The sequence below is a fragment of the Euprymna scolopes genome, chromosome 8 (assembly GCF_053919585.1).
Source record: "Euprymna scolopes isolate OS-2025 chromosome 8, ASM5391958v1, whole genome shotgun sequence".
Lineage (NCBI taxonomy): Eukaryota > Metazoa > Mollusca > Cephalopoda > Sepiida > Sepiolidae > Euprymna > Euprymna scolopes.
This window is the reverse complement of record NC_136489.1, coordinates 89,112,852-89,184,940: the sequence shown is the minus strand read 5'-3', so window position 1 is coordinate 89,184,940 and position 72,089 is coordinate 89,112,852. Positions and strand designations below refer to the sequence as shown.

The following is a 72,089-nucleotide window of genomic DNA, read 5'->3' as shown; positions in this document are numbered from 1 at the left end:
TTAGACATATTTGGAACAAGTCGTTTAGCTGTTGAGTTCGAAAATTTATTACGATCAGTTTAGGCATTTAGAAGCGGATATTGTATGCATGCTTATGCAAACATACAGACATGCCTAACTTTTTATGGATAGAGATATAATTCAGACAAATTACTCTACTGCGATATTGTGTAAGCATATTTTAAAACATTGAATAGAATTTCAAATGAATAGCGTTGTAAATAGTAATTGCAATTTTATTAAACAACACGAGCACGTTAATAGAATAAGATGGTTTATAAACATTATCACCTTTGTATATAATATCTCTAAGATTGTCATACCAACACAAAATATATTTATAGCAACATTAGTTGCCAGATTGAAAAATATTGTCAGCCGAAGGGTTTAGTCACATACTATTTAAAATACACTAAAATTCGAATTTCTTACAATTTTCCTTCAAGTGGATCACGTGTTGGATTTTATGAAATCATAAAAGACATATTTTTTGTCTGTGAAGCTTAAACGGAAATAGGTAAAAGGGGCAATATCACAGCTTAAATAAACTTACTTCCGTTTTGAAAAGCAACTGGTGTATGCTAAAAATAATTAAAAATAAATTAATTATCCAAGTGGTCTATTGTGACTGGTTTATCAGCTTCGGCATCAAATTTTAAATATCCGCAAAGAAAATAATTCAATAAAGTTAACTTTCACAAAGAGGTGGCCATTTATAGGTCTGTTTCGTAAAATTATTTGTTTCATGAATGTTTTTTGAAAAACTGGTCGCATCACTCGTTATCCCATAGGGTCCAGGTTTACAAAAAGCATTAATTTCCAAATCAATCTTAACTCCAAATATTATAAAGTTGCTAAATCTGCAATTAAAGAAAATAAAGTAATCAATTTAAAGTTAACCGTCCTAAAATACTCATTATATATATATATATATATATATATATATATATTTTGTGTGTGTGTTTAATTGGCAAATACACTAGAACCCCGGTATACGGTGAATCTAAGATACGTTTTTTTATATTACGATGTGGAATACGTTGTTTTTCTTGCCTCTGGTTACGGTATTTGCTTCGCCTTATAGTGTGATTTATAATGTTATTTGATCATATGCATGTGTATTATAAACTGTATTTCGTTACTGATTTTTAATGCCATATCCCGGGGTTCTACTGTACCACTATTTAATCCAATGCAATAAATACATAGTAGAGCAAGTTTATTGATTACTAGGTAATCATATTATCAAGGCTTATAACGATATCTCAATTGTATCTTCTTATTATTATTTACTTTAATAAAAATTGTCACACACATTCCAACAATTCGAAAGCAAAATCCACTAACTCCCATGAAAGAACCATTCGATTATCCTCATCTTGGAGATGTACTTAAAACGCATAAACCTCCCACTCAATCAACCCACCAGCATTTACTAACTCTTCTGTCACAGCTTTAATAAAATGTAGATGGGATATACTCACTGCCCAGTAAATAACGATAACACAATAACTGCACTTATTACACAAATGATACCTCATAATTATTCGTAATTTAAAGGCAAAAATTGTGGCTATACTTAAACACGTACATGAAACAAGTTTAAACGCCCAATCAAGTCCATTTTCATTTAACGAACAAAAACAATTATTGCAAAGCGCTGGATTCATCTAAATTTCTTCAATTGCTGCCCCCCTCCAAAAAAACGTCCAACGAACAAAACCTCAATGTAATCCTGTATGAAATAAATAAACGGTGCGTATACCTTTCTTCAGCATTCTCAATATCGTGTGACAAACGCTTTTCCGTTTTTTTTTTATTATTACTATTATTATATGGTAAAAACCAACACTCATCACTGCTCTCGCTTCCTTAATTGACTTTCTCTATCACCAATCTTCGCTGTATACAACTTGAATGATTCATTCTTTCGTTGAGAAAGGTGGAACATTGAAATCAAATATCAATACTTTTATTTAATAAGATTTTTCCATGCGTACGATATCGTTATTCATAATAAATTATTATTCTTATTTTTGTAAAAAGACGAAATAACTTTACGTCGATTACTTCAAAGCAGTAAAATAAATAAAATTAATGTTTTTAAGAAAAAAAGGTATTTACGCATACACAGTTTACAATGTTTATTTAAATTTATTACGTTTTTATTTTGTTTAATATAATGACAATAAATCCGTTCTATTCTTCTGCAGTCGCCGTGCTTTTTCTTCTGTTAAATATAATTATGTACGAAGGCCGCTTTTCTTTTACCCAGAATCCAGGTGCAATTTTATGTGCTTGCACAAAATTATCTGTAATGCTATGTATTCGATGAACTTATAGCCATCAATGTAAATCTAGTCGAGCTGCCTGGCTTGCAGCAAAATACCAACCTTTTAGTATAGAGGTCGCAACATGCAAGAATAGTTTTACTCTAATAGCTTCCTCCTATCTTGTCTATGGAATCTCTATATGCTTCCTGACTACCTCATCTAACCAATATGTAGGAATATAAATGCAATGTGAACAAAACTCTTGCGCCTTAAATTGCCATCTCTGCTGCCCAACTTTACCTTGGCTGGTGATTATCATGATAATGTGTACGCTTCAGTTCAGATAGTATTACTGTTATGGCTAACTGCCACGCAGAATATGCAGCTAAAAGAAGAGAGAATGAATGAAATAGTGCTTTCGGTTATCAAAAATAATATCTCTCTAATGCTTAAAGAATTCCAAAACATGTTTAATAAATTGATGCATACAGGTTTATATATATATTTTTTATTACTTTATGAATGAAACTGCTAGGGTGTGGAGCTGTAATACACGATGTCGTCGCCACTGACGGTATCCATTAGGCTAACAAAACGGCCCAAAATAATGTTATGATTTGTTTATAACCAAAATATCCTTCTACTTCTACTCAATTACCACTTATGTGTTTTTCACAGTTGAATTATCTATTAATTTTTTGTTGAAAACTACAAAGGAAAAGGGCATTTCGCAATTAATTTGATTTCCGTTAAACTCCCCACAATCACACAAACACATAGCACACAGACACACAGACACACACACACACACACACACATATATATATATATATATATATATATATATATACATACATATATGCACATATATATGTATATATACACAAACACAAGTATATAACCACGTACACATATACAGACATAAACATACAAACACACATATATATATGCAAGCACAAATATACACACACACATATATGCATATATATATATACTCACATAGATATACACACAAATATATATATATATATATGTCCCACACCGCCATGTAATTTGACGCATTTCTGTAGGCTTGCTTACATAATTCATTTCCGCTTGTATTAATTAACCCGACTGATTAAATTCAGTTGAAAGCTAATTCATTCAAAAGCATCAACTCTGTAAGGTTTCTGTTTTTCGTGGAGTAAAATATGATTTTCTATTATCCGATATTTTCGTCTCTTTTGACTCATGTTTTATTAACGAGTTTTGATGGTATTTGTATGGAAATTACCATCCAACCTATTTGCCATCTTTTCTGTTTTATTTTTATTCTCCTCTTGATTTTCCGCAAGGACAATCAAGACAACACAATAACGGACACTTCGAAAACGCACCATTTTATTTGCGCGTTTAATAATGAACATGAAATTGAAAACTTGAGCATGACAGATAAATGTATACTTCAACTTTCAGCGTCAAACAGTACTGTATAGCATTATTATAGAGGATTGTTCTTTTTTATCTCCCCCTATTTAGAATGATGTGACACATGGATTTAAACGTGCGATTAGAAAATACAGAGCCCGTGAGGAAGAGCAATAATATCTGAAAAAAAAAACTGGAAATCTCCGTCGGTATTATCCAGTAGTGGCATCTCAGGAGATTAGCGATAAGCTAATCCCTTTTCAAAGGTGGAAGACAAATCCTGGGAGAGTTTTCAAACTTGAAATTCACTGAATCAAAGACATGAGTTAGCGATTAATGGAAAAAGTCATTTCAACAATCGCGTAGATTGTATTGTTTTTGGTGGCGAGGGTAAACGTAAGAATATGATTAGTATGGGTAATTTTCCCGTGCAGTTAAAACTTAGGTAGTGTGGAATTTTCTACTTAGGATAAAAAGGAAGGGCATGTTTCCTTTCTATGATTTCATTGGCACAGTAAGTGTATGTGGCAAATTCACTTTACCCTCCCATAGAAGGTATGTAAGCTTTTGAATCATTCGTTTCGTCTACGTTGTGTATGGGGTGTGTCAAGTTGTTCTGGACATGCATATTCTCAAAGATAAAAACAAAACACACCAAAGATTTTATAAAACCTAATTGTATTTGCTGTTGTTTGTTTGCTTAATTCTTGAACATCATCCATGGTTATGATTTTTGTTGGCATTCGTTTCCCCAACATCATTCTATTAAGAATTCTTTCTAGAATGATATTGGGTACTTACGGGAGAGACCACGTGAAGGTTTCCAAAGTGAAAGTGTTTCTATGGAAGAAACTGGGGTCGAACTTGGCAGAGCCAGATTATTAGTCCGCATCGTTAAACACTGAGCTACTATCACCTCCTTGTTTATGTTGTTGACCATCAGTCTTCATTTATTTCAAATGAATCAGATGATTATTGTCAGTCATCCTTTCACCGATATCTTATATTGCGTAAGACCACGTCAAAGTTGTTATTAGGATGTGATGACGCTTATTCAACAAGTATCAACCTTCAGTGACGGTATTCATAGTTTAATATATATTTGATGAACATATATCGCAACTGAACACATCACAGTTGTATTGAGTGAATTTCAGGCTGCTCGTCCCTAGGGAGGAATTGATGAAGAATATCTCCAACACAAATCCACAAAAATAAAAATAAGACGATACAAACATAATGCATAGGTATGCAATTTTGTGTGTGGTTGTCACAGTTAATATTTTTAATTCTGTTGGTTACATAACGCTTGCACCAATTAGCGACTTCTAGCTGGCGTGTTTAGTCAGGTTGGCGCGGATTCAAACGAAAAGTGATCTGTCATTGACTTCGAGTGTAGTAGAGTAAGAAGACAAAACAGTCGATTCTACACCTCTGTGATCTTTTCATCCTGTATCAGTAATATTTTAAGTCGTTTTTTTTTGTTTTTTATTACATTTTCACCTCAAACAAGGCACATTGCCACTTTGATGTAGGGGGCTACTATCAGGGACATAGCATCAGGGGTACTATGTGGGGAGTTGTGCAGCAAGATGTCGGTTCACGTTACAATTGAACTTCTGCATGTCAGTACATTTGGGGAAGCAGGAACCTGAAAGGAATTTCCACAGTCTAGCGGTTCTGGGGAAGAAATTATTGGAGTAGAAAGCTCTCTTACATCTAGTGATCTCAATGTGAAGGGGTGGAATTTTGCTGCTTGTCGGGTTTGTCGGGAGTATTTACGTCGAGAGGGTACAAGTGTTTGCAGTTCGTCCGAGCATTCATCGTTAAAGTACTTGTAGAACCGACAAAGGGATGCAACATTTCGTCGATAGGGCAGAGGCAGAAGCTTAGATGACAGTTCAGGACCTATTAGGTTGGCGACTCTCTTTTGTACCTTGTCTAGGAGTGAGAGACTAGTAGCAGATGCACCAGCTAAAATATGACAACAATACTCCATACATGGGCGAATGGTGGCCTTATAGAGTTAAAGGATGTTTTCGGGCGTTAGTAGCTTTCTAGCACGGTAGAATGAACCTACCTTCTTCGCAGCGGTCCTGACAATGCTTTCAATGTAATTTTTCCAACTCATGTTTCCTTTTATCTATCAATTTTTGCTAATAAAAAGGATACAGCCTCCGTTTGTCCGGAGTTATGTAAAAACAGTTATTACAAATAACTTTGTAATAAATACGTTTTTGCTTTAGCATCGTATTTAAAAATACGGAAAGTTGAACGAACAAGGACCAAAAGCAGAGAAGTATTAATACATAATAATTGCCATATCAAATACTAAACAAATTTTTGCACGATATATATTTGTTAGGCAGACAGACAAGCCCATGCATCTATTGTTTTATTTATATAGAAGTGAAAACTCAAATATAGCAAATTAGGCTTACAAAAACACCATCTGATATCAGGAGATATAACAAGAAAATCGAGAGATAAATTTCAGTTTTGAAAAATATAAAAAAGGCCATAATAAATCGAAGCAAATCCGTCGGCCTGCAGTTGGGAGCCTGGACCGGGGTAAACTCGCTTCCAGGCACGTTCGGCTGGACTGATGGCCGGTCAAAATTCTCGGAGTATGGTTCGGACTGGGTCTCCAGCTGGACAAGAATTGGTCGGAGGTATAGACGAAGGTCGAGTCGTCAGTGAGGACTTGGATTTTGAGGAAATTGTCCTTAAACGATCGTACGAAAGCATGTGCAACGTACGTGTTTCCGCTGATCCTTTACCGCTTGTCTGTTCTTCCCCTGCCTGCAGACCACTGTAAGCCTTTAGAGCAACTCCTGTTCAAACGCCTTTGGATGGGAGGAAAGCCGTATGTCCGTAGACAGATCCTTAATGCTTGTTTGCCCCCCTTTTATTTCAGTTATTTTACAAGTACTATTTTGAAAATTAAGTATGGATAGCTATAGCATTGAAACCCTCCGCAAGTTGTGACATTGTTTTACTAAAATCAAGGGTCAATTATTTTTACTCCAAGAGCTTACCAAAGAGCAATGTCAAATGGCTATCGACTTTTTCTTGTGGGGAATAACTTAACTAAAGAGTCTGTGTTAACAAACCCCAACCCCTGCCAAAATGTAGGAAAAACATCAGAAAAGAAATAGGGCTGTTAAATCACAATCTATGGATTCTGCAATGTGTCATGAATAAGGTTTTGGAAAGACCACAAATATGCGAAGCTGAAAATGGGCAACATTTAAAAGACATTATTTCTTCATAACTAAAGATTATTTGAATTGTTTATTTACTTTTAAGTAAATGACTATAGCTTAGTCAGATTGTACTGAAATTACAAAAATCTATCATTAAAAAAAAAAGAATCTATTTAACTTCAAAACTCTCTAGTGACTCTTATACAACCTGTATAAGCACTCATAAACAATTTCATTTCAGTTTGAATTGCAGAAATGAGGAATATTGTATTGTTTTGATTATTTGAACAATTATTCTCATCTTGGCTGTTATCGGCACACAAAAACATGGAGTTTACACCCAACGGAGGTGGCAGGTTTCAACGACCGAAACGATGTGCCAATAATACCTAAGATAAGAATAATTGTCCAAATAATAACAACAATACAAATTTCATTTCAATTGTGAAGTTTTTTATGTTTATATTGGCTACCGTTAATCATGTACAAAGTACATAATTCGATTGTCTACCGTTTTTTGAAATATAAACATCGTCCATCATAATTCCAATTTCTACTCGAAAACCATCGAGTACAGTTTGTTGTATAATCTCCATTAATCAAAATTCTGTTTAGACGATGATATCGACACCTTCTTATTTTACTGTTCCAATATTTGGTTTGAAATACTTTGTGGGCTTCGGTATAAATATATATATTCAATGACGCTCAACAGAGCTGGAAGTAACATACCATTCGGTTAAGTCCAACCACATTACCATGTTGTAATATGACGACATGTATATGTGTAGGTTACTATATATATATATATATATATATATATATATATATATATATATATATATATATATAAAAGTGAACGTGTTTGTGGGTGTGTGTCTGTGTACATTTCACTACGCAATAACTCTCTCAATTTTTAGTCTACAGACTCGCAATTTGATATACAGGGTACTGAGATTTGGGAGAATCGATGTGATCGGTTTTGGCCAGAAATTTGGTGATTAAGGGGTCAAAGTTAAACAAGTTGACCTTTAAGAACTCTACCAAACTCCTCCAATAATTTGGGGTCTACGCACTAGAAGTTTTAGATATAGGTTCCTTGGAAGTGGATCTAACTTGATAACTTGATTTGAGCCAAAACCAATAAATTTTAATAGGGTTCAAAGTTTTAAAAAAATTAACCTCTGCGGTCTCTTTCAAATTACTCAGACAATTTCTGGTCATATTTGAATTTTTACATAAAGGGTATTCAGAGATAGGGCAAGGTGTTTCATCAGTTTGGGTAAAAAATTTTAGTTACCAATGTATAAATGTATGTATGTATGTCTGTTTGCATGTCTGCCTTAAACTTTCAATAGAGGCGACGGATTTTACCAAAATCAGTATCGTTTTAAAGTTTTACCTTTCATACGACAAATATCGAAAAATTGGCTAAAAAATAAAAAACTTCAACTAGGCACTTTTCCACTTTTTTCGCCGATATTTTTGAAAGTTATCCTCCCCTTTAGATTGTCTAGCCTTAATTTTAAGGAATGTCGCTTCCGGTTTGGCGGTGGTCGTAACACCATAAACGTTAGGTTTTACCCTGTTCTTTTCTTCCTTTGCGGTACGGGTTCGGGCCTGCCTTTATACTGCCACTTTTTTTTTTTTTTTGCTCAACATACCCATCCAAACACCCGGGCAACGCCGGGTTGAAATACTGGTATATATATATATATATATATATATATATATATATATATATATATATATATATATATATATATATATATATATATATACCAGTATTTCAGCCCGGCGTTGCCAATATATATATATAAACGGGTGGTCTAACGTGGCCCGGTCGTAAAATATATTTTAATTCATGCAGATTTCATATTTATTATTATAGAGTCACTATTCTAGTGATTATTATAGTGTACCCATTATATAGGAGTGATTTCAAACGTGTTTTTCAATGTGATTAGGGTGTCATCAGCTAAAATCAAAATCAAAACATTTAGCGCTTCAACATTCATCGTTACTGCCTGACAAGATGCAAAAGCATACACAAACTTTTTTTAGGTATGCATGTATGCGCATATGAAGTAACACGTTTAGTTGACTTATGTCAGCTAATTCCAATTTATTTCCAATTTTAATCCATAGCAATTATTTTCCTTGCTAAAAATAATTTGTTAGATAGGTCCGAATCCCCTTTATATTAAGTTTTCCGTCTGTAAACAAAAAATTGACGATAGAATTTAGTAGAGACTGTTCCACAAACAGAAAGACATTGGCAATTTTTTATATATATAAAATCAAACCGCCCAGCGTTGTTAGCTCATAAAATACGCTTTAATGTAATATTTTAATTCATACAGATTACTTATTCCTTTTTATTAAGTCAATATGCTATGGAGTATTACAGTATACTTTGTATAAAGCATTTAAAAAAAAATTAAAATTTCATAATACAATTTGGGTGTCACCGGCTAGAATCAAAGCAAAAACCTATAGCGCAGAAACCTTAGTCCTTACCGTTTGAGCTATTGTTTAGAAAGATAAAAAACGGTACAAATAACTGGCTTTAATGTATAAATGTATAGTAGCGCATGTTTACAGTAGTACATTAACTCGAATTCTGTTTTCCAAGTTTTAATTTCATTTTCAATTTTTACCATGTAGTTGCTATTTTTGCCTGCTAAAGATTAAATCTATTTAGTTCAGTTGATCCAAATCATTTATATAATGAGTTTCAATTCTGCAGACCAAAAATGGATACAGATGTTTATGAGAAACAAACGATATATATATATATATATATATATATATATATAATTTTAGTCATTCAATGAATGACTAAAATTTGATTTATTTGCGCTATCTTATATATCAAGCAATTCTTATTTAGGTGGAATTATACTTATAAAATATTACTGCAGTAATATTTTGTAAATCTTTTAATCACAGGTTTCCATACCAGCTGATTGTTGGATAATTTTATTTTGAAGAATATATATATATATATATATATATATATATATATATATATATATATATATATATATATATATATATATATATAGTCGGCATGAACATATCTCGGCTCATACAAAACTGTATTGATCGAATTAAGCACTGTTAGAATACACCACACTTTTGCCAACGCAAAACAAATGCCAGTAACATAAAATTATTTTGTTCTGCTTCTTTTGCTTCAACTCTTGCTACGGGAATTGTCGTGGGAATGGAAACCGCTGGACCGATTATCTTTTTTTAATTTCACACGAAGTTCTTCATATGAGTGGTCGTGTTCTTACGTAGGTATTGTATCAGAATGCCTCTGATAAGCATCGAAAATAGTTTAAAAAATTCAATTTAAGCGGGAAGTCGATTTTGATTTATGCTTTATACAACCATACATCACTAGTGCATTTGAGAAGTTTTATCACCGCATAAGCTGAAGGGCCCAGCCTATAAAATCAACTGTAGATTCTTTTATGACACAGCAGCAGAATCGACATTAATGTTTCTTTTTTTATTACAATCGAACCAAGCTAATTGTACGCTTAACTGTAATTAAAGTGAGTATTATTTTTTGAAACACACTCTTGATTCTTTGATACGACAAGGTGTGTTCGAAATAAATGTTTCCGCTCTGAACACAAGTAAACCAATATATCTAGCTTTTCTGTTTTACACTTTGATCAAGCCATTATTTACATAAATTTTAACAAATTTCAGTCGACAATAATATATAGTGGACTGTCTCTTCGAGGAGGCATGTGAAGCTTCTGCTCGGTACGTTGCGGGGGTGGGGGTCTTTACTAGAGTAGGCTATCAAACAATTTGATTAAAAAATGGGCGATTTCACAAATTTTAGTGACAGGAAAAGTATGGGGTTGTTTAACATTTTTTAGCCTTATTTAATCTGCTTAGCATATGATTATTATGATATGTATAGTGTTCGGAATTTCTACCTCCAAGTGAATTGTTAGACTCGAAAATAATACCATATGGTGATTAAACGCGGAAGACTCCCCCTCTCCCCCCTCTCCCCCCTCTCTCTCTCTCTCTCTATATATATATATATATATATATATCTTGTTACATGCATCACCCTGCAAGTAGATAGAAATATACTACAGAAACAGAGATAAGCACACATACATACACACATAATATATATATATATTGTGTGTATATGTGTGCATGTGTGTGTTTGTGTTTTTGTGTGTGTGTGTTTGTGTTTGTGTGTGTGTTTATCTCTGTTTTTGTAGTAATATTTTTATCAACTTGCCGAGTGATGCATATTAAAAGTTATATCTATTTTCTAGGTTTTTATCTCAATCATTTCCAGTCATGTACTAAATGCGACCGCTTGATCGTATTCGAACCAAAGCAGTTTCCTGAGATGCTCGCAATATTTAAAAAAAAAACGTTTATTCCATTTGTGTTTGTCCTGTTTCGTCCTAACGTTTACACTCTATCAACAGAGTAATCGGTACTACAAGCCAGGCAAACTTCTCTTGTTTGGCACGTCAGTCAGAAAGAACGACACATCCATTCTCCAGTTATTTCCAAAGTTCTTCAAAGTCAAATTACATCTACCCCAATACAGAATAACCTATAAAAATATACCGCTAATCGAAACACTATCTCAAATGATAGAAATGATTGAGTTGATGTTCAATTTCTGATTTCGTTGCTTGTAATAACTCGTGAGGACTCAGCATTTGTGTAAACACCTCATCACACGTTTTTTTAAAAACGATGTAAGTAAAAGTGTGCAGATTGCTGTATATTCGATTTTATCAAAATTGATGTGACATCAAAACTCAATGCATGAATTAAATTGGGACATCCTGTCATATCAGAATATATTTCTTCAAGAATATATTAAATTGACCATTACAATTTCGGCATTTTCTAAATGCTATACATCCAGCAAAAGGGGTTGCATTAGATTATAGTTAAAACTAGTAGGGATGCCCGAAGTTACCCGTTATTAAATGAGGGTCAATGAATGTTCTACACTTCTAATACGTTTGTTGTCATCGAAATCGATTTTTTAATCAAATCAATATTCTAGTCGGGAACCAGCCGCGATGTACAGTAGAAAAGGTTCTTATGTCTCCCTGCAATGCCTTAGTCTAAAATGTATTGTAGTCTAAATTCGCACTGTACAGGACCTAATGTTGATTTTATAATAACGTGGGTTGTATAATGAATTGAATAAAATTTAAAATGTAAAAGCCAAGGTTTAACGGTGCTTTAAAATCAAACATTAATTTTAAAGATGAACCTATTTTGGATTTTATACGCCAGACCTGCTGCTTGTGGGGTGATAAACCTTCGCCAATGCACTTGTGATGTTACTTTGTGTAAAGCCATTTAGTAATGGCAAAATCCGACTGTTCCTTTTTTAACTCGTTTTTTTATTGTCTTTTCTATACTTACCGGAAATCACTGGCAGACACATAAAATACATTAGTGTGATATATTTTTAAGGTGCCTGTGCACGTACTGATCCGCGCTATTTTTTTAAATCGTATTTTCTAAGTTTAATTAAAGTTTTATGATACGTTTTTTTTATTCAATTGTAAGGTTAAAGTATAGAATATGGCCAAAACACCCTCCCCTCCCCATGTTAAGAATGGCTTTTTAAATAATTACGTCATTATTTCAGCACGGATCAATAAGTGCATTAGTACCATTTTAAATAGTCCTAGCCGTTTCCAACTCCATAGGGAACGAAATAACAGACACACCCATACGCATACACGCAAACACGCGCACAGATAAAATGCTTTATATATATATATATATATATATATATATATATATATATATATATATAATTACTTAAGCGAGATGTTCGTAGCAAGACAATCGTCCATCATTATTGACGCTATTTACTTCTTGAAATAGACTATCTTCATTTTGGATTGTTGAAGCGTTCACTTGTAATCTTCCGTTTTATAAGTATGCATTACTAATTTAATAGTGTCGCGGCTATCATTGCCGTTAATATCATACATTGTAAATTAATTAAAACTTTCAATCAGGGGGTCCTTTAAAATAATGTATTCAATTTATGATAGCGTATCCTACGACTTATACGATTTTTACTTCGATTGAGTACAGAAAATATTACTAAACGACATTTAAATAATAATAATTTGGATAGAACATATATACACCTGACAAAATCCAATAACGGATAGAAGAAGTATGTTATACCTGTTGGGCAATTTTTTAACGATCATGTCACAAACAAAATATCCGCTTCCAATCTGTATTTCTGTATATTTGTCTGTGACGCCATAAAATATATAATATATATGATGCTATGTATAGCGTTATAGCAGATTACCTCACCTATAACATGATAGCAAATGACGTCATGTGTACGATATATATGTGTAGGTGTAAAAATTAGATTTCTCGTGCAAGGATGACTAATCTACTAGTATGTCATAACCAGCTCAAAGTAGCAAGGCTTAGAAAACTGTCTTGAAAATGCTCGTGTCAACGCGCAATCTATTCTAACCCGAAATAGCCAAGCATAAGTATATACACTGTTAGAAATATAACAAGTATTTCCCGCCGGGGAATAAATTTCAAATACTTACTTATTCCAAAATATTACACAATTCTAAAGAATAATGAACACGAGCAAAGATGATACCTGAAAAGTTATTGCAACAGTCAATTTGTAATAGAATATGTTTTTTCAGTAGCAGAAATTTCCTGTTTAAAACTGCCATAGCTACACGTTATGAAAATGTTGATGAATATGCTTAGGGTACGCCTAATGAAAAAGAATAAGATATTTAAATGTACTTCAGTTGTTATAAATTACATTTCAGAAATATGGAGAATATTCATGCACTCATCCAACTGTTTCCATCATAAAATATGCATAACTTTGGAAAAGTTTAAAGAAACAAAAAAGTGGGAAGAGGAATATCCTACTGGAACGAGTTGGCACCGTAACAAAATATAAGGTAGTCTTCTTGCTAAAGTATGATAAAAATGCACTTAATCGTATTCATTAAACAGTTTTTTTAACACTCTACTGCGTTATTCGCACCAATTTTAACATTATGAATGTTATCCATGCGGATATTAAAACTATTCATTTTAGAAGAACCCAAGCACTTTATAATTACCAGTTTCAAAAGTTTGTAAAAGAAATGTCCTCAGTATATTTTGATTTGATTTACTTTTGTACAGTACGTGGGCTAAGTAAATGAGAAAATTCTTTCACGATATTATAGCCTCAAAGAAGAGACTTGTGTCTAGGTGTATCTATCCCTTCATGTTTGTCGATCAATTACATGGCAGACATCCAAAGAAATATCGTGTGTGTTCGAATATGAGAGAATATTTAGACAATCCTGCAGGTGAGCTTTATATATATGGGACAGAGATATGGGGGGTGCGTGTTTGTGTGTGTATGTACGTATATATATATATATATATATATATATATATATATATATATATATATATATATATATGCATACATACATATATATACGCACATATGTATATATATATATGTATATATGTGTATATAAATATATATATATGCATACATACATATATATACGCACATATGTATATATATATATATATATATATATATATATATATATATATATATATATATATATATATTAAGAGAAAGAATAAAATAGATCAAGAAATAATATAGATTGAGTGGGAAGAAAGGATAAATAAATCCAACGAGAAGAGTAATTATGTATCTAATTACAGATTTGTAATTAACTTTATTGGATTAACTTGAGTTTAAACTCCGCATCAAAGATCCAGGAACAAAAACTGTCAAAGTGCTCCAAAATTAAATGGTAAAGTATATGTCCAAACTGTAACATAAAAAAAGTACATGGGAAAATATTAGGGAGATATATACCAGATATGAATTGGTTCAATATAGCCACGTTGTGTCCTACCGGAAAACAAAGTTCTGCAATATTTTATTATATAAAATAGAAATATAGACGCCGAATATGATATATTCAAAATCTAAACACAAAATGAAGTGTTCTTCTTTTTAGTTTAATGTCTTTTCCTTAATTCCAGTTTATTACGGGGATCACATAAGACCGAACTGTAGAATTGAAATAGCAAACAACCTCATGATAATAATATGCATAAAGTATATATAAAAAGTATATAAAGTGTATATGTATAAGATATATAAAGTATATATATAAATATATATAAAGTATAAAGTATAATATATATATATATATATATATATTACATAGGCATCACCACATTATCAAGGCCAAGAGGCCACTCAAGGATAAGGGTTAAAGAGTGTACAGTAGAAATTGGACAATATAGTAATCATTAGTAATGATAATTTGGTAAATTTGATAACTTATATGGAACGGCTCATCAAGAACTTATTTACGTTAGACTTAAACACAACCATATTGTAGTCAGCCGGAAAGCAGGAAAACGGAAGACAATTCCACAGGCGTTCAGTTCTAAGAAAGAAGCTTTGTTCATGGAATCTACGTTTAGGTTTAGGCACAGATAAAGAGTGGGGGGAATTATTGATAGTGTTTACAGCTAGACGAGTGTTTCTTGTGAAAGTTTGGCGAGGGAGGACCATAGATTGAAGCTCAGTCGAACACTTTCCATGAAAATAACGATACATCAGAGACAAACTCGCAACATCTCTTCTGTGAGATAGAGGTTGCAAGGAAGAGAAAAGGACATCTCCTACGAGGCTACGAAGTCTATTTTGAACTCTATCAAGGCAGGTCAAGTCCTTTCTAGCAGCTCCTGCCCAGATGTGGCAACAGTATTCCATCCTTGGACGTACCTTGCTCTTATATAGATAGAGAATTGCATCAGCAGTGAGATATCTACCGGATCGATATAAAGATCCGACCATTTTTCCAGCGGTCTTGGCAACAGGTTTGATGTACGTGTTCCATTTAAGATCAAGAGTAATGGTCAAGCCCAGAAGCTTGTCAAAACTTGAGGGCTCCTGAAGACGAGAGCCATTCATTTCAATTGATGCCAGATGTGGATCAGAATGTTTATGATGTAAAGAGACAAAATTTGGTTTTAGATGCATTAAAAGTAACCAGCCACTCCTTACCCCATTGTACTACGTGCTCAAGATCAGAGGAGAGAGAATTGGAGAGAACTTGGTCGTTTACTGTCTTAGATGTGCTACCATAAATGGTAGTGTCGTCAGCATAAATGTCTACAAATGATGTAAGGATGTGATTTGGAAGATCATTAATGTAGATCAGGAAAAGAGTTGAGCCCAGGATGGACTCCTGAGGGACACCGGCATTAATACTGTGAACTTCTGATTTTTGCCCCTCAACTACTACTCTTATGAACCTATCAGAAAGAAATGATTTAATAATTGAGAAGACTTTTCCAGCTATACTATAGCTAGAGATCTTATGAAGTAAACCTTTATGGTATACCCTATCAAAGGCCTTTGATATGTCAAGAGCAATTGCCCTAGAAAGGTTGCCTCCGTCGAGAGATTTGCTAATCCTATGAGATATAACTGTAAGCACATCTACTGTAGATCTAGCAGAACGGAAACCATATTGAGTATATATATATATATATATATATATATATATATATATATATATATATATATATATATATATATATATGAGATGGATGTCAGAATGTTTGATTTGCGCTGAAGTTGACTACTTCTTAAAATTCCCCTAAAGGAGGCTCGGCTTTAAATCCTTGGTTTTAAAGGCTTTAAAACTAGAATATTTTAAAATAAACATTTAAAATAAACATATTAAACAGGCAAACGGAAGAGAGTCTAACAGGCGTGCAGTTCTAAGAAAGAAGCATTGTTCATAGAATCAACGTTTTGATTTAGGCACAGTTAAAAAGTGAGGAAAGTTATTGCCAATAGTTTCAGCTAGGCGGGTGTTTTTCGAGAAAGGTATAACAAAGACTGGCTTGCAACGGCTCTTCTGTGGGAAAGAGGTTGAAGTAAAGAAAAAAGTCATCCCTCACTTAGTGATGAATACGTATCAATTAAATCTGTATAAATTAAATACAATATTTAATTAAATTTTATGATCGGGAAACGCCGGACGGCTCGCTAGTTATTACAAAATAATTCATATAAATCCGAAAATTACGCCAGTTATTTAATTTTCCATAAATTCTTATTATCATTTTTTGTTGGCGTAAACATATTCGTCGTTGATTTTTTTTTATTAGAGTGAAAGTTTTTTGTTGAATTATTTCAGGTTATGGTTAAGTCTACAGTATTTGTTGGTTTTGCTTTCACGCTATTTTTCTCTACTTTAAATGGTTTCATCTCGAACTGTGGAAAAAGCATGATTTTACTTGCATACTTGGCATATTGAAGGACACACACACTCACACACACACGCGCGTGCGCACACACACACACACACACACACACACACATATATATATATATATATATATAGAGAGAGAGAGAGAGAGAGAGAAAGAGAGAAACATAAGAGGGAAAGAAAAGGAAAAAGAAAAAGGAAAAAAAAAGAAAATGAAGAAACGATAAGACACAGTGAAAGATAGAAAATAATAATAATAATAATAATAATAATAATAATAATAATAATAATAATAATAATAATAATAATAATAATAAAGAATTAGAGGATGGAAAGGAAGAGAAAGATAAAGGATTTAGCAAGGAAATCTATTACCGTCCAAACAGATATTTTGACGGGGCCCAAATATAAATCAAGGCTTCTAGACAGAAGCATATGCAGAATAAAGAAACGGAAATCAGTCAATGTCATAAAGAACTTTCCCGTCCAATGTTACTTACTTCAAGTTTATACATCTAGTGTATAAAGTAAATTCACACATTTTTTTATAAGCATTAAGAATATACTTTTAATGATAGTATTAAACTGAAAATTTGAATTTAGAATAATCTGTGGAAGTAAATGCCAAACAGGGCGTATAAGATAAAGATGTTATAATAATAACAACAATAATAATAATAATAATAATAATAAATAATGATTTTAATAATTTAATTAATAATTTTAATAATATTAGTAGTATTAATAATAATAATTTTTATAGTAAAAAGCTAATAATAATGTAAATGACAACAATCATCATTGCATTTATAATAAATAAATAAAGTTAAGTAATTGTAAAGAAAAAATAAACATACAAATGAAATATAAAAATATATATAATAAAAAATAGTAATAATGATAAAATAATAATAATAATAATAATAATAATAATAATAATAATAATAATAATAATAAGACGAAGAAGAAGAAGAAGAAGAAGAAGACGAAGAAGAACGCCAATAATTGTTAGGTAACACTAAGAAAATATGGTAAGCGTTAAAGAAGGAAGAAATAGAATTTTCAATATTTTTCCATGAATTTTTGTAAATTTTCGTTGAACATTTCTATTTTGCAGATCGTTATTATTATAGCATATAATCAGAAATGGAAAAATTAATCCTAAAAATGGTATGACCGCATCTTGGCAAGGATATAAAAAAAATTGCAGGATTAAGGCAGTTCAAAATGACCTACAAGCAGATTTTTTTGATATTTTAAGAAAAGATGTGAAAATATCTCTTTCTGCAGTGAAGCGAATTGGTCAAACGTTCGAAGTCGAACGCTTGGTAAAAGGATAATCTCGATCTGGTCTCCCTAGAACATTCACTTAGAAGGACGACCACAGGCTTAAATTAACTGTTTTGAAGGATCGAAAGAAATCTTATGTTGACTATAGCTGAAAATTCAAAACAGGGGCTGGAAATTCTTTTTCTAGATATACAATATCAAGACGAATGAAAGAAATGGGTTTTTAATTTAGTCAAAAAAAGTTGGATCTTTTTTATTATTGTGACTGCCACAAACTTTCTCGACTTCCTATCTAAGATTTTATTTCTGTTTCTTCTGTATTCTGTATTGGTTGATCCTTTCCTTACATCCACGTTTGGACTCTTCTGCACATCTCATGTGGAAACACGGAAGAACTGATATTGGTTGCATTCTGTTTGCGGTTTGTTTAATCTTACTGTAAAACCACCATATCCAGAGTTTGACGCATATGAACTTATTTTTTTATTATTATTATGTATGGTAAATCAAGCTCTTCATATAAGGCACTCTAGATTGGAACAAACAATTGTATCAATCCAGAAGAATTCTTTTATCTACTGACCAGGTACACGAGAGACTATATGTAACATTAGAACACATACTGCACTTCGTTTTTACCAAAAAATCTAATCTTCAATGTTATTTAATTACGTATACAAAGAATGAAATTGTTATTCCAAATTTAAACGTTCTCAGAATCAATGGAATTAGATTTTTTTAAATTTTAATTCAAATAATTCAAATGTATATTTTTATCTTTGCGGAATGCACGATCATTTGTTCTTGTTCGAAAAATAAAATGATGTTTCTTGTCTTTAGCTATAAAATCCTGAAAGCACCTTTCTTTCACTTAGTAGATAAAATGCATAGCAGCACACATCGTCTGTGAGTAGTAAAAACGTAATTTTTTTCACAAACAGTTCATTAGATGTTAAGTTAGAGTTTAGAGTACTGTGTGCAGAGGATGCGTAATGACGAGGAGTCTCCGGGGCAACACAGAGATAAATCTTCTTCGTTGGGTGTTTAACATCGAAGTATACGGACGTCTTTCAGGAGATTTCCATCGAAGCGAACTTCCTATCAACCGAAAAGAAAAAGAAATATCATCCTCAGATTAATAATGAAGTGCTGTGGTTCTTGATAATTAATTTTATTATTATAGCTACAACGATAGAAGCAAGAAAATATTTACGACAATTAATACTGTAACTTCTTTGGGAGCATATCACTATCCATTGAGTCAACAAGACAACAGCGTATCTTGCCAATTTGACGTAAATTAGAAATCAGTTAGTAGGATTTATTCAACGTACGTTGCAAACGGTTTATCATTACCTCAATGTTATATCAGTAAATCAGGTTATTGTTGTAGACCCGTCCTAGGAGTCCCAAATGAAAGAAACCACAAGTAGTGTAACGTGTAATATGTATTAATCATAAATAATACAGGATCCACTAAAGTGGTATGAGAGGAACGCGTTCGTAGCATGCGGTTAAAAATGGTATGAATGTCTCCATTTAGTCTCTGAAACAATTACTATTCATAGAACTGGTTGATTCCACTTAGTTCTAATATAGGGGTGATTTGTACCCCACAACATTCCCCTCTCGAGCTTTTCATTCCCCTGGAATGATCGTATAGCTCTTTTTCCTGGGGTTGATCTCTATCGGGTCGGTCATTTTCTTTTTTCTGAAGGACAGGCATTGTCCAGCTGCTTATGGTGTTACCAAGTCGAACGTGTCATATATTTGGTTCATTACTTCTTCTTGTTCAGCAGGAGATTTTCTTTCGTCATCTGTGATACGTTTCCGAATTTTGTTCAAATGCTTCTTGTGAATAAATCTTGGACCTTCGATAATGTGGACCATCCACCCGATCCTTTTCTGGACCTTTTCTAGTTCCCACATTGTACTATTATTTTTCTGTGCTAGGAAAAATACCTTTTCACCAGGTAAGTATGTTTTTTTAGGAACTATGGTACTTGGCGGTTTTACCTGTTTTGGCAGAAGTTTCTCGAAAACCGCCTAATTTTCCTCGCAAACATTATGGATGGAGCGCCTTCATTTGCCGTAATTCGGTAAACTTGTAAAAATTGCTGGAGCGCCTTTTCTGTGGGCGTTCCTTTAGCCTTCTTCAAGGCTTTCCAGCGTGTCTAAAAACCTCTATGCCTGACCGTTCGATCGGAAATGATAGGTTGGTGTAGTTTTGTGGTTAAATTGGAAATCATCGCAGAAGCTTTTAAAATCTGCGGAAGTGAATTGTGTGTCATTGTCTGACACTAGACATGAGACAATCGACCACACCAAACCTAGCGTATAATTCGTGAGAAGCACTGATTGTAAAATCCGCCGTTGGATGTTTACATCGAAATCCAATGGGCCTGCATAATCTACGTGTATTCTTTGCCATAGATGGTCCGCTTTAGGGCACGGGCTTAATGGCATTGGAGGCGTTTTTTCAGCCATTGCGCATCCCATTCACGACTTTACCGTGCCTTCTATATCAGTGTCAATACTCTTCCAGTAAACATATGACCTCACGGGACTCTTCATTCGCGTAGCCTCAGAGTACCCCATGTGGAAATCCTTTAGAATTTTCTTTTGTAGTATAGCTGGGATTACTACTCTTTCCGGTACAACAGTACCTCATTGCACATAGTATAAGCTTCCGCCGCCGATTCATCTGATTGAAATTTTTGTTTCGTTTCTTTGATGAAACTATCTTCTTGAGCCTCCCTTATTATTTTTTCCAAAGTCACTGGGAGTTTCTTGATCGTATTACATAGTATTTGTATATAGTCCTTTTCATTTTGTAGTGACGCTATATATGTGTCTTCCTGCGGTTCCCTTGATTTCGGAATTAATCACGACACTCCCTCTGCGTGCCTTAACTTCGACGATGTAAGAAATTCCATACCGAAGTAATAATTCAAAATAATGGCTCCCATCTTTGCAGTCTCTTTGCTGTGCAAGTTGGTAGACCTTTTTTAGAACCAAAGATGGTTATAAGTGGCTTATGATCAGTTTGTAATTTAAATTTACTACCCTGTAAAAATCGGTGGAATTTTGTAACCCCGAATATGATCCCCATTGCTTCCTTTTCGATTTGGGAGTAATTCTTCTCGACAGGCAGTAAAGTGCTCGAGGCATGAGCGATCCGCTAAGTGGATCCATCCGGCATCTTGTGTAGAATGCATGCGCCGATCCCATAAGAATTTGCATCGGTTGCGACAATAATCTCTTGTTCCGGATTGAATTGACTCAGGGATAAATCTGACGTTAATACACCTTTTAATTTTTTAAACGCTGCCTGCCACACAGGCGCCCAGTCCCATTGTTTGTCCTTTTTTAATAGTGCATTCAATGGCGCACGCAATTCATGCATGTTCTTAATGAACGTTTAGTAATAGTTCGCGAGCCAAAAAAAACTCTGCAATATAGTTACATTATGAGGCTCTGGCATGTCTTTTATAGCTGTGGACCTATCCGGATCGGGTTTCTCTTAATGTACAAGCGAGACATGCGTTTAGAACGACAAAGTTTTTTTCCAACATTACTTGTATTTATAGAGATGGAAAAAATGTGTTTTTTTGTACTCACTGAAAACTTGGTCTTTTAGAGTGAATTCGTAGCCCAAATGTTCGTCATACAGTTGTTGTAAGCAATTGTTGTAGCTTGATTCGGGAAGTTCTTGAATCGTCCTTGTCAGCCAGTTGAAAGAAACCACAAGTAGTTTAACGTGTATAAATATAATATATATTTATCATAAAGAATACAGGAGCCACTAAAGTGGTATGAGAGGAACGTGATCATGGCATGCGTGAAAACATGGTATGAATTTCTCGTTTTAGTCTCTGAAACCAGTAGTATTCATAGGACTAGTTGATTCAACTTTATTCTCAAATAAGGATGATCTATACCCCACAACAGTTATCACATTACGGTTCAAATTTATCTAAAAACTTGTTAGACGTGTTTGGCTTTTACACCCGCTCAAATGATATTTTCAATTGTAGAGAACTTGACAATAATATTTTTCCTTTTGAAACAAACAATAGGTAGTTGAAGAATTTGCCTTTTAATAATTTTTTAAAGGTTCCTACACACTTGCCCAAATCCCCAGTGTAGGAGGCAAAGAGAAGATCAGTTTATAATGCATGGTAAATTCAGCTCCCTAAAAACGATGACTCTTGATAAAAGACAAAAATTATTATCGCCGAAGTCTAGAAAGATTTATCTCTACCTAATGGAAGACAGAAAATATGAAATAAAATGCGGAAAAGATACCAGCAAAAAATCGAAGAATTCTATTCTTTTTATTTGATCAAGCAATTTATCTTACGGACAAGTCTTGCTGAAATCCATTTGTCTGCTAATTTAATGAATGGTTAGAGTGGGAGATTAAACATCTTCATAAATCTTTTATTATGTAGTTTTGTCCTCCATTGCCTGAAATGTTAGTAATTCTTCATCTTGCATATTTATTTGCCTCCGCAGGATGACAATGTTAAATACAAAGTCTGTCTTTATGTTAAGATGCCCAACCCTCTTAAAGTGACAATCTTGATTAAAACAAAAATAAAAATGCTCTCAGTATAGAAGGATTAATATTTGATTGATCGAAAACCGAATAGACTAAATATATGAGTAAAACACATATTCACTTTTTTCTGAGCCAACACATCAAGTTCCATTGGTTTTGAATGACCTATTAATACGACGAATAGAAACTGACAGCAAATTCAATAGGATATATCGAAGATTTTTTCCATAGTGAAATTATAGAAATAACAGCTCTGCATCCCACCTAGTTATTATTAGGGCAATGAAACAGAATAAGTAGACACAAGTAATCAACTAGGACGGCATCACTCTACATAAAACCATATAAGATATCAATGGAGATATGTGTATTAAAATTAACACCAGGAAAAGAATATGCTGTTGTCATAGCCCTAGTTATTATTTTGCGAAATCAACGAATCTTATCTAACGTATTCAATTTTCCAGTCACAACATTTCAGTATTTGAATAATCTTTTTATTGTTTGCCACATTTATCTAACTCTATAGCTCGTACGTACGTTTTCTTGGGATCGTATATTCTTTTTGCTTAAACGCGTAATGGAGGACTCAATTCGTGTTCTCTGACCTTTCCTTAAAATTCATTACATCTGAAACATTTTGACATGTATTCAAGTACTATAAAATTAGAGATGTACAAACACATTTCAAATAAATTAGTTTGTTATTTTCATTTAAATTTTATCGGTTTTTTTCTCACGTTTCCTGGTCTTCTTTTAATTCCTCAAATATTTTCTATTTTAAATGATATCATGAGCTTATACATGAACTTCAATATTCGTTACAGAACTCTAAACACGTTATAATAAAATTTCCTTTAATCTTAGCACGTGTCTTTACATTGGCTGAATAATAATAACTGAATAATAACAAATCTTCATTAGCGGTGGAATCTAAAACGTAACCCCAAATAAACTAGTTTCATTCTTTGGCATAGGATATTGAGTAAAATTACCTATTTTGTGACTCGTAAATATTTCAATGGATGATCTTTAAGCCTGAAATGCATTGGAAATTACACTGAGTTTTAGTGCGTGCAAGCGACTCTATAAGTTACTCCGTCGGTCGGTCGGTCGGTCGGTCTGTCGGTCCGTCCGTAACACTTTTGTGCTTGGCCTTTTTCGTTAAGATCAAAGGTATGTTGTTAATAGATGCTATTCTTAGCTTTTTAAGCTTTTCTTTGCCTTTTCAACCAAGATCAAAGTGCAGTATCTGTCCTCGCAGTATACTAGGCTATCTCTTTTTCAAAGACCACCGACCACCCACTTGACCAACTTTGGTCAAGTTCAAGGGTTTTTTCTTGTTTGGCCTCAAAAGACCGACCCCATTCTTTGGGTGAGTGGTCCTTAAGGCATTGTTGTGTTTTTGTTATTGTTGCTTTGTATTATTAACTGGTTTTCCCTCTTTTGCAGATAGTCCAGGGTCTGGATCCGACTTAAGCTGCCGGCTAGGCTAAGGGATAATGACGTGCCTTTTTAGGCGAAGGGCCCCCTAGTTTCCAAATCGGCGGGTCGTAGTAGGGCACTGGGCCAACACCTAGGGGGGCAGGCGCCTGCCTCTTCACCATGGGGGACGCCCCTGGTGTAGAAGTGTCCGTGGGGGGTTCGGGGGGGGATTGCCGTCCCGAAGGCACCTCCAGGTTGAGAAGGGTTCCGGGGGTCGCCGCCTCCAGTTTGGAAGGGTCGAGCGCCGGTTCTTAGTCGGTTCCGGGGGTCGCCACCCCCAGTTCGAGAAGGATCGAGTGTACGTTAGCAGCCGGTAGGGTTACGGCTGCAGGGGTTGCCACCCCAAAAGGCAACCCTAGTTCGAGAGCGAGCTTCGGGGTCGCAAACCCAACAGCAAGTACGAGGTCGAGGTCCCGGTCGCGGTCAGTCTCCGGCAACTCTGAGGCGCGCTCTGAGGACGTCACCCCCAGTAGCTCAGGCATGGGGAATGTCGCAGTGGTGAACGAGGCTCCATGGAGAACGCCGGCGACAGTGATACCGGCAAGTCGGGAAGAATTGATACAAATATTGAAGGAAGTGGTGGAGAATACCCCGGATGTAGACGAGATCGAGGAAGCCTACAGGAGCCTCAATAAGAATAAGAGACGACCAGTGAAGAGGTGGTGGGTCCTCGACGAGGAGATATCTAGGCCGCTACCAACAACGACCCAGTCGGAAAGAAACAGTCCAAGCAAGCCGGAGATAGAACTAAGAAGAGCGAAATCAGCTGAAGTGATTATCGTAGATGAGTGCTCCCCTGTGGAAGGGGTATCTACCAGCAAAACGCCAGGCAGTGCGGTCGATTGGCCAGCCCTCCCAGCAAGCGATTGCTCGCCGATACCACCAGGGCAGAGGACACCACCACAAAAGCAGACGGCAGCCGGCATACCCAGTGAGCCCATCAAGGAACCGACAACCTGGGGATCCCGGGAAAGCCTGAGAAAGACTCAGAAGACCCCAAAGTACTATCAGGAACTTTTCCAAAATAAGTTCAAGGAATACATCCAAGGAAATGAACTGAAGGTAATGCCAGGGAGACTGGAGGAAATCCAGGAAAGATCGGTCTCCCTGATAACCTTCGACGTAAAGGGAAAGGGCTTAGCCGGGATCCCCAGGGATAAGATGATGGAAATCCTCAGGGAACTAAAAATACCCGCTCAGTACGCGGTAAGAAGATATTTCGCCACATGGGATCTCTTTTTGCCTACAAAAGAGGAGGCAGAGAAGATGGCAAAAGGGGATCTTGTGTGGAAGAATTTTAAAATGAAGACTGAATATCAGTCTAAAAGGAGGACAAATGTTACCATAATGGGCGTGCCGAGCTTCATCGAAGAAGATCAGCTGGGAGCGACGCTGGCCCAATATGGAGAAGTGGAGAAGGTTCAGGCTGTCATCGGACCTAGAAACATCAAAGTTGGCGAGTATAAAATCGAAATGCGCGCTGACAAAAAGGGGTTTTACAGCATCCCCTCCCAGCTGATCTGTGAGGGCTGGACGATGACAGTCATAGTGGAAAGACGACGACCTCACTGCTAGCTCTGCCAAAAGCTGGGGCATATGTCTCGTTTCTGCCCTGAGAAAAAGGAGTCAGAGAAACAGCCACGACTAGCAGAAACCAAGAGGCCGGAGGGAGATGATAAGACGGAAGAAGAGAACAATAATGCCGCCACCTGGAGCAAAATTGTCTCAAAAAAGACAAAAAAGCAGGAAAAACATCCCCTCAAACAACAGCAAGATGGGCGGCGATGGCGGCAAAAAGGAAATTAAGAGTAAGCTCCTCAAAATCTGAGGGAGAAGAAGCAGACAAGACAAAGCAAATGGGAAAACGGGAAAGAAAGGAGCTAACTCCGGCATAGGCAGCCCCGCCAGAGACAACCCCGGTAGAGATGGCCACAATGGAGACAGCCGCGGCGGCGATAATTCCGGAAACAGCCCCAGAAGAAGTAAATCAAGACCAGAATATTGAGCCTCCAACCCAGACCCCCAGTGAGGAAGCTCAACTCAATCCTCCCCTATTCAACACGCCTAAAGAGAAGGAGCAGCGCGAAGTTCCTGTCGCAGAGGCAGAAAAAGCTGCAACAACAGATGACCAGCAACAGGCGGCCCCTCGTAGAGAGGGTAAATCAAGGAAGTACCCGTTCTGGCCGGGAGAACGCCTCTGCGACGCAAGCATTGACCACGTGATCCGCGACCTCAACGGAAGACAAAAAAGGTTTCTCTAAAGCCTTGAAGACTTCTCCAAAGTCGATGGGAAAGAGGTCACCGATCCCAGAAACTTCGCGGATGCTCCACATCTAATAACTTTCGTAAGAACAAATAGGAGAGGGCGTTGTAAGGCCTTGTGGAGAATGTTGGAGGCCAGTAAGACTGCGTATAAGGGGCTGTGTATCATGAACGAGGAGCACCCATTATTTGGGCAAATTGCCCAAAAATGTGAAAGGAGGGTCCCAATTTACATTCACCCATCCCTTTATAGAGCCATTAAAATGACGTTCCCCTGGACGTTGTGGGCCTGGCTCGAGACGGACGGCTTACGTCCAACCTGCTCACGGGCAGCCTCGGTAAGACCTTTGACGGCCTTACTCCCGAAGATTTCAGACCCATCCTAGACGAATACTACTAGTTAAGGAATTATGCCCACGAGCTTAAGCCTAGCTAGTTTGAATGCGAGGGGCATGAGATCCTGAAGGAAGGCTGCTCGCGTGCTGAGGGATCTCGTGGCCCTTAAGGTAGACTAAGCTGCATTGCAGGAGACCCACTTTGTTGGGGACGGGGACTGCAGTGTGAACGACTTTGACGTTTATTCAGCGTATGGCAGTTCCTGTAGCGGTAGGGGTTTCTTTTCTAGTGAGTCGCACCCTTTCTGCGACGGTTACCGTTGTTCACGCTGATGCTCATGGGAGGTGGTCGTGGTCGATGTTGCCGTTAAAAGCGGCAAGTTCCGGATCGTGGCAGTTTATGCGCCTAACGTCTGCAGCGAGAGGGTTTCCTTTTTTCGGCGGATGGAGGTGTTTCTCTCTTCGGGTTCGGAGCGGGTAGTGTTAATAGGGAACTGGAATGACGTCCTGGACCCCAATATAAATAAGGTCAGGGGGAGGGGCTAGTGGGTCGGCGTGATGTGATAGCAGCCTGTCTGACCTGATGGCCTCGTGCGATCTGGTCGACAGGTTCCGTCTGGATCACCCCGGGAGGGAGATGTGGACGTGGCAATCTAGTATGGCCATCCGTCCGAGTACATACTTGGACAGAATGTTAATTAGAAGGGGCGATATAGATTTCCTATCTTGTCCCACGTTCCACTGGTTAGGTCATTCGGACCACAAGATCGTGCTGGCCCGTTTGAAATTAGGTAATAGGCCTAGGTTGGCATGCTACTGGAAGTTGAACGTCTCCTTGTTGGAGTCGAAATATTCCGGGAGCAGATGATATCACTAATTCAGAGAGAGTTAGTGGGGGCGGTTACCGGGAGTAGATGGTGGGTTCACCTTAAGGCTACCATTAGGCACTTTTGCGTCCAATACAGTCAACGCCTCGCGCTAACTAGGGCTCGGACCAAAAGGCACCTAGATGATAGACTGACCCGGGCGGTGGCAGGGGGGACTCCCTAGAATAAGTTCTAGTTAAGAAAGACCTGAATCGCTTGGCTAGCAAGCGATATGCAGGTCAGGTGGTTAGAGCTAGGTTAAAAAGAGTCTCCAACAAAGCCGTGAATGTTGACGCTGCTGAGCGTGAGGCCGCCTTAAGACACGGCTCGGATGGGTACATTCGGGAGGTGAAAAACCTGGAAGTGCACATTCTCGCATCGGCGCGAGAGATTTGCAATGGGTTTCGGCAACATTTAATGGATTGCTTCACCCAACTACTCAGACTCCGCGGCCAGGGGTTTGGCAGCTATTAAGCTGGCTCGCCCCGCCTTACTGCGGCCCGAGCGGCTAGTTGCAAGGGGATGGTTACGGAGCGTGAGGTCGTCACTGCGTTGAAGCAGGTTGGCTACAACAAATCTTGGGGGCTCGATGGTCTTCCCTACGAGTTGTTCTTGAGGCTGTCGCCCATGTTTGTGCCCCTTCTAACGGGCGTGTTTAACCACTGGTTAGCTCATGGCTCCATCCAGAGGCAGGTAACGGAAGGCGTGATCCCGCTTCTGAAGAAGGGGGACCAACATGTAGGGGGAATCTAGACGACTATAGGCCCATTACTCTGCTTAACGCAGACTTCAAAATTTTGTCCCGCGTTCTTGCGAACCGACTGCAGGTTGTTATCAGTGACTTGGTCGATCCGGATCAGAACTACGCTGTGAAGGGTCGATCGATTCAAGACAACTTGCACTTGGTGCGCACGATCATAGAGGGTTTAGAAGCCGACACAGAATCCGCCCTGATCAATTTAGATCAGTCCAAGGCGTTCGATAGGGTTGACCATGGGTTCTTGACATCTGTTGTAGAAACCCTCCGGCTTTGGTCCGGACTTCCGCAAGTGGATCTCCGTTCTGTATCGTGATCTCGCGGTTAATGGTAGGTTGTCGGAGTCCTGTGGTGTCTCTCAGTCGGTGCGCCAGGGGTGCCCGCTGTCGCTTCTGTTATATGTCCTGGCGTTGGAACCCTTCCTTCGAAAGTTAAGGGACAGGGCGGCTAGACCAGTCCTGCGTGGACTAGCTCTACCTGGTGGAAAATTTGCCAGGGGGTCCGCGTACGCTGATGATGTCACCGTTTTTGCCGGGCGAAGGCTTGATATTAAGGCGGTGATAGAGGCGATCGCTTAGTATGAAGTTGTCACGGGGGCCATAATCAATCGCGGCAAGTCCGTTGGCCTGCAGTTGGGAGCCTGGACCGGGGTAAACTCGCTTCCAGGTGCGTTCGGCTGGACTGATGGCACGGTCAAAATTCTCGGAGTATGGTTCGGACCGAGTCTCCAGCTGGACAAGAATTGGTTGGATGTACAAACGAAGGTCGAGTCGTCAGTGAGGACTTGGATTTTGAGGAAATTGCCCTTAAAGGGTCGTGCGGAGGCATGTGCAACGTACGTGTTTCCGCTGATCCTTTACCGCTTGTCGGTTCTTCACCTGCCTGCAGACCACTGTAAGTCTTTAGAGCAACTCCTGTTCAAACTCCTTTGGGTGGGAGGAAAGCCGTATGTCCGTAGACAAGTCTTTACGCAGAAACTTAGTGAGGGAGGCTTAGGAATGCCGGACTTGCAGAGTCATAAGCATGCTGAGAGATTGGCGTTCCCGAGTCGGACACTGTTAGAGGAAACATACTGGGTACCAGCCGAGGAACTTGCGTTTCCGCGGCTCATATCCGCTCCTGCTAATGAAGGTCGCCGAAGACCGGTAGGGGAATCGTGTTTCTTCACCGAATGCCGAGCCGCCCTTAGGGCATTGTCGGGGTCCAGTGACCTTGCACGGTCTAGGAGGAGGCTATATCAGGATTTAGTGGGGGGAACCGCTAAAGATCCTCTGGTGGAGCGGCTGAATCTGTCGAGTTCTGAATTTCTCTCGCTGTGGAGTTGGGCGCAAGCCAGTAGCTTTCTCAACAATGCTGAGTATTCAATCACATGGAGGCTAGTCCGGGACCCGCTGCCACTCTTTGGCAGACAAGCCAGGTACTGCAGGGATAGTGAATACTATTATCCCCCTGTCCACGTTGCAACGTTGAAGAGGAGGAGGAGACAAGAGAACACGCGTTCTTTCTTTGCAGCGGAGTTCGGAGTCTCTGGGAGTATGTCGGAGAGGTAACGGCTCGCATCGACCCCGAGCGATCGGTGCTACTTGATTTAGCATACGTCGTCGACAATGAGGACCCGCCGTTTACTAGAGAGAAACGGTTGCTGTTTCTAGCGATCCTAGCTGTAGCTAGGTTAGTGACGTGTGTTTCCCGTCTGAACATTGTCTATGAGGGGCAATCTCTTTCGGATCACGATCTGGTTTTTTATTTTAAGCATCCACTTAAAATGAAAATCGGATGTGATTGGGAAAGATTGCACCGCATGGACTTTGATAGGAGATTGGTACACAACACTAGCTTGTGCATCCAGCGAGGCGCTGAGTTTGAGCTCGTGCTCCCGCCCTAGTGGTTATTGGTCGGATGGTGCTGGAGTTTTCTTTTTCGGAACCCAGCCTTTTCTACAAGACACAGTCTTCTCGGGTAGAGCGTAGTTAGGCAATAGTAACCACCTAGAGTGGAAAATGAATACTTTATTAGGGGCTAGTCTAGGATAAATATGTATGTGTTGATCCTGTTCCTTACTTTATTTTTTCATCAGGCACTAGCAGAGCTTCCAAAGATGCCCAGTCCACCTGTATGTTTTGTCCCCTGTCTACTTTGCCCCTTACGTATTATATCTTGGAAGACACCATCCATCCCTGACGACCCAACCTTAAGTTATTTTCGCGGAAGTGCTGTCCCCTAGGTCCCCCACACCCCATTAGGGAACGATCTGCTTGGTTTCACCCCTTCCTTTGGGGAGTGGGCCGGAAGACAGTGGGCGCTCCATTTAACGATTAGTGAGTAGGTAGGGAGGGACCCCTTACTAACCCGCCCCCATAGGCATTTTTTTAGTTGTTTTATTTTTCTTTCTTTTTGGGTGTTTTCTACCTGGCCCCCTTCATCTAACCCCTATATATATATATATATATATATATATATATATATATATATATATGTGTGTGTGTGTGTGTGTGTGTGTGTGTGTGTGTGTGTGTAGGCGGTTGTTGTAGTATGATAGCGATTCTAGAATAGTTATATATATATATATATATATATATATATATACTCTTTGTTTTGTACATATCCAATTTTGCTTAGTTAAACTGTAAATAGTTTACCTTCCTTGTTTTGTAAATATTATTATGCTTTTTGTTCATTGTAAATATTTTAATTCCTTTTTCTTTTAGAATGAATGTCGCCCGCCATCCCGTAAGCTGGGGATTTGATGTTTTAAGTAGGTCCTGGTAAAAATGTAGGTGGTTGTTGTAGTATGATAGCGATTCTAGAATAGTTATACCTAATAAAGTACTTGTTTTTACAAGTCGCGCTTAGTTCAGCAAAGACCCCGTTTTTCCCCCAATCCCCCTTACTGGTCTTAGTGCCTAAGCGCTTTCGGACCCCAAATGAGGCCTTGGCAGTAGATAATGTCAAGGCCGGGACCGAAAGGTTAAATAAAGCTTTTTGTGGCCTTTTGGCCAATATCAAAGTGTAGTATCTGTTCCGGCAGATACTGCAAGCAAAGGCCATATGTGGGGGAAATCCCACATATAAGACCTTGGTCAATGTAGGGGAAACCCTTCATACCAATTGTCACTATCCAGCTCCCTATTCCCCGGAGAGTTGGTACCCACTTCCCCTTCACTCCTCACATTAAAAGTCGGCCTTGTGCCTAATTTACTCGGTGTTGGAGCAAATAAATATCCTTTTCTTTGCCTTTTGGCCAAGATCAAAGTTTAGTATCTGTTCTTAGTACACGCTGTACTTATTGTGATATAAAGAGAGGGATCACTTTTCTGTATTAATTTAATGTAAAATGATCACCTACTTTACAACGAGTTAGTCTCAAAGTCATTCAAGTCATTCTCCATATCATTGAAGTTGTTTTTGAAGGATTCCAGTTATTTTTTTAAGCATTCAAGTCATTCTTAAGGCGATTCAATTCATGCTTAAGTTCATTAAATTCATTCTAAGTCATTTACTTTTTATTTATTTAAGTCATTTCAGCCTATTTTTCGGTCATTTTAGTTTATCTTTAAGAATTTCATATCAATCCTACATTCACGCATTAATTCATTACACGAGAGCACGCGATTAATGGCTATCGGCCTTGTTTTATGTTAGCAATCTGTCTCTTATTTAAGAACCCAAAATGCACCATTGGAGTTTTATCATAAATCCCAACCTTTTTTGACGCAAAGAGAGAATTGTGCGAACCATTTAGTATGAAATAGGGAAAACATATTGAAATTTATATTATATTTCTTGTAAAATAAGGCGTGTTATTTGGAAAACAGTTCGGGCTGCATGCGGCTTTCGAACATTAATTTGCCCATGACTGACACAGATATTACTAATGACATGCACTTAAATTTATAACCTATTTCTCGTTACTATTTTAAGAATTCTGTTCGTACATAAATACACAGGTCGTTCGTCTGCTTCAGTATGACATAGAATGTTTACAAAAAAATAGAGATTAAGGATATTGATAATGCAAAGAATACAATTGAAAAAATTGTAAACAAATATTTTTAATACGTACTTAACATATCTAATATCTTAACTTTTGGACTATACGGAAAGTTATAGACAATTGAATATTAACGCCTTTCTCTGAGTGCTAAAAGTGATTTTGTAAAGGCACTTGTTTCTAATTCTTACACCTATATCAATTAAATTTTTGTATTTTCTGTTTGACATTTCGCGATGATTTGATCCTAAGTATTTTAAACTTATAAAATGTAATGTTTAGCAGTTATACGTATTTGATAAATATTGATGTTTATCTCAGTATCTGAATAATTCTATGAACGCGTCACTCACTTTTAGGCTCGAAGCAAAGTGAAGTATCTGTTTCAATACTGCACTTCCTATTATCTATGTTTGGTTCTCGGTTAGAAAGAAAATATTTGTAGATTTAGGCAATTTTAATTTAAAAAAAAATGTGTTTCAATCCAGTGCTTTTTTTGTGTGTGGGGAGCTAGATTTTCTCTATAGTAAAAACTCAGCATTGTGTTTATCTGCCGACATTGGGAGGGAAGTAAATGGGATGTATCTGATTATGTCCAACCGAATTAACCAATTATTAAAATATGCGTCTTACTAAGCTTTTGTCTGTCACTTTCTGTTTTCCTACTTCTTCATATGGCAGACACAGCATTCGAAGCTCAAAGAAAATACCATCAATAAGGCTACCCTACACTGGCTTATACGAGGATTGACTCATGTTTTCTAAGGGATGTTGTTTATAGTTGCAACATTAATCTCGATACTCACATAGACTAAATGAATTTTTATCATTGGATTCAATAAGACCAAGGACCCAACAGAAAGGTATGCTATAATTTTACTGGTTAGTAAGAAAGAGGGAAATAAATAGTTCTAACTTATTTAGTAACAATGTAAAACAATACCGTAATGGAATAATTAAATATGTATGCATATCATATAGATATAGCAAGAGGTTCTTTGATTTTTGAGAACTTTTACTGAAATAAATGCTAACATTTAATATCATAGTTTAGTATTCAATGACGCGTAAATTTCTAATAAGTTGAACTGAATCCGCTGTCACTATCAGTATCTGTTTCCCCCTCAGTCTCTCACACTTAAGTATGAAGCATAGTTTGAATGGTAGCAGCTTACAAATACCCGTTCTTTTTAACCGAACCAAACACCCATAAGTTAGAGTTTCTACAAACAGTGAAAGCTTAAGAATCTGCATCCCAAGTGTAACCTCTAATTCGATTACAACGATTACTTCATCTAATAAGTCAATATTCTTGAGATTTGGGATTTGATTTTTTTCATTAGTTATAACATTATTATGATGCTAAATTTAATTCTGCAACATTTGTCGATGGGGGAAAACAATATTATCGGAATACTTGACAAAACTAATAATGATCCATAAAATTCTTCAATTAGATATCGATTTCTTGATCATAATAAAAATTAAATTTTTGACTTCTTGCATTATCCAACGATAATCCATTTGCAGTTCGGGTTTATCGCCAATAAAATCGAAGGAATTACCAACGGTACTGAAAATAATGTCATTGATTCGCTATTGACACGGTCGCTTTTAATGTGAGCGTAAGGCCAAATCCTGTAAAATCGCGGCTAATTCTGCGCTAATAATTGTTTATGAAAGAGAAGCTGGCACAAATTTGTGAGGCATATTCCTTTCGAATCTAGAAACAAGAAAATATAATTTTTGGTTAATTTGATGATCGCAATTAACAATTAAAGTGGTTTAATCGAACCTGTTGTTCAATTTGTGTAAGGTTCCGATGTGTTGTATTTGGTCGGCAGTAATTTTACAACACCATTCTGAAATAAATGTGCAGGTTTAATAGCATTTTAAGACCCTCTTCATCGCTTTGGGCAAAGATTAATTTTAATAGTTTCGAATGGTAGCAAATCTGAGTAATGAGTTCAAATTTAGTTAGAAATTATAACAAATAATAATCGACATTAATAGAAATTCGGCCAGATGAGCACCAGAAAACAAACACTTCACAATATTTTTTTTTCTGTGGGGAAAATGCAGGAATTTTCGTGAGTTTAATTTCGATTCATACAGATGACGTTATGCTACTTCCTATGTAATAAGATTTAGAGGTAAACAACTGACATATCGACATCTGCGGAATTTTTAATTTTGATTTCAAATGATGAATTTGCAAATATGTTTTCGTTAAATTTCCTTTACTTCATATATTATTTTAAAGAGCGTTTATAGCTCTATTTAATCGATTAAATTACAATCGACTCAAAACAATTATATCCTCTCTTCAGAACGTTTAATACAAGATGAGGAAAAGAGGAAATTCGAAAAATGTTCTTATTTCAATTAACTGTAGGCCAAAAAGCTGATGAAACAGCTCGCGATATCAACGAAGCTTTTGACCCAGGAACCACTACTGAACACATAGGATAATAGTGGTTTAAGGAGTTTCGCGGTGGCGACGAGACTCTTGAAGATGATAAGCGTAGTGGTCGGCCATCAGATGTTGACCATTATCAGATAAGCGCCTTAGTTGAAGCCAATAACTGTTCGAGAACTTGCTTTTGAATTAGGCGATTTCTAACTACTTCAGAGAGATGGGAAAGAATAACATCTCGATAAATGGGTGTCTCACGAATTGAACGACAACCAAAAGAAACCCTTTTATGAAGTATCATCTTCTCTTCTCTTACAAAACAAGAACGACCCGTTTCTCAGCCGGGTTTTGACTTGCGATGAAAAGTGGGTTCTTTACGACAACCGGTGACGCTCAGCTCAGTGCTTAGACGCCAACAAAACTCCACGACATATCTCGAAACTAGAGTTGTACCAAAATAAGGTCATGCTGATTGCTTGGTAGTCTACAACCGGTCTAATCCATAACATTTTTTTTAATGCAGGCAAAATCATATCAGCGGAGAAGTGCTGTATACAAATGGATGAAACTTTGACAACAATATCCATCATTAGTAAACAAAAAGGCCTGATTTTCCTCCACGACAATGCTCGACCACATGTTGTTAAATCGACCCTGCAAAACTTAAACGAAGTGGGCTACGAAACTCCACCTTAACGCCATACCTTCTAGCCCTCTCACCTACCGAATACCAGTTTTGAAAGCATTTAGACAACTTTCTGCGTGAGAAATGCTAAAAAAACCTAAGCGATATCTCAAACTTCATCATTACCAGAACGCAAGGTTTTTACGTAACTGGCATAAATACACTTGTTTTGCGTTGGAGAAAGCGGGTTGATTGTAATAGTGCTTATTTCGATCAATTTTTTTTTTAAGCAGAGATATATCCATCTGAATTTTAAAGTTAAAAAACGCAAGAACCTTCTTCTCAACCTGATATATTTTATCACGTTTCTGGATTATTAAAATGGTGATTAATTATACGTTTTATTATTGATCTCCGAACTACTGGTCTCAGTTTGAGTGTTATTTCACCCGATGTAAACCCCGACCTTTTTCAGTTGAAGATTGTCGGGAATCTTTCTGTCGACTCCAGAAATCTACACCGAACACGACAGTAGCATGCACTTGTTCCGCCATATACGACTGGATAGATGTTTTAAGTAATTCTCGATTGCATAATTGTCACCTGCGCAGGGGATTGAACCTTTAAACTTCAGAAAAGCGTAACTTTACAATTGAATTGACCAAATACTTTATCCTCTTCGCCATGAACAATTCAAGTATCAATTTTAAGAGTCTTAAGCCAATTTTTTTTCTAGATGTACAATCTTACTACTCATCACTATATGTCATTATTTATTACTACACAACCGAGACATTGTGCAAATAACCTATAAGATGAAAACATTTTCCCAAGGAATACAAATAATAGGTCTAATATATTCTATCTGTTCTTTTTAGCAAACAATTACACAGTTAAAACCTTTATTCGGTACTAGTGCACTTATTGATCCGTGTTGAAATAATAATGTTATGTTTTAAAAAGCCATTCTTAACATGGGGAGAGGAGGGTGTGTTGTACCTATTCTATACTTTAACCTTACAATTGAATAAAAAAAACATATCATAAAACTTTAATTAAACTCGGAAATACGATTTAAAAAATAACGCGGATCAGTAAGTGCACTAGCGCCCTTTATTATTATAACACCTTAGCAATTATAATTTTAATTGAAAATTGCTACTGAAATGATTTCGAATAAGTAATAAACTCATCGTACATATTCGCAACAATGTAACCATCTATTAGTTGGGGCTCTAACAATTAAGTAGATTAATAAAACGGTATACCGCTGTGGACGTTGTAGTGGAAATAGACAAGAAAAAGCTATACAAAATTAAAACAATTTGGTCAGTAGCGGTTTGTGTACCGGTAAATTACACTAGCAGAGAGACTCAACGTTGTTCAGATTTGAATGTGGATCAGTAAATGTTTTACTCTCCCCTACTTTTATTGGCCCTGTCGGTGGGGCATTAGAATACGCCGACTGCCCCCCAGCAGAGGGTAAAAGTCCCTCAATGGGGGTCCTGGATATGACCTTAAACAATATCCAGTGGTGAGGCCCCAGCTTGTGGGCTTTGGGGAGTGTGGAGCCACCCTTTAATTACCATTGCTCCCAGGTCCACTCTGACCCGGAGTGGTAGTACCTGTTAGGGTCCCAACTATGGGTTAAATAGAAACCGACGTGAAAACAACAAATATATTCTATTAACAAAATTTTTCTTAAAAATCTTTGGATTCGGCATTAAATAACCCGAAAAGGGTTGATATGCCGTAAAACAAAAACCAACCAACCAACCAACCTACTTTTATTGCTATCGAAATCAGTGAAATCGTCCATGTTTTCATAAAATCGACCGGCTGCTTGCCCTATTAAGACATCCCCCGCAGTGTACCGGAAGTAAGTTTCACATCCCTTACCACAGTGATTTAGCCCACAATAAATTATAGTTGATATTGCACTGTAGAGAATCCACTGTCAATTTTAGACATTTATATGTAAATAATGGCTTCACTTAAAGCTTAAAATGTAAAGCGAAAGTATCATGGTTCAATAGTGCTTTAAACAGAAACATTCATTTCGAACATGTTGTTGTTTATTTTATGAAATTATTTTACATAATTACTTGAATTAAAGTTAAACATACAAAAGTCAAGAATAATGATTAAGTTGTGCTCTAAAAAGAAACTTTCATTTCGGACGCGCCCCTGTCATACAAAGAATCTCTAGTTGATTTTATAGGCTGGGACTTTCTGCTTGTGCGGCGATAAAACATCTCAAATGTACTTGTGATGTAAGACTATGTAAAAGTGTTAATTTTGGTCAAATTGGACTTTCTTTCTTCAATCGGATTTTTTCGATTATCTATTTTCCATACTTATCAGAAGCATTCCGAAAAAAAAAACGTATCTAAATAGACTCTCAGAAACATTACGCACCTGCATGAAAATTACTTTTTTAATTGTCCCGGCCGTTTCCGAGTCCATAAGGAAGGAACTTACGCACACACATGCACACATATACACACGCATACAGACACACAGAGAAAAAGTTCGTTTTATATAAAGTAGATAGACAGATAGATAGATAGAGATAGTAATGTTCGCATTTGTGTAAGTATCTGACCAAGATCGCCACGATAAAATTCTCAAATTAGGAATCCATTAGCCAATTAGCGATTGTTCATAATGAGGATTTTTGTAATGCACACAACCTTACGTATATATATATATATATATATATATGTATATATATATGTGTGTGTGTGTGTGTATTTGTATATATGTATGTTTATATAAGCAGTTATACCAACAATGGTTTGCATATAGCGTATTGAAATTTTATAATTCACTTAATATTGGCAATTCATGCACACTGTATGAAATAATATGCTCCCACAGGTTCTGAAGATATATGATTAGAATGTCAATCGATTTCCAGCCAACCGTTTTCATTGAGAATGAGGCCTGGTTAGCATTCCACCCCGATGATATTATAATCACCGTCTTCCCTATTTCCTCCATTTCCTGGCCCAACTCTTAATTTTTCAAAATGATGTTGGTATTCTCATTCTGCAGTGAATAAGTAACAAACAATTGGAGAAATCTCTTACAAAATCAAATATTGTTTTTATGAAAATCGCTCCAGACAAGGCATAAATACATCTGGTATAAGAAGCTTAACATAAAACTGTTAGATTGAATGTTTTTAATTCAAGAAACATAAATTCGTCCTCCTGCATTAGAAACATCGCTTATGACATGTTCAAACTAAAAAGACGAATATGAGGCTGCACAAATTTAAACTAAAATTTGCATTCCAATCTTCTCCGTTTATTATCTTTACGCGTGTATATATATATATATATATATATATATATATATATATATATATATATATATATATATATATAGAGAGAGAGAGAGAGAGAGAGAGAGAGAGAGAGATTCCTCATGTTGTTAATGTGCGAAATGTTCACTACCAACCTATTCTGTCAGATTTTGGTCACAGATTTAAACCTAGATAAATAAGAGATTCGGGCCTGATGAATAAAATTTAATATAATTGCTAAGGTTTCAAATTTTAAAAATCGTAGCTTAGCAGTCGTAAATCGAATTAATGTGTATCCTCTACACATGCGCAAATATATATTCATAAGTTTGATTTTTTTTTTTTAATGCATGGGCCCTTAGGTCATATTGCAGTCTTATGCTATAGCGCTAAATGTTTTAGTTTGAATTCTAGCTGATGAGATAAATATATTTCTTTTTTTACTTTTCACTCGCATGTCTTGGGTACAATATATCAATCTCTAGAGAATTGGCTCTATAATAATAAATTCGACATTTACATGAAATATATAAAAGCGTAGTTTACCGCTGGGCAACGACAACGGAACTGCTAGTTTATTATAAAAGTCACGTTGTTAGTCTGTGAGAAACAAAACTACTTTCTCGATTTTTGATCTACAGTTTTTAAATTTTACATATGGGATATTTCAAGTTGTGGGGCAATATCGGTTTGGTTTTATTCAGGAATATAGATTCGGAGGGCTCAGAATTATGTAAAATTATTAATTTATATGCTTACCTGTGTTAATTTGTTAAGTTTGACATACATGTAGCGTTATCTCAGACTGTAGCGAATATCGCGTGTGACCTAAATGATTTGGTTTCGGTTCTTGCTGATGGTACCTAAGTCAAATTTAGTTTTACTTTTAGAATCACTTCTATGTATTAGGTACAATATAATAATCCATAGAAATCTTTTATGAAATAGATCATACGCAATATACATAAATTCAAATATGATATTTAAACGTATATTACGACCGAATAATGAAGACTTGCATGTTATTATATTAATACCGAAACCTGTTAACCGGTGTTTCCCAGTGGAAGTCTTTTCCCCACCTTCGCAATAAAGTAAACTACAGTTGTTGGTGGTGGCCATCGTCGGTCCTGAACAACTGAGGACACTGGCAGCCATGACCGAAATGAAATAATTTGCATTTTACTGTCGATTAGTGCTGGTTTGGGACGATAACCTGCAGGTACTGTTTGAATCTAAAAAAAAACAATTATGCGTAAAACAGAATGAATTTATATAATTAAGAAAAATGGTCCATTAGAATAATAATTAAAAGTAAAACCAGAAGTTTTAGATGTTAGGGATTCTCACTGTATATGGATTGTTTAGAGTGATCGAAATCAGTGGTAGCAGTCTTAGCTGTTTTTGTTTGTTGTTCAAGTCTTCCTCTTCTTTTCAACTCTTCCACCAAATGTAGATCCCAGTTTTATGTCGTTTTTTTCTGAACGTGTATAACATAACAATTGCGATTTTTTTTTACTTACTTCCTTTTCATTTTAAGAACGTCGTACATCCCAAACTTCCCATGTTAAGAACGACTTTCGGAATAGATACCACTGCCATCCTTATCTAAGGGACGGCGTTCGGAATAGATACCCCCAACATCCCTATGTAAAGATAGGCTTTCGGATTAGAAACCTCTTTTTGTGGGAAAGGGCTAGTAATTCCCCCAAATTTAACTGTGATAATGGTTTTAAGCATACCACCACCCGCGAATGCAATATAAAAAATGTGGGTGGCAGTGTCGGTAGGAGGGAAGTAGATTTCTTGATCGTACCTGCGTACAAACCTGGTAGCCAGTGAATTACAGTGCACTATACAGGTTTTTACATCTCTGTAAGTACTTGTCTCCGCAAAATTTGAATTAGATTGTCTTCATCAGCATAAAAGAAAACCTTTAAAATTCGTCATTCTAAAGAAAATTGTGGATGTTAACCTATTTACAAATTTACCCAAAAACGAAATGTGTGCGCAATCGCGAACATCAGCCCAGAAAATAAAATTAAATAAAATACTCCACAGAATTCAAAATTGGTCAAAACACAATTATGTAACAAATGAGTTAAAACTGTGGCGTAGAAAAGTGGTGTCGTCAACCTGAATAGTAAATGCCAACAAAAAAAAAGCAAAGAAAAACAAGTTTTTTTCAAAGCTTTTTTTTTATTTGAGGGGGATAGTGTCCTGTCAGTAATGTGTGCATGTTTATATTTTCAAACGATTGCTGTGCTTACATTTTTTAGTGCCCCAGACGTTCAAACAAAGACGAAGAAAACGTTATGTATATAAAGTTTTTTACTTGTGCACGTTTGCTCCAGTAATAAAGGTTATCAGTATTTAATTATCTTTTATGAGCAGTTAATATGTTTGTGTCTTATTTGAGCGCTAGTGTCTCATGTGGAGAGCTGCATCATTTTTTTAACTGTAAAGTGTTCGTTCTTTAAGAATTAGCTTCCATCCGGAATATGAGAATGTTAGGTCTCAGCTACTCAGAAATAGCGCAACATTGCTAGGGAGGCGTTATTATTTAGGATTCAGAAATCGGAAAGAATATGATATTTTTATTTGTCTTAGCCAGTTACGGGGGGGGGAATCACACTATACTTGAAAAATGTAAAATTGGACACGGTGGCAACTGGTAGCGGTGAGAGAACTATATATTGAAAAAAAATATACGAACTTATTCTTCTGTAGATGTGGCGACGGTGATGGTGGTTCTTATTGGATTTAATGTAGTATTTTATTATCACGAGTGAATGTGACAGAAATGGCGGTCGTAAGCTACATAAGATAGCTATCAAGGTAGATGTATTAAGTTTGTATGTGGCATCCGTTGTTGCAACCCTACGATACTCTAATTTAATCGATGACTTCCGACTAACCGTTGTGGGGACTCAGTAATGCAAAAGATATTAACACTTCCGAAGTGTATACGTAAATAGGGAGCTACAAAATCTCGAGGTGGCGTGTGTGTGTGTCTGTGTACATCGTAGTACGCAATGCTACTGTTAATTTCTACAACTATTGTTATTTGTATATTCTATTTTGTTTATCAATACAAATACTGTATGTGTCTTCCTTAATGGCTCATTATTTTCGACAATAACCTTGAATTCACAAAGAGGATACTCACACGATCTTGGTGATGTGTAACTTACAATTCAAAGGGGATCACTAACAACGCAATCTGTTTTGAACAAAAGAGGAAAAAGATCAAATTAATCCCGTAATAACATAGCGAACTAACGGATAACAGGGTGGCACTCTCAACAAACGATACACTTTTTAAACTAGGATTACAAAAATACTTCCACGGTTTTTTTTTTATAAGTAATGTTGAAAACAAGAAAGGGCCTTTTCGTCGGACAGCGGGGACAAAAGTTTTTTAAAACTATACTGTAAGATATTTCCGTTTTAGACTAGATAGAATAAAAGGGTAAGCACGATATTCTTTAATCAAATTGTTTTTCTTTTCAGAAAAAAGAGACGTAAACTGTAAAGTGTTTAAGTGTAAGTTATATATATATATATATATATATATATATATATATATATATAGTTAAAAAACAGTATTGGCGCTATAACATAAACACAGATAACTGTAATGTATGATGTTGTGAAAAACTCAGTAAAATTAATAAAAGTAAAACGAACATTTATTTCTGAATACATCCATCAAGAAAAACAACGAAATGTGAATAATTTTGTTAGCTATTGTAGCATTTATAACGTAACTGATTTATTTTATGTCGCGCTCAAAATAGGAACTGGTTTCCTTTAGTACGCAGGCATACTTAGGTAACAAAGTCAATTTTCATGTGTTAATTTTGTTTAAGTTCATGGCAAAAATTTATTACAATATATATTGTCAAGACGAAACTGAAAAACGTTGCAATTGTTTTATCTTTTTTTTTTCTTATATGGAAGAAAAAAATATTTCTTGATATTTAATAAATCCCCGTGTTAGAATAGGGTGATTTCCACCGAGGCAGCAGCAAATCTTATTACGATAACCTTGCTGCTTTCGTCATTTAATTGAAGAAAATAAAACACTTTAATTACTTGTCACAAATAATATTTTATTTCATACTTCAGGGAATCAACTTAAAAGCCTGGTATGTGACGCCCTTTTCTCTTCACTGCAATTACATTCTCACAGCGGAGATGTGTCTCTGCTCCATCGTTATTTTCATGGCAATTGCTAGTCTGCGCTGTAATAGATGGTCCCCCTTGCCGTTCATGAATGACTAGCGACTAGCTACAACCACTGGCATTAATTTTCCCCACGCATAACCTGTGCCTAAATCTAAACGCAGTTTCCATGAACAAAGCTTTTTTTGCTAGAACTGACCCTCCGTGGAATACTGTTCCACTGGCCTGTTTCCTGGCTGACTAAAATATGGTAGTCTTCAAGTCCAATGTAAGCAAGTTCTTGTTGAGCCGTCCCCTTATATAATCACAATTCTACCAAATCTACAGAACTAACAATTACTACACTACGACTTTGCATTCATTAACCTTTAACCTCGATTGGATTTTGGGTCTTGATAAGTTGTGACTTCATTGTAAAAAATTTAAACAAACTTTAAGACGAAAATAAGTCAATATTTAATTAAACCACATATACGTTTTCAAACAATAGATGAAAATGATGGAATAATATCGAAGTGTTTATTACTTTTGTAATCTTACACTTATGAATATGTTAGTAAGGAGAAATATCTTTATTTTAACTATATTTTCATCGAAAATAACTGTATTTAGAGTTAAACCTCAGAGAACTTAAAAACCGTATGCAATTGTGACCCAAGTCCTGTGAAAGCGGATTTAACAGTAAGTAGTGCTATTATGGAGCTTAGTTAAAGCTTTTGTTAGTTGAGGAATACCTGGAAATTCACGATTGCCTTTCTGGCTTCACCACCAAAACAAAGAGAAAATAAATTCAGTTGAACAGATTTTAGTTGACAATCACAAATTCATACGAATACTGTTTTCCAAATGAATCAATGATATCTGGGAGGATAGAATTGAAAATCCTGTTTGGGTTTGGTTTTAGTGGCTATGACCCTGGAATCATCATTCGAAGAGCTTAGCGGTGTGAGAAATGGCTCGATGGAAAATGATCACGTGGTATGCTTACGTAAGATTGGCAATTGACCAATAGGTCAATATAAGTTAGACGGGTGAACTCCTACTGACTGAAGTGTACGCCCGAAAGCGTCTACTCCTACCCGTTACCTATCTATAAAATGTCGCGCACGAGCGAACTGCGACAGAAAAGTGAAGAGGTCAAGAATACAGAAGTGGGGAATCATGAGAAGAAAAGAGTGCGAGTCTGGAACGAGCTCCCGCTGCCGGCCGATTTAAGACTCCTCAGGTTCGGTACGTCACTCTAGTTGCAACGATCCTATGTAAGACAGAACTCCAATCTCGCTAAGCCACTATAAGTCACCCGTCCTCGTAATTTTAAATTGTCTGCAGGTTTCTCAGAAAGAAAGGAGAAAGTATATCTCATGAAAGGGGGTCGAAAAATGGCATTTTCATAAGCGAGAGGAACCAACAGGCTGGCACACATGCTGATTATTCAACGAGACTGTTTCTCGCTATTTAAAAACAACGGGTTGTTATTTCTAACGGAATATCGACGCGTGTTTACTCACGGTATACGAAAGGGGCCGAACATACTATTGGCTTGACAGCATTCAAATATATATCTTATCATCTTTTTTTGTAACGGCATTGTATATTGTACGTTTTTTAGAACTTTGTAATTTAGTTTTTGACAATATAATATTTGTTATAGGAAACGACTACAGGATTTGATCGTTTTTTTCTTTTTGTTGTTGCTGTCGGAGTTAACGTGCTTTAAATTGTAGAAACTCAGCATCAAGTCCGGGGGTATATGGATATATCTAAATGAAAACGTGGATGTGTGCCACTTCATTTAATTTCAGATTTATGCATCTCGTGGACTATTCGTGCGGAGAAGGAGGGAACCAGAAGCGACTAAACCACTCCTGCCCTCGTGCGGATCAATCATTGATAAACCATTGTAATATGTGACCTATTTTGATAGCCAATATGGCTGTTGAACTCTGTCTGGGTGTTCCGTGATTCCGGATTTACCTGGACTCGAAATCTTATACCGATGATCACCTGTTAGGGTCTTCGTTGGGTTATATAATAAACATGTTTGAAAGGAAACAAAGTCTAATCAGAATCAAATATCGATTTGTTAGATACTATGCTATCGATTACTAATTCAAAGATGTCATTATATATATATATATGTTCATACACTCACAGACAGACAGACAGACAGACAGACACACACACACACACACACACACGCACACACACATATATATATATATATATATATATATATATATATATATATATATATATATATGCAAGGGTTTAATGACCATTAATTAGCCATTTTGATACTCTTTAAAATTGTATGATGTTTCGGTTCTCAATCGATGTGCACTTCTATTTAACTCTCATTAGAGTTACACATATTTTCCCTAATTATTGTCTCATGTAATTATTTATACATTGCATGATGAAGGGACGTCTATTTGGGCTAATTTGTGTAGGGACGGACGTGGTGGGGAAGACGGATTCTTCAAACGCAACGTATCTCAGTGGAATACGGTGAAAACAATTAGAGAAACCGATTCAGATGAAGGTCAACAGTAAAGTTTACAGATTCTGTGCAAAGAGATAAAATCACAGAAGAGCGATTCTATACGCATTTAATGTATACACTGACAAACGCACCCAATTTTGTTCGTTTATTAATGAAAGCATTCCTGCAGCCAGTATCATCATTTTTAATATTACATGTTAATTTGTATATGTGAATTACACGTTGTATGGGTGTAATTCGTGCTTCTGCCTCAAAAAAGGAACTGGATATCAGAACTAACATTTAAAAAATAAATTATGTTTTTCGTCTGTTTTCTCTCAGTGTCTTAATCATCATCGGTGCTCTGGAATTTTAAGCAAATATGTTGAAATATAAAAACATAAATGCGGCAACAATTTTCTTTATTTATTTGTAGAAGAGAGAAGGACTTCAATTCTTCATTTTCACGACATTTTAAAGTTCAAAACAATGCAAAAACAATATATCCGACGTTGGTCACCAAATTATTTCATGCATGGTACACATACATATTTTTCTGCCTATGTATTCGTGCGCTGTTAATTATCTGATAGGTATTTATGCGGAACACATGCCGTGCTAAAATAATATCGTTATTCAAAAATCCATTCTTAATATCGGCCGATAGAACTTTTTGTAACTATTGTGTGTGTGTTTTTTTGTTTATAATTATTGTGCACGTTCAACAATATTTCATACTAAAACCGTACCATATAAACTTACATTTAACTTAAACATCACATTAAAATTAGTCCGTATTCTGCATATAACCCCACTAAACAGAAAAATCTGCCAGTATTGGTGATAAAGTGACACTAATTACCTTAAACGAGTAATGGCCACCATTTTTTAAATGCACATACACGCATATCTATCTTTGTCTATTTGTCTTTCTGTCTCTGTCTGTCTGTCTGTCTCTCTCTCTCTCTCTTTATGTATATATATATATATATATATAAATATATTTATATATATATATATAGAGAGAGAGAGAGAAGCCACAGACAGACAGACAGAGACAGACGGACAGACAGACAGGAATAAAAATAGAGAGATACATACCTGTAATTGTGCCTCTTTTTTTAAAAAAAAAGAAGACCTAGCATTATTATCTCTATCTCTCTCTCTCTCTCGCTCTCTCTCTCTTTCTCTGTATACGTCTACAATTATATAAAAGCAACTTTGTCTATGTGTGTGAGATCGTTCCTTATAGACTCCGAAACGGCTGGACAGATTTTCTTTAAATTTTACAAAACTGTAGTGTATAAATCTGGGTGTTACCTTAGTAAAGTTTTCTCTCAGAATACCCCTATAATTATCGATAATCGAGACCGTTGTTTTATTTTATCTATCATCGGTGAAGCTATGTTTCCATGTCGTCGCTTAGCAACAATAATAGAACGGGCCTTGAAAATTCTACTGTGGGTAAGTTGATAGCGTGTATGTTTGGTTTTTGTTGTTATTGTCTTTGTTGGTGTTGTTGTTGTTGTTGTTTTTTGCATAACGTTGTCTGTAGGTTCAAACCCCACCATTAAAGTTCTAAATGCTTTCTTTTTCGTTAACTGGAAAGAAGTTTATACGAAATTATTTTATAAAAAAACAGTAGTTTCTCTAGGATGCAATGTAGAATAACATATATTTTGAACTAAGTTACTATATGGAGACACATGAAGCTTCGTCCATGGTGATATCGCGGATTTCAATGACAATAAAAATATAAGAGTGTGAAATATTCGTTGATCATCGTTTGGTCTCCCTGTTAGTATATATATATATATATATATATATATATATATATATATATATATATATATATATATATATATACAGAGGGAGAGAGAGAGAGAGAAAGAGAGAGAGAGAGAACGAATACTATTGTTATTGGCTAAGCATGCACATAGCATAACTGTGCACATAGGTTTTCTCGCGAATAAAGAGTATTGATTTATTTTGCGAATGTGCGCAAAACTTTCATAATTCCCATACACGAATTATGATTGATGATATTCCTCTGTAATTAAATTATAAATGTTATTTTATTGCTAGTATGTATAAAATCGTTTTTCGATGTAACAGACATGAACATTCCGTTAAGCATTGACGTTTGATTATGTACACCGATAAGATGCACTGTTATCTGGTGCTCTATTCATCATATGGTACTAAATGATGTACACACGCACACAAATAGGAATATATATATATATATATATATATATATATATATATATATATATATATATGAGGAAATTTCCAGAAGTAATGCCTTTTATTATTATTCGTCACGAATGGATTAGAAGGGATTGCAAATTGCATTGTAATAATGACTGAACTCATGCATCTATGACCTGAAAGCTTCATCACTCTTTTGCAGATATTGACGGTGTGAGACTGCGCAATCAACCCTTGTCATAGTGGTACGTCAGAAACAGAGATGGTCATTGAAATCCCTATGCATAGGAAAAAATTAACCGATCAATATTTATCGGCGCCTTTTGAACGTACACAGAGCCGATTCCGTTGATGTTAGAAGAGGTAGGAAGTGGAATCGTCGCTTTCAAAGGCGCGACAAAGATGAGAGTGAAAAAGTGAGCTCCGGTCTTATATGACGAAGGCATCAAAAGAGACTGGCCAAAAATATCGCCTGTTTAAATGGTATCACTCCAGTTTTCAAAGTTCTTCAACGTTTTAATATTTTTAATTAAAAAATAGGAAGCCTTACGTTTATAAAGGAGCTAGAGAGAGAGAGAGAGAGAGAGAGAGAGAAAGAGGGAGAGAGATAGTATTTACAACTTTTCTAGATCTCCATTAAAAATCGCTCCAGACAAGGCATACGTTGTTTACCGATAAGATCTCGCAAATAAAACGGCTTAAAATTGATAACCTCGTTAATCCACGTGTTTCTATAGACGGGCTGTTGTAGTTAGGCGAGATTTTGTTGTGCATATTTTACAGGGACGGGGACCAAAAATTTAAGCTTAGTCTAGTATCTTCCTAAAAAATAACGATAGAGAAAAGAGAGACTAACAACGTCTTTCATGTTCGAAAAGGGCAGTGGGGAGCAGACAGAGTCATCATCCACTTCATTCTGAAGCGACGTCTATTCTGTGAAGAGATAGTAAAGCATCGTCCACTTTAATTCGAAGCGTTTTTTTTTTTGTTATTCTATCGATGCGGGAAAGAGTGCTCCGAGCAACATATCACCAGCTGCAGAAACAATATATCATCTTTTAGGGTATTTGTCTCATACAGGTAGAGGTTTGCGTCAGAAGTGAGATACCTTCTGAGGTGGTCGAATGATCGATCCATTTTTCTTACCGATCTTGGCAACGGAATAGATGTAAACCGTTTATTTCATGTCTGGTGCACAGATCGGTTCCAGCAGCTTGTCAAGACAGAGGGCTTCAACAGGACAAGGGCTATGAATTTACAATTGATACCTTCATGCCCCATATTATACTCAATGCTCTGATGCGCTCCACGTATTTGATTAGTTTTTTACCTCACTGTAAACTTAGAAAAGCGAATTATGCTGTTTGGAAAAATGTATTCTTGACATCCAGTTTTGATTGGATATTGTCAGTTTGTATTTTCATGCACAAACAGATGTTAAAATACTCGCGTCTTTGCCAGTTGACTGCATGTTCAACAGTCATTCGCATTTTGTTCTCATCCTAATCATGTCTACTTTTATATCCTTTTTGGGGCATATTGCCTCAAAAGCTAGCCATATGAAAATATATATTGCTAATGAAGATTGTATCAAAGGAGAGCGAGAAAACTTGTGACTTACCGTTAGAAGAACCGCAGATACAAGTTAGAAAAGCATTTCATCCAAGGCATGAAAATTGTTAAACAAATTGTTTTTACTTTTGGCTTTAAAAATAAAGATACAAGATTCAATTTGAAATTTATTTATCTTCAAAGTGCACTTTCATAAATTTTACAAAGTAAGGTAAAAAAAGTTATTTAAATTGAATCAAAAAATTACCTTGGATTTATTTTATGTAATGTACATTCTGTTACACTTTTTAAAAAAATCATTGAAAATTTTATATTTATATCATTAATTGAAAGATAATGTTTTTAAAGTGCACCAAAACGTACTTTAACTCATTTTCTAGAGCAGAGAGAATTCCGTATATTTTTGGATTATTATTATTGTTCTAATCTAAGATCTAGGCCGATGACGATGCTTAAAAACTGTAAATAATTAGAATATTAGAATATATTAGAATATAAAAAGATTGGCTTTGAATAACCCATACGCAAAGGAAAGTCTACAACTTTCCATAGACAGTAGTGACTAGGAAGAGGAATGATTAAATATTTCAGTCGTGACGGTTGTACGATCCCCGGATACGATGAGTGTATATATATATACTTGTACTTTTTTGTAGAAAAAGAAATCCCATACAGTGCTCTATTATTAGGGAAAAACCCTTCTCGAAATAAGAGCAATATATTTTTTTGTATAGTATATACCGACTACCGATATAAATTTAAATTCCTGTATATACTATACAAATATATATATATATATATATATATATATATATATATATATATATATATATATATATAAAAATAAAAAAATTTCTTGAAGTTATATTTTTGTATTTTACCGTCATTGGATTATTTATCTTTCACCAGACAATCCATTCACGTGTAATTACCTTTTTCTTCACCATATTCCCTCTGTGTCACTTTTTTCTTATAAAGTAAGATCTTTGACTTACTTGTTGTTTCATCAAATACTTTTGTATGCAAAATCCGATCGCGCATTTTGCTTATTCCTACCCTCTGATGAGAAGAGAAGTATTTCTTCGAAACTACGCGGATTAAGGACTATCCTCTGATTAAGTGTTTCCTTTTAAGATTAAATGTTTTTAACTCCCTTTCAAAGTGTTTTTAACATGTTTTATCAACTGTTTGCTTGTATACATATATATATATTTGACCTCTTCAAAATTGACCTTTTTCTTCAAACATATGGGAACTGAAATTATTCCCATTCTCCAAGGTCTAAATTAGCTAAATATACCAGTTATTATCTTGGACCTTGGCTATGCCTACCTCAAGAGCCATGTAATTTCATTGTTGACGTTTTTCAAAAACGCTGCAAAATATGGGATATTATGTCCTTATTTTCATTGTAGCTTTCCAGAGGGTGATGCTATAGTATTGAAAGTGGTACCAAATGAAAGCTAATAAAATTTTCTTGTATATGGTAAGCACGATAAAACACACGAACACCTGTGTAAATTTTAACTAATTTTAATGCACAAACAGCTGGGACACTACAAAAAATCAGTTTGGTAGTATGATAGCACTGCACTGACACATATATTGCATAAGAAACTGCCAGATAGGATGTTACTAATACATGTATTATCACTTGTTCAATGTGGCTTTTTTGAAATTGTAAAAATTTTTCCTGTGGTACTCCACAACTTGTAGTAAGCAGCTTCTTTGCTCTGGGTCACTTGTGATCTGAGTTGCAAAGTCACTCATTAGTTTCACACCTCTCTCAGCCACATCATTGGTCACTTTCACTGACCTCACAAACTTCTGTGCATTCCTGTAGCTGTCATTCTCCCCAGGTGTCAGCAGGAATAGTGAGCCAGTCACATTACACTCGAAGAGCATCAAACACAAAGTGAGACTCTGGCCCTACCAGGTCTGTGAGAACTGTAGCTGCATTGATGACAGGAAACACTAGCTTGCTTTTCCTGTAACTCTCAGGATTGTCTGTTTCTGACAGCTTGACTGCGAGCTTCTCTTTTGCAGACTTGGTCATGCTGGCATGTGAACTGAACAAGGTGAATGGCACTAGTTCCTGGGTCAGATACCAGCGGTGGTTGTTCATTTTCTTGAGAACAGTGGTTGCCAGTTCATAGTCATACTGCTTGTATTGCAGCATGTTCTTCATAAGCTGGAGGTCATGGATAGGTGCATCAGCTGCAGATGTGCTGGTCACCCAGTGGCTGGTGTAGAATAAGGACAGGAACTTGTTCATCCTCTCCAGCTTGAAGATAGTGTCCGTGTTGTATGTTAGTTCCTTGGAAAACATGAGCATCTTCATACAATAAATGTTCCTGGCCAACTAGCGGGCTTGCTGAATTGCACCTGGCTTGGCCCAGTGGATACCTCGAGGAGGTTCCTTACCAAGCAGGATCAGGCACAGCTCTTCCACCCCTCTGTAATCTGCCCTCGGATTTGCTTCCTCAAGAAAATTGCTTAAGACTGCAATTGTGCTTGTCTTCTTCTGTTTCAAGTCTTGTTCAACTAGGCCCAGAACTCTTGGGCAGTCCTTAACCAACTTGTCCCACTTCTCTTTAACATTGCTGAAGATTGGGTTATCAGGACACTTGACCTTGCTGAACACAGCCTCCCATACACTTCCAATTATTACCTCTGATATGTGATGGCGACAAGCGAAGTAGAATACCTTTTTGCCTAGTTTTTCTTCAATAAGCTTCGCTGCACCCTTGTTGATGCCACTGTTGTTTGCTGTGGTATCAAATACCAAGCCTACAATGTTGTCTGTGAGGCCCCATGCTTCTATCAGTTCCAATGTAGCATTACACTGTTGGATTCCTGTGGAACTTTCTATGAAGGGCAAACTAAGCAGCTTCCCTTTTTCATACTGTGGAGTACCAGAGACGAGCACTTTCCACTGGGTATCTTTCACCAAGAACATCCCAGTGTAGTGTGCAGTAATCTGGCGGACTTTCTTTGAAGTTATTCATGTAACTTTGGCACAAGTTATGACGAGTGTTTATCCTATTTCGTCTTGTAGTAGAGACTGATATAACAAAGTCATCAAGATCTGCGCATCCTGCCTTCAACACTGCAGACACCATGACTGTTGTCTGGTTGTCAGAGAGTGACAACCGATCTGCAGTGCTACAAATCTCTTCACTGGTCATAACTGAGTGTGGAAAGTGTAAGGTTATCGTACTTGGTTTTGATGAACAGCTTGGTGTTGTCTCAGTGTATTCTGAACCTTCACAAGTACCAGAGCCTTGACTGTTCTCTGGGTCTTCATCACTTGAAATTTTCCCAACTTCTGCTGCTGCAGCAGTCACTGATGATAACATTCTCTCTTCTCTTTCTTCTCGGAAGCTTTTCTCTCTAGACTTCTTCTCAAACACCTTATCATGACCTGACATGTGTGCCAGGCGAGTGGTCTGTTGGTCCAAGTAGAAATTGACGTCCTCTTCCTTGGTCTCCTTTGTGAGCAGCCTGTTGCTTCTTATCTCCTCCACAACATCCTTTGCTCCAATATCAAATAACTTGTCTAAGTCCTTCAGAAAGTTAGCTCGTTTCTCTTCCTCTGGTTTGTTATTTCTTCCCTTGTTTTTAACAATTTTCCTGTACTTATCATGGAGGATCATAAAACGGTTGACTGCATTTGGTCTAGTTAGTGTTTTAATCCTTGCCATATTCCAGAATGGCAAAACGACATCCACTGTATCACGGGCTTAACACCTATTGTCACTGGAACACCTGGCGATTAGTAGGAAGTTGAGAGCCCCTGATGCTGGAGCTGGGTTGCCCAATGAGATACACGTCACTGAATGACCTTGTGGCAGGAGTTGCCACCTTTCTTCTCTTTTCAGTTGGTTCATCCCGTTCACTTGTATCGCTTACCACTTTCCCACAGCGTAGTTGTCTTCCAGATGCCATGTTGTCGGCAGTTCACAAATCTTAACAAATCAGCTTTAACTTACAATCTGAAATGAAGAGATAAAACATACTTAGTGATAATACATTATATACATGCATTAAGAATAACATTTTTGAGATAAAGTTATGTATTATATGATGGCATCCTTTCCAAGCATAAAAAATATATATGTTTGTGCATTAAAATTAATTAAAATTAACACAGATGGTCATATGCAAGAAAATTTTATTAGCTTTCATTTGGTACCACTTTCAATGCTATAACATGCACTTCTGGAAAGCTACAATGAAAATAAGGAGATAATATCCCATATTTTGCAGCGTTTTTGAAAAACGTCAACAATAAAATTACATGGCTCTTGAGGCAGGCATAGCCAAGGTTCAATATCACAATAACTGGTATATTTAGCTAATGTAGACCTTGGAGAATGGGAATAATATCAGTTCCCATATGTTTTAAGAAAAAGGTCAATTTTGAAGAGGTCTAATATATATATATATATATATATATATATATATATATATATATATATATATATATACAGCCTTTGAGATTTGAAAAAAAATCACTCAACCGCCGGCCGAGTGTGAGGGAAAATTACTCGCCCCAAAATATTTTACTCGTCCGACTTTATGTCTTCGTTTCAGTCAATAATAGTAAATAATTTTACAACAATTCAAGAAATTACCGTTTGTATAATCTAACAAGAAACTATTTATTGAACTCTTGTAAATCAACTATTTTATTACTACAAACATTTCAGTAAATATTCAACAAAACGTTAAAATACAACATCAGTTTCTTTATATAGCATCATTAATATTATGGTTCGATAGAAATAAGAATCATTTCTTCGGATGTTGATACGTAGTATCAAAATGACAATTGAAATATAAATAATTCAAGATTTTGTTTATTGGTACCGTTAGAAAACGAATATATCTAACTTTATACACAAAGAAAACATAATGTAAAATCACACCCTTGAAATAAATATATTTTAAAATGCAAAACAAATATTAGAGATTCATTTTTTCATTAAAACATTTCAATATGAAGCCTCTAATTGAAAAATATTCGGAAACACACAATTATCCCAGTAGCTCAAAAGAATCAGAAATAGTTACTTACAATAATTACTGAACAAAACTCGAAGCAAGATAATAATAAAAATAGACATTTAGCATTATATGGCATTGAACATTTAGCGAAATTTATATAAATTAGCCTAGTAATTAAATAGCTTTGTTAATGAAACAATAAAAGTTTTTTATACATTTATTCTATATTCTTATTTTTTACAAGGCAAGTCGAAATATTATATCATGTATAACATTCTACATATAATCAGCCGTCTTGATATTTTTATGTGTTTACATTTTTATAATTCATGTCCAGATTTGTTTATATCCTGATACATTTCTATCGTCCCTGGAATAAATAATGTTTGTTTACGAAGAAACAAAACTGAAGCGAAAACTAATTACTTACTTGTTGTATAATTTAATTTTCGATGCGTGCTTGACGGAACGATGCGGTTTTTTCCTCTTTCAAATGTTCGTCTTTACTTTTGTAAGCATGAAGCGTATGTAGTTGTAGCATCGAAGAATTTTTTTTTCCAAATGAATTTCAAAATCAGAGAGCTAAATGAAGGCGACATTTTGAGTACACGCCGAATATGTAAATTTGACCTCTTGTTAACCTTTAGCGTTACCACTCTCTTTTCAATACGATATTCCAAGGGTCTCACAGCCAGAGATGAATGAATTCACAAATGATGAGACATAATTCAGTCTAAGTTACCGCATATTTGAGGGTCGTAAAATAAATGAGTTTTTCCCGTTTCTTTATTTAGAGAAATTTTATCGAGTGGCGGGCGAGTGATTTACGACTTATAGTCGCCCCAAGAAATTTTCAATCGACTGTAGCGACCGGTCGTGTAAAGTCTCAAAGGCTATATATATATATATATATATATATATATATATATATATATATATATATATATATATATATATATATATATATATATATATATATATCCCAACTTGGACACATTAATTAGGGAATTGGTGCGATAAAAGCACATAACATCTATACTTAAGCGAATGGCATTGTATGAACTGTAATAAAATGACACACACAGAAGACAGTAATGGGACAAACTTGTAAGAATATTATTGCATCATAAAAGTCATATCATGTTGTATACTTCTTACTGTCGCGAATGCATGGTAATTATACGCCTGTGCTTTCTGTAGTAACATGGGTTTTGTCAATGCTACCAAATTCGGATATTGATTGAGAATCACGTAGATGCAAGTTAATTTTAAATAATTTTATTTATGGTAAAACAATTGCGTGTTCACGAGGGAGCAAGACATCTGCGACAGGAATTAATTGGTAAGAAAGTTAACGCTTACGTATACCGACAGACCAGTTTTAGACACCTGTGTTCCCCGTTTTTTCCCCTGTGCAGTCGCTTAAGAGAGCCAGCAGGTCCTGGACAGAAGTCAGGTGATTTTAAACATCCGGCTTTAAGCCTATTTTGTCATAATTTCCGTATAGTTTTAATGTTCTTATCTACACCAAAGCTTACAGTAAACGAATGAATATTCAACAGGAGAGAAATCCTCACGTAGCAGTGTATATATTATGTTATGACCAATGCTGATCAAAGTTTTTTTGTGACTATAACATATAGATTAGTTAAACTAATACGGTCTTACAATGCGTAAATTGTTGGCACATTTGGGCCTACTGTTATGACATTGCAAAGCGTTAATATTCAACACACATAAGTATAGTGAACAAACATGTATATTATTAGAACTAATAGTAATAATTGGTTCAAATCCTGGCACGATTTTTAGATGTTAGTGTAATTGTTCTCTCTAGTGAGTCAGCGTATTCATGAAATGTGTCGATCAGGTTAACCTATAACAAATAGAAAAAAAAACAACTGCGTGATGTTTGTGTGAAATAGTACGAGACGAATAAGAGACTTTACTCTATGAGATACAAGTCTTCCTGAAGGGATTTAAATAAACGGAGACTTGTAGGTTCTAATGCAACTAGTGTTGCGTAAAATACCTATTTGTAAAAGAGGATGTATAAATGAGACACTCCATAACCAAAATCGTAACGGCACCCTATGTTTAGTTAACGTTTATTCTCGATTACTAGTATTTAGATATTCGTACCTTTAAACAACTCCATAAAAAAACGATCCGATTCGAATGACTTCGGATTAAGCAAAGAAAAAAATAAAAGTATTGACACCGTACAACCTATATATTTAAGCGATCATTTCAATTATGGGCTTACTTGTAATAAATTGTGCGTCGTAAATGCTGCAAGGAATGTAGATGAAAGAGACTCTAACTAATCCAAAGAAAACAACGCCCGCCTGAATCTATATATATATATATATATATATATATATATATATATATATATATATATATATATATATATATATATATATATATATATTCAGGCGCACTGCACTGGGGATTCCCGAAAGGATGAAACACTAGTGTCTGTAGGTATTTAATAATTATTATAGTAAAAAAAATAATTATGACAGCCCCTTTAAGAAATTCGTTTCTTATCGTTGAGCATTTTCAGTTGAATTAAAGTCGGTCAATTTAGCTCTTATGCATAGATCATCGTATAACGATTAGATCACTCTCTGATTGACGTAAATGAACATTTAAAATGAAAATTTTTAAATTCGACGGTATTTCACGCGGTTAATGGTAGCCGAATGGATTAGGTCTTCGCTAAATCGAGCCAGAGATGTCTCGTGATGCGGGGGTTCGAATCGTTCGACTGGTATTAATCTTGACACCCTGCACTGAAGATTCCCGAAAGGATGAAATAATGTAGGTATTTAAAAATTATTATAGTAAAAATATAATTGTATATATATATAATAGCAGGGAGACCCGACATTATCAAGGATGGAATAATGATCAACAAATGTTTCATACTCCCATATTTTTTATTGTCATCGAAATCGGTGAAATCGACTATTTTTCAATCAAATCGATTGATTTCCTGTTCTAGTTAAAAATACATCGCGATGCACCGGGAGTGCACACTATGGCACCTAAGTTATTTTTAGATATAATGGCTTGAATTTTTATTTAAAATTCCAAAGTCAAGTATCATGATTCAATTGTGCTCTCAACGAAAGCATTCATTCCGAACACGTTCTCGTCATATCGAATGACCTGATGTTTCATTTATATACCTGGTCTTATTTGTTGTGCTATGATCATGGCTTGAATTTAAGATTAAAATTAAAAAGTCAAGTGTCATTCGCCACTGTTGATTTTATATGTCGGCCTTTCGGCTTGTGTGGTAATAAAACTTCACACATTCACTTGTGATGTGAGGTTGTTTAGGTGTTAACGTTTCTCAACATCGTTTATTTCTGCTTTCATCAGATTATATGGATTATCGATTTCAAATATTATTGGAAAAATTCCGATACAACACCTATCTAGGAACACTGTCATGCACATAAAGTACCTTAGTGAGAAATTTCGGATAAATCGGCCCAGTCGTTTTCGATTCCGTAGGAAACGAACTCATACCCAGAGACATACACTCACACAAACACGGTTCTTTTTATATAATATATATATAGAGAGAGAGAGAAAGAGCGAGAGAGAGCGAGATATAAATAGATCGATAGATAGATAGATAAATAGATAGATAGATAGATAGATAGATAGAAAAAATAGATGGATAAAAGTTGATATATATTTAAATAGAGAGGGAGAGAAAAAGAGAGTGTGTGTGTTTTTTTAAAGAAACCGAACTTAAAATTGACAATGCAAATATCGGTTGTAAATCCTAAACTAAATCTTTGAAATAAATCATATATTTGTATAATAAATATACTTTGTACAATAATATTTGGCTGTGATTTATTTTAATTTAAAATTTGACACTTCTAAAAAGAATACCCTATAGATAATAAATGCTATAATCTAAAATCAACATCCTACTAACAAACGTGGTGACACAAAACCTGGTTGGTATCACAGTAAATGATTGAAAATAAGTATTAGAGGTTTAACTATTATGACAGAGTATCGTAGAGCTCGACGGTAAGAGTACATACTCTATTAATAACTAATTGCGTTAAATAAAAGGTTGTAAGAAAGGCGTCTATTGTTGCTGAACATGACCATTGCTTGTCATCTAACATTAGCAAGAAAACATACCAAGATTGATATTGCCTTGAAATGCAGATTCTCTGAATAATATGCGGAAACAACTGACCATATTACCTGATATTAGTATCCAGTAAATATAAAACGCGTCATGTTAGGCTTACGCAATAACTACATTTGGAAAATATTTAATATTTATAAGAAGCAAACTGCACACAATTGCAATGAACATTATCCGGATGATGGTACAGAGAATATATAATCCTTTTATGAGTGTTTGCGATACAAACAAAGAACAACGGAAGCCACGACATGTTAATCAAGGACTATAAAAACAGAAAGTGGGTTTTGCTCTACTTCTTTATCACTTACTTCATTTTCTCTTTCTTCATTTTCTTCTGCCTTTAATTATTTATTATTATTTATTTATTACTTATTTATTTATTGTTATTTATTTATTTATTTATTTATTTATTATTATTATTATTATTATTATTATTATTATTATTATTATTATTATTATTATTATTATTGGCTCACATGGAGCTTTCACACAAGTCAACAAACGATCGGTTTGGAGACCTGTGGTGTTCTCTGGAAGCTGAATGACAACAAGTCTCCCCAGACGTCCAGCTCTCTCCACCTCCTTCGATAGCATTTGCAAATAAATCCGCGTCATTGCAACAGCCTCAGACCATTGATTTCTTGCTGGTAGTGGTCATTGGTTTATACTGAAATTTGAGTGGCACTAAGCCTCCCCACGATCCCAGTTCTCTTCGCACTTGTCCAGCGGAGATCTGGCCAGCGCTCTCTCCTCGGTCTTTCCATCCTCCTTGACCCTTCTCGGCTCTTTGATATCACTTTTTTATTGGGGGGCGGTGAGGAGACAATGGGGGATGCATGATGGTGGTGGAGAACTTGTAGATATGCAGCTGCGGCGTTCTTCATTCCCTTTAACGCTTTTTTGTTATATTGTCTTGTGTTATTCCCCACATTCTAGGGGTTTCCTTAATATTTCAGCCGTTTTCTTTATCGTTAGTCGTTGTACTTTTGCAGTTATTCCTCTGATTCCAATTTCTGCCATTCTTTTTTCGAAGTTTTTCGGAATTGTTCCTAATGCTCCTACTATTATCGGTACTATTTTGATTTTCTTCATCATTCAAGTCTCTTTTAACTCTCTCGCCAGCTCTGTGTATTTGCTTCGTTTCTCCTTTTCTTTCATACTCACCCTGTGGTCAGCTGGGACAGCAAAGTCTACGATTTGACAGGATTTTTCTTTCTTGTTAATTATCACGACATCTGGTCTTCTTGCTTGGATGGGTTTGTCCGTCTGTATGTCCATGTCCCCATAGGATTTTGTGGTTCTCGTTTTCGAGTGCTGTTGCGAGTTTATGCTTGTACCATTTGTATGCACGCTCAAAATGCAATCGTTTGCATAATTCCCAATGCACCGCCCTCCCCACTTGGTCATGCCTGTTTTTGTATTCCTTTTGGGCCAGTTTGCTGCATTCACTTACTATACTATATGGTTTATCGTTTCGTCTTTCCGTCCACATAGTCTGTATTTGTTGTTTTCTTGTGTTTTATCGATGCTTGCTTTGATATGGTTGGTCCTTATCGAGTTATCTTGTGCTGCAGTTATTAGAGATTCAGTTTCTCGGTTTATATGCCGTTTTCGCATCCATGTCCAGGTGTTTTCGTTATTCTCATCTTTTGTCATTCTTATGAATCTTCCGTGGAGTTGTTTCTATTCCCATTTTTCTTTTCTCGTTTTGTCGTTTGTCTCTCTGTTTTCTGTTTTGTTGGGTTTTTTTCTGTGTCTCTCGCTGCCATAATTATCCTTTCAGTGTTTTGCATTATGTATTTTTCTAGTTCTCTTTTCGTACCCTTCACACAGTCTTCTATACAGATCAGTCCTCTCCCGCCGTTTTTCCTTTTTACATAGTCTGTCAGTATCGTCCTTTGGGTGTAGTGCATTATGCATGATCATGAGTTTCCTGGTTTTCTGGTCGAGTTGTCTCAGTTCTTCTTTTGTCCGCCCTATAAACGGTCCAGTATATCTTACTAGTGATAGTGCCCATGTAGTTATACCTTTTATTAGGTTTTTGCTAGTTTTACGTCACCTATTATCAGAAATGACAAACTAACAACAGTCGATTTTGTTTCCTGGAATCTGGGTGACAGTAGAACTACAAAGATGTTTAGTACTTTCCACTTTTCTCGTCGCGGTATTGCAATAGTCGCTGTCATTAATTTCAATCTTGCAACAACCATTTTTTTCTTCACTGGAACATGAGAGTAACTAAGCCACCTCAAGATTTTAGTACTCTTCGGACAAATCCGATAATTTTCCTCCATGTTCCTTCTGGCCTATTTGACTCTTTACGCCTAATTTATTCATTATCAACTGTAGTTCATGCGATACCCATTTTTTATCGTGTACAAAAATAGTTTTAAAGACTTGTTGCAGTTTCAGTTTTCTTTTGGTTCATATGTACTTCCTTTTGTGTTTTTCTCTTGATGTTTTCATATAAATCGTTCGTGTTTGTATCTATATATAATCACGTTAACACACTGATTCCCTTCAGATAACCGAAGTAAAGCAACGCTGAACCTGACTAGTATCAAAGTAGTGACCATTTGATAATTCGAAGCGCTGTGGTTTAAGATTGCAAAACTCTTGCCACAAAAATTCCGCGCACAGAGATCCTTACAGTGGGTATCCATAGTCTGTCAAGACTGAAGGAAACTACAATACATTCGGGAGTTTTTCTTTAATATTTTGCTGTTTGTGGCAATACCGTCTGCTGGGGAGTCCCAATCTTCCCCTTTAGTGCAGTTTCTTTTTGTCTTCTTTCAAGTGTTTCGAATCTCTACTTTGTGCTCCAACAACTCTTGCTATTATATCAATATTCTTTATCTTCCATATTTCTGTAAATTCTTTGCTCCGTTTTTCAGTCTCTGTGGTCTCCCCCCTATGTCTGCTGAAACAGCAAAATCTACAATTTGGCATTTACTTTCATTTTTGTTATCATCATCATATCATGTGAATCCAAAGATTATATTTTTGGTATTGGTTTCCCCGATATTTTCTAGTCAAAACTATTTCGTGAAAGACATCATATATTTATCGGAGGCGTCATGTGAAGGTTGCCAACATCCTAAGTTAAAGTGATTTTTGTGCAACGAATTTCAAACAGGGAACACCAAAGTCGTCAACTGTTTGCATTTAACCTCGCTAGCATCGGCAATTGGTATTCCTTAGGTTTTGCTGGGGACCCCCCAAATTATTATTATTATTATTATTATTATTATTATTATAAATAATAATAATAAGAAGAAGAAGAAGAAGAAGAAGAAGAATATCTTAGTCGGTATTAATGTTTAAGAGAGAGACACTTACGAATAGCTTCCAACTGCCCCGTTTTTTCCATTTCGCTAACACCGTAATAACCCAATATCATCAACTGATTCCCTCCATATGTTCGGCTGTTTACTTTGACATCAATGTTGGACACACATTAAGGCGTTTCAGTTGACTGACGTGGTCATATAAGTTAAGATTTCGTTATACAACCCTAGTTCAGATGCGCAGTGTCAAAGATCCCATCGCAGCCATACAAGCGTATATCTATTACATATGATTTGCATGCTGCCTCTCCCGCATACAATCCCAACAGACCTCAATTTAGTTTTAGATTTTCAAAATATATAATTATGTGGAAATAGAAATGCCAGGAATGTGATACATAAAAACATTAATAAATCAATTAGTATGTAAAGCTCTTATTTAATTGGGAAAGACTAAATATTATTAATTCAAAGTATCCACGGCAATTATTTGTATACGAAATACAATATCAAAAAATGAAATGCGTACGAATTTGCAGTGTAAATAAGGGTGATACTAAAATACAATTTGTATATGAAAGGATTGGTTTTAATAAAAAAGGACGAATTTTAGAAAATAAAAGTGGAGTATTTAAGCAGCGAGGGGAACCCAGTGAAATTATCAGGTCCTGTTGATTGCGCGAATGTCGTGGGAGTGTTGTCGATTTGATTTTGTTTTTTTATGAGATTATAAGCTATCTTAGGAAAGAAAAGTAACGTTAATAAAACCATGTCGTGAATTGGACATTTTCAGAGTTAGAGCCGACATAATATGAAGGAATTGTGATTACAAGCGAAAGTGGGATGTTTTACAGTTTGCTCGGCATGTTTTGAAGAATTATTCATATAATTAGAGGGTTGAACTTTTTGGAAAATTCTAGTCTTTATACTACGGAGAAGATTAAATTACGATTCGAGCCGGACCTTTTGAGAAATGACTTCGTCATCTTATGGAGAAGTGATAATTACGATTCGATTTGGTAATTTCTTTTTTGTGTTTGAAAATCAACAGGAATATAAAGGGCTTCTTGTATCTAGCCGTGTACGCAGGGATAGTTGTGCCTAGATGTTTATCGAAGGCCAGCTGTGTCTAACCGTGTATCAAGAGCTAGTTTAGTCTGTGCATGCGTCGAGGACTAGTTTCGTCTGGCCGTGTAGTTAGAAGTAGTTTAATCTGGTTGTGTATTAAAACTAGATGTGTAAGATTTAGATGACGTGAAATAATCTTTAAAAGTCATGGGGGTATTAAAATATAATTTGCATATGAAAGAAATGGCTGCGATAAGAAGGATGAATTTTGTAGGAAGAGGGAGTATTTTTGCAGCGAAGAGGGCCTGGCGAAGTCAGGAATTCGTGTTATTAACGCGAATGTCATCGAAGTGCTCACGATTAGTTTTTGTTTCTTCTAAGATTGCAATAAAATAGAATCCATTGTGTCGTTACGTGTTTGAGAAAAATCAGTTCGAGTAGATTTGTGCAACACGTATGATATAAAAGGTTGTTAATAATAATAATAATAATAATAATAATAATAATAATAATAATAATAATAATGATAATACGAAGAAAAAGAGAAATATACGAAAAAGAAGCATAGAAGTATACAAAGTCGATACGCAAACAAAATATGTTTATCTTAGAGTTGCTGGACCAAATCTAATATCAAATTGTTCATATATTAGTATATTCGACATATTCTAATATTAGATATCTATCGATATATCTATAAAAGTGAAAATATGTGTATGAGAGAACAATTCTCAACCTATATACTCAATGAATTTTAGATCTACTATTTTAAAATTTAATTTATAGTGTATTCGAAAACGTTTAAATCGGGTTTTATCCAAATAAATAAAGGGATGCTAAGGGGTAAAAACTGAAAAATTGTTAGGTGGGGGGTATCGGATTTTGCTCTGTTTGCTAACAGTTTCATGAATGCGCATGCGTTTTTCATTCACGTGATAGATTCCTTGTGTTAAGCATAAGTAGGTTTGAAAACTCTTTGTAAAGATCCGTGTCAAGCTGGCCTAATGTTTATCGTGACACTGTATTTAGATTTTGGTTTCGATCTACGTTCGATTTTTTTTTTTTTTTTTTTTTTTTTTTGCTTACAAAAAATGAACTGTTTAAAAAAACGTAATATTTCCATCCACATGTTTCGGTTCCTTTCCGTTTTTTACTTCGTTTTTTTTGTGTGTGTGTGTATTTTTTAAGGAGTTTAACGTTATGTTAATACGGTATTTCTGCTTATAATATATAAGAAATCTGCGTTAATTAAAATATAACATTTATGCGTATTTTACGGCCGGGCATCGCCGGGCGACCCCTTCTTTTTTTTATAAAAGTTCAAGAGTTAAATGTTTAATGTGTTGCTCATTACTTCGTCAAACAAAAAATAAGATGAAAAATTGTCAGTAGAGTAACAGGGGCGAAGGATAGATTTATTTATTAATACATTGTGAATGAAAGAAACAAAGATGAAAATATATAAATTTAAAACTCAGCACTAAACGGTTACGCGACCAGACAGAATGGAATCATAACTGGTGATGAAGGCAGGTTTCGGTGGTTAAGATTTAATAGATTGAGAAATATATTCGAAAGCGTTTATATTTTGACAGCAATGTTTACCTTTATACAAGTTGATTAAACAAACGTGAATATGTGTTATTCTTTTCCTGTTTCATTTTTTGTTGTTCACGGACAAACCGTCTAATGCTGTGATCCAGTGTGAATGGAAACTCGAGAGATTTGCAAATGTTTTCAACGTGCATGAGTTGTCATCAGGCACGTGGTAGGTCACAAATTAAATCTGCTAAGCTCGTTACGAAAGTTAATTAAAATTATTTTAAAGACATTTTTAATATATTCATCTTGTCCTCTCTATTGAGCCTGACTGGTAGGTTGTCGTTCCAATTAGTAATGCTTTTATGTTGGGAGGAAAAATGTTATAATTTAAAACACCGAGGATAGCAATATTTTTTGTTAATACATCTCGGCATTTTTTTTTTAATGTCGTCGGCGATAAGACTCTGGTAGATAGCGAAGGTGAGGTGGCATGTTAGGTGATGAAAGATAATTGTCCTTGTCCTTCCAATATATTTACTGTTTTTAAATACACATTCCCCCATTAGGCATCTGAACATATATACAACCTTATTATTTGTTTTACTAGACTGTTGTTGGAAGACAACTTTTTTATTAGTAAACCAACTGTTTTGTATTTTTATATAATACTATAAAGCAACCAGGCGTTGTCCGGTCTTACAATACGCTTAGTGAGATAAAAACTAACATAAAAATATATGGCATTAACTAGAATTGAGACCAAAACCTATAACTGTTCACCCTTATTCCGTAGCCATTGAGCCACCCCCATACGCATTCATATATATATATATATATATATGTGTGTGTGTATGTGTGTGTGTGTGTGTGTTTGTATAAATTCACCTGTCTGTCATCCCTTCTTAAACAGATGGGATCACCCGATCGTCGAAGACAAGATAAAGCAAGGAAAAACAGCCATTCGGTCCACTTAGTTATATAATTACGTAGATATATAATCACATAGTTATATAATTACGTAGATATGGAAAAATCAATGTTTACAGTTATTGTAAATAGTGGATATATGTTTATATATGGTACATTTATTTTCCTTTACTTTATAATTAGAGTGCATTTGATTTCACTGAGAAAATAATATTTAAATGTTATTAATATTACTGCAGTTAATATGTTTATTAATAGTAGTTAAAGAGTGTTTTATTTGATAGTTAACAGTGTGATTTAGAACGTTATAATTGATTAGCGTTCGTTTAATTCGTTCAGCGCCGCATAAAATATGCTGTTAATAGATGACTTGATTAGACTTCACTACTGTGCCAGTACATGCAAATAATCATATAATTATTAACAATGTATATATTAATCCAAATCTTCGCAAGGTAAAAAGAAACAGATTGCTAATTCCCTGCACCACCAAGGTCACTTTATACGTCTTTTACGAAACTGTATAGGTCCGCGTGGACGGAATCTCGATGCAATCGACCCTAAGACCATTATTCTTTCAATTCCACCTGCCCAGCTTGAAAGTAAAATGATTAATACTATTTATTTATAAATTCTCAATAAACGTTAAGAACTTCTCCGAAATTTCCCTTCTAACGAAAGACTCAACTAACTATGATTAAAAATACATTGAAAACAAACGCTGGCCTAAATTTCACACTGGAAATAATTATTAATAGTATAATTTCTTTCTCGATATAGAAAAAAAGTTCATTATCTACAGGTATGTATTAACGTCTATACACACACACACACACACACACACACACACATATATATATATATATATATATATATATGATTTAGTTTTAAAGCCATTATGCCAAGGCAAAATGTGCCTATAATTCCTCGTTTTTAAACAGTATTTGCCAAATATATTTGTAAGTTTCAATGAAGAGTGTCTGTCATATGTTTGTTAAAGTCCAAAATTTATTTTCATTATATTGACGACACTTTGTCTAAGAAGACGGAGGTGGGCGTTTTTCTACGTCTCCCAATAACATTCACCATGCTTCAAAGTACATTAAAGAAACAAAAAAACCAATTTGTCTCTTTAATTTCTGGGTGCACGAGTTTCTAAAGCTTTCTCAGTTTTTCGTCACATCAGCGTTTCTTGGTATTGGAATTCTGTTTGCCCCCCCCCGAAAAAAAAATTCAATTTTACAAGTCTCTTAGACAAATAAGTATATCGAAAACCAGCCTGAACGATAAAATTAAACTTACTACTAAGACCGCTTTCTAACCAATTAAGTTTCTAACTTTTATAAAATAAAAAAGTAAACATCTGACGATAGATTGCGTATTTACTTTCACCTACCTTGGCTAGGTAACATAAATAATAATTTCGTTAAATAAATTTTACTGTTTGTACAAAAATTTGCATTCAATGCACATGTTTTCTTTTCACCAGGTGTCTTCAATTTCAAAAGATTTTCCGGCCATTTTAAAAATATTTCCATTTTTTATTTATGTAAATGTAGTTGCGATTCTCACTACGTTGGGAGGACCAAATAAAGATTGGCAATTTCGTTGAAACACATTCCCACAAACATTCGACATGGAAATTATTTACTATCGAATGTTTCAAATAATATATATGTTCGGTCAATGGTGCGCATGTTATAAATAGCCGTTGTTGTGCCATAAACATCGGTATCGACTTATTTTATATCCTGAGTGAGCAGTACTAGTATTTTCACCTGAACGCTCTAGAAAGTATTTAAATGAAGTTTTTGAAACATTCGAGTTGCAGACAAAAAGAACATCTGCTTGAAATTTAGATGGTTTGCATTCCATTCTTTCAACCCCTTTTTATTCTCTTTCGCTATATTTTCGATATGCCATATTATATTTTAATTTTAATTCCTAACCTTAATTCGGCTCAGAAAAAAAATTTATATCCGGTTAGTTAGCACTTTCCTTCAATTGAATTCTTTTTAATTCATCATGTCGAAACATAAGTTTGGTACATATGTAGTCATATTTAAATTTTGTAACCCTCAGATATATATATATATATATATATATATATATATATATATATATATATATATATATATATAAACCTACTAATGAAAGTTGGGATAAAAATTACTGTAATAATCGTGGACTATTTATGTAATTGAAAAATATATGATGGTTTATTTAAGCAAAAATGTTACTTTCAAATATCGTTACACAATGTCAGATTAAAAGTGTAATAGAAACTCATCTCAGTTATTATTAGGCATAAACTAAGCTAAAAAGCCTTCTAATCGAGTGACTAATATCGTTTAAAAATGTAAGCTAGTCCAAATAAAGCGGCAATTTGTCAGCATATTGCTTTTTATATCTGACTTTGTAAATCCGACAAAATAAATCCAAGTGTTATATGGCATATTAAATGTAAAACCTAATACATGGACACGCGTATGCGCGCACGCACACACACACACACACACACACACACATATATATATATATATATATATATATATATATATATATATATATGTATACATTACGGGAAATGTTTATGTGTGTGTTCTGACGCAGCTATGTGTGTGCCATGCGCTTGTGTGTATGAACGTGCATAGCGATGTACGTAGATGTATGAAATGAACTTGTATTGATTTATATTGAATGAAATATAGTAAACACCATGGTGAATATGAGCAGAGCTTATAAAGTTTCCATGCAGGAATAATGATTCATGGTATGTGGCTGTAATTAAATCATAGATTGCATTTCATTGCGAGTATATACATATGATGATTCGATAATTACATGTACATAAAAATGTCAGTTACCATGGATGTTTGACTGTGCACTCTTATTCTGATTTATATCTCAGATTCTGGGGATTATGACAAAGTAACTAATTAACTATCGGCATACTTTTGTATGTACACCTTCATATATATATATATATATATATATATATATATATATGTGTGTGTGTGTGTATGTGTGTGTGTGTGTGTGTGTACGTGTGTCCATATATCTATTAATACATATGTTTAACATATGCCTTGCGAATATTCTCTACTCGATATTATTCGGAATGTTTAAATAATTAAAATATAAATATTTATTATTATATATTTATATATTGTTCAATTTAACAGCATTAGTTTTATGGCACTTTCAATTCCCAAAAGAGACTTTACGAATCTTAAATTGTACAAAACTGATGTAATCCCATTGAATGGCAAATGTAATTTATATTTTCAATAACTGAGTATTTAAATATATATATATATATATATATATATATATATATATATATATATATATATTAAGTTTTGAAAATATATAAAGCGGAAAATTCTGTTTGGCTTAATTGTCATATATATTTTTTAAAATTACTACTTAGCTCTACTTATGCATCGAGCATTGTCGGAGTTAATGCTGAAAATAATTATTGCATAACCTTTGATGCAGATGTATAAAAAATTATGTATATATATATATATATATATATATATATATATATATATATATATATATATATATATATAATTATTTCAGATTCAGATTCTTTAAAGGTGAGAACACCCAATGAGATCAACACGATTTATTAAAGAGTGGTGAGTACCAAAGTAAAGCAAGATATACTTTTCATTTATTATTTGAATAAATATTTCTGAGGTGCATCCAATAAGTTTCCGGACTTTTTGTACAGGAATTTAAAATTGTCGGAGACACTTGAAAATTCAGTATGTTGTTGCTATACATTTCATGAGATGATTGACTAATTTTTATGATTTCAGGTTCGCAGGAACAGCTTAAGCAGGAATTGGAATATATACCTTACTAAAGCCTGATTGTTCCAGCTGGGGAATTTTCAAAATGTTATTTGTATGTAAGGACACTTGTTGTTGTTTTTTCTTGTTTCATCCAATGCCAGTAGGTGCAGGTGAAACATGAACAAATTCCGAATGCTAGAGTTCTCGGTCGGTCATTGCAGCAACTAGCTCAGTTACTGCCAGACAAGTTTCAATAATTGATTTCAGTGTTACACATAGATGTCCAACTCTCGATTTGCGTCTGGAGTCCAAAGTAGGAGCTTTCTGTCCGGTTCATCATGACGACTAATATGACCGACAAATGTTAGACGTCTTTGCCTCACAATATAAGATAGACGAGGTAGGAAATCATATGATGACTTGTTTATTGGGTGACTTTTCCAGGATATGATGTGGGCTAGTCGAAACATTCTTATATATTTACTATCGAGATGTTTTCCGTACGATATGCTTAGCGTCCATGATTCTGAGCCATATAAAATGATTTACTCTTTGTAGGCTTTGAGGGCCTTAGGTTTTGTTTCTTTCTTGATTGGAGATTTTCAATACTTTCTCTAAAGAAGGACGTGTACTCCATGCTAGCGTAATCCTAACATTCATATAATGTTAGCTTTCGGAATAGCCTCCCAGTTAATTTCTGATCCATCCGATGAAAGCAACAGTGCGTTAGAAGATCGCTTTATATGCATGTACTTTGTTTTTGGAGCATTGACATGAAGCGCAATGTCTTGACAAGCATTCTCGACTTGGTTCAGAAGAGCCTGAGCAGACGCAATACAATCCTCAAGGAGTGCAATGTGGCCAGCACATTCCAAGTCCGCTAGCATTTGAGCAGAGTGTCTACTCCTACGGTGTTGCTTCAAAGTAAGGATATGACTACTGGTGATTGATGTGCGAAGCGCATAATGGAGAACAGAAAAGAATCAAGCCGGTCCCCCTGAAGAACTTCTGTGTCTATCATAAATTCATCTGTATTTCCTTCCGGTGTAGGAAGCAGAAGTGTCTCTGAATTGCGCCGACAATTCTTGTGGAAATTCGATGTGGCCAGAATTTCAATCATTCGGGCATAGAAGAACGATATGCAATATAATTTTGATTTAAATTTAGACAAAAATGACACACCAATGTATAGAATACTTCAGATTGCTTTTGTACAACATTGCATGAGTCAAGGACTATTTTTGAGTAGAATAAGAGTTTTAAGGAAGGCAGGAAGTTTGTGATGGATGATGAAAGGTGTAGGAAAGTAAGGAATTCAGAATATTAGAGTTAATTGGCCAAATAAAGAATTTGATGCATAAGGACATCGTGTGTCTATAAAGATAATAGGTGCGCAGTTTGATGTCAGTGTGAAAACTGTACTCATAATTATTCGCAAGGAAATGAATATGTGCAAAATTTGCGCGATGTGTGTCTCAAGGGTGCTCCATCCTTGTCACAGATTATTTAACTGAGATGGGCGTCATGACGGTTTCCTATCCTCTCTATAGTCCAGACTTTGATCATTGTGACTTTTGCTTATTCCCTAAGCTGAAGAAAAACCTTAGACACTGTGGTTATGAGACAACTGAAAAGATGAAAGAGGCTGTTACGAGGGCAAAATTGTTTAAGGGACATTACCGAATGTGCTGGAATGGTACCTGTGCCTTGAGGCTGAAGGACATATCTTCGAAGGGGACTAGACTCTCATTTGTGCACTGTAAATAAAAGTACCCATGCGAAAAATGCCTGTAAACTTATTGAAGGCACCTCGTAAGTATCGCTACACAGTCAGGAATATGTTTCAGTCAACGTGTTATAAATAACTAGAGACATCAGGAGGCTACATATAATGGTTACAGTTATAAATAGCTAGATATACTTTAAGACTACTACGGAATTATCATATTTTAAATCGATTTTGAGTTAACTTTGTTTTTAGTTTTAGTTAAACGAAAACATTCGTAAAAACGTATTAAGCGCTTTATATTTGTTATGTTGTTATATTTGGCAAGTTGTTAAGAAACGATCTTGTAGAAAGCATTTTTTTATTTCATATAATAAAAAAGAGAATACTAGATTGTCCATTAAAGTAATTTAGGGATCATAGGTAAGTCTACAAAACAAATAGTTTGTTTCAACTTATTTCTTTTTCTATTTGTCAATAGTTGTCAATGAAACGTAGTTATCGATTTTGCATTTTGTTTGTTTTAAACAATATTAATACGTGATCGTTAAAAGTAATTTACTTAAGATGAATCTAGCCGCCATTTTGACTATGATATTTGATATTCGGTAATTTATTCAAACATTTTGGAGAGAGATTCATTGTATAATGGATTGTTAGATGACCTGCTGAACTAGTAGCTATTCTTTCATTACATTCAGGAAACCAATAAGAATGTGAATTAAAATGAAGAAGTATTTGTTATTTATTTGTAAAATCTAGTGTGGAATGTAGGAAAAATGAGTTTAAAAAATAGAATAACAGAGAATTACATAATATAAATTACTCTTACTGAGAACATAACACGGATTAGGCGGATTATGTAGGAAAACTTAATTGCAAGAGAGTAAGAGTTTCGCTATTTGTTTTGGGGAAGTATGTATTTAGTAGAAGTGGTTTAGTCGG

At 35.5% G+C, this 72,089-nt stretch overlaps 1 pseudogene; it reads left to right on the top strand.

Annotated features, from left to right (window-relative positions):
- The first annotated feature begins 32,011 nt into the window (after positions 1-32,011).
- On the top strand, positions 32,012-32,159 carry LOC145284285 (U2 spliceosomal RNA; annotated as a pseudogene).
- Positions 32,160-72,089: the final 39,930 nt, after the last annotated feature.